At 45.2% G+C, this 69,651-nt stretch overlaps 5 protein-coding genes and 2 non-coding genes across 7 annotated transcripts; 3 read left to right on the forward strand and 4 right to left on the reverse strand.

The window, feature by feature from the left end:
* Positions 1-16,319: 16,319 nt before the first annotated feature.
* Positions 16,320-17,323, forward strand: MCCD1 (mitochondrial coiled-coil domain 1). Its single transcript, XM_049765472.1, has 2 exons — positions 16,320-16,493; positions 17,135-17,323. The coding sequence occupies exons 1-2, from the start codon at positions 16,320-16,322 to the stop codon at positions 17,321-17,323; spliced, it is 363 nt and encodes a 120-aa protein (XP_049621429.1).
* A 299-nt stretch (positions 17,324-17,622) lies between these two features.
* On the reverse strand, positions 17,623-29,546 carry DDX39B (DExD-box helicase 39B). The gene is made up of 11 exons (XM_049765382.1): positions 29,409-29,546; positions 27,689-28,015; positions 26,325-26,452; positions 26,019-26,111; positions 24,675-24,858; positions 22,681-22,799; positions 20,438-20,569; positions 18,801-18,910; positions 18,568-18,712; positions 18,004-18,151; positions 17,623-17,823 (listed from the first exon to the last, which is right to left on the reverse strand). Exons 2-11 carry the CDS (start codon positions 27,897-27,899, stop codon positions 17,807-17,809), a joined length of 1,287 nt encoding a protein of 428 aa, XP_049621339.1. The 5' UTR covers positions 27,900-28,015; positions 29,409-29,546; the 3' UTR covers positions 17,623-17,806.
* On the reverse strand, positions 24,548-24,624 carry LOC125996836 (small nucleolar RNA SNORD83). The gene has a single exon (XR_007491504.1). It is a non-coding gene; the product is annotated as a small nucleolar RNA SNORD83 (small nucleolar RNA).
* Positions 28,405-28,482, reverse strand: LOC125996835 (small nucleolar RNA SNORD83). Its single transcript, XR_007491503.1, has one exon. It is a non-coding gene; the product is annotated as a small nucleolar RNA SNORD83 (small nucleolar RNA).
* A 5,223-nt stretch (positions 29,547-34,769) lies between the features above and the next one.
* On the reverse strand, positions 34,770-37,423 carry ATP6V1G2 (ATPase H+ transporting V1 subunit G2). Its single transcript, XM_049765452.1, has 3 exons — positions 37,187-37,423; positions 36,828-36,928; positions 34,770-36,176 (listed from the first exon to the last, which is right to left on the reverse strand). The coding sequence occupies exons 1-3, from the start codon at positions 37,266-37,268 to the stop codon at positions 36,003-36,005; spliced, it is 357 nt and encodes a 118-aa protein (XP_049621409.1). The 5' UTR covers positions 37,269-37,423; the 3' UTR covers positions 34,770-36,002.
* Positions 37,424-38,719: 1,296 nt separating this feature from the next.
* Positions 38,720-54,221, forward strand: NFKBIL1 (NFKB inhibitor like 1). The gene is made up of 4 exons (XM_049765156.1): positions 38,720-38,884; positions 39,295-39,571; positions 53,017-53,241; positions 53,408-54,221. Exons 1-4 carry the CDS (start codon positions 38,828-38,830, stop codon positions 54,004-54,006), a joined length of 1,158 nt encoding a protein of 385 aa, XP_049621113.1. The 5' UTR covers positions 38,720-38,827; the 3' UTR covers positions 54,007-54,221.
* Positions 54,222-68,062: 13,841 nt separating this feature from the next.
* Positions 68,063-68,977, forward strand: LTA (lymphotoxin alpha). The gene is made up of 3 exons (XM_049765179.1): positions 68,063-68,168; positions 68,281-68,386; positions 68,571-68,977. Exons 1-3 carry the CDS (start codon positions 68,070-68,072, stop codon positions 68,975-68,977), a joined length of 612 nt encoding a protein of 203 aa, XP_049621136.1. The 5' UTR covers positions 68,063-68,069.
* Positions 68,978-69,651: the final 674 nt, after the last annotated feature.

Genomic DNA, 69,651 nt, shown 5'->3' on the forward strand with positions numbered 1-69,651 from the left:
CTATAACAGAGCTACTCAAAAATTTCAATCTGCAACTTCAAGGCAAGGGGAAGCTAATTGGTGATATGGCATCGCATGTGAAAGCATTTGAAGTAAAATTAGGCCTTCTCATCAAACAAGTACAGGAGGAAAACTTCAGTCATCTCCCAACAACTCAAAACCTGTCAGCAGACTAACCATTGGTTGCATTCCCAAAGGAAACATGTCTGGCTTCACTAGAATTGTTGCAAAAGGAGTTTCAATTTAGATTCAAAGAGCTTCATCTCCATGAACAGGACATACAGCTTTTTCATAACCCATTTTCTGTTGAGGTTGAAAATGTCCTTACAATTTACCAAATGGAACTGGCTGAACTGCAGAATTGTGACTCTCTGAAAGACACATTTAAGTCAAGTAACCTTTTGAATTTCTATGCATCTCTCCCCTCTGAGACATATCCAAATATCAAGAACCATGCACTCAAAATGGTAACCATCTTTGGTAGCACTTATGCCTGTGAACAGACTTTTTCAAGAATGAAATATCTGAAATCTCCAACCAGATCAAGATTAACTGATGCCCACTTGCATCACTTGTAACGGCTGACAAATATGGAACCGGACATTGACCATCTCATTAGCCAAAAGCAGGCCCTCAGTTCCCATTGAAATACTGGTGCATGATCTGTTTATTTATAAATGGTTTTCATTTTATTTATATAAGATATGTGCAGTGTGAGTAGGAATTAGTAGCTCATATAGTCTGGCCCTCCAGCTCTCTAAGGGACTATAATCCGGCCCCCACTTTAAAAAGTTTGAAGACCCCTGTTCTAAACCAATGACCTGTTCATCCTCATCATGTAACTTAAAGTTGCATTTTGTCATTATTCTTCCTCAGAAGCCCCAAAACACACATCACCCACCACCCCTTCTCTGAAGATGAGGTCACCCTGAGATATTGGGCTCTGGGCTTTTACCCCGAGGAGATTTCCCTGACCTGGCAGCGTGATGGGGAGGAACTGACCCAGGACAAGGAGCTGGTGGAGACCAGGCCTTCAGGGGATGGAACCTTCCAGAAGTGGGCGGCTCTGGTGGTGCCTTCTGGAGAGGAGCACAGATACACGTGCCATGTGCAGCACCAGGGGCTGCCGGAGCCTGACATCCTCAGATGGGGTGAGGAGGGGATGGGGCACAGAGCCTGGTCACAGGGGAATCAGAGGCACCTCAGCAGATGGGAACTGAGTCCTGGAGGTCTTATCTTCCTTTCCTTTCCCTTTCCAGAGCCCCCTCCTCAGTCTACCATCCCCACTCTGGGCATCATTATTGGCCTAGTTGTCCTTGTGGCTGTGATCATTGGAGCTGTGGTGGCAGCTGTGAGCTACAGGAAGAAGCTCTCAGGTAGAATGGGGGGGGTGTTTGAGTTTCTTGTCCCACTTTGGAGGTCTCAGCCTCCACAAAGAATGTCTCCTGGGGCCGGAGAGATAGCATGGAGGTAAGGCGCTTGCCTTTCATGCAGAAGGACAGTTGTTCGGATCCCGGCATCCCATATGGTCCCCTGTGCCTGCCAGGGGTGATTTCTGAGCTTAGAGCCAGAAGTAACCCTTGAGCGCTACCGGGTGTGACCCAAAAAAAAAAAAGAATGTCTCTTAACTCATTAGGGGAAGCTCCACCCACACCCCTTTCCTGGTTGCTCACATACTGTGTGTGAACAGGTTTGTGAAATGAAAGACACTTTCACTTTGATAAGCGGGTGATGAACCTGATACCCACTAGGCACAGGTCCTCCTTCAGGAGAGGAGGCTGGTGCAGTCCAGGACATACCCGAGTTTAGTCCCCAGCATCCCATATGGTTCTGCCAGGAACAATTTCTGAGTGCAGAATCAGGTGTATCCTCTGAGTGCTGCTGATTTGGCCCAAAAACCAAACAAAAAATAAATAGAAAATAAAATAAAATAAAACTTTGTGGGGTCAAAGGGATATAACAGAGGGTAGGTGTTGCTTTAAATAATAAAGAGGTCTTTTGGATGGGCTAGATGGAGATGGAGGCCTTTGTCCTTTAGCCCCAGCCACATGGCTCCATCCCTCATTAACCGGTGGGTCTGCAAGTTCAGGTGGTGGCAAGAAGGCAATTCACTTACAGCAGGCTTCAGGAAATATCAGCTTTATTCATGCCCTAGCCAACATGTGTGGCTTCTATATTATAACCATTTACGCATGCTATATTTTTGCCCTGCATCTAGCCTTTACCAGCCATCTCTAGCCTCCTGCTACCTCTCCATCCAGGTAAATGCAAATCTCCATCCTTTCTGCCCCTGAGGCCAAACCTTTTATTACCTTCCCAAAACCCCTCCCGGGAATGGGGGGATGGGGTTACAGGTAGGATGCTTGCCTTGCACAAAACCAATCTTGGCTTGATCCCTGGCATCCTATACAGTCTCCTGAGCCCTCAATCAATGATCTCTGAAAAACACTGGTGTGATTCAAATAATAAAATAATAATAGTAGTAAATAAAATTAAATTTGCCGTTTTTAACATCTTTTGACACATTTTTTTTCTCTTTTCAGATTCCCTTTCCTTGCCCCTTTATGCTGCTGTTAATGACCAATGGACACACATACTCTTTGCTGGAATGTTTGCAACTTTTTACTGAAAAAAAAAATTGACTGTGGTACTTGCTGTGGAGAGCATCATGTATGTTAGCTATGGTGCTTTCTGGATTGTGATGTATCGCACATTTTTGTTGCTGTGCTCACTGGTGTCATGCTTGCAACCACCTGGCTGTGGTCCCCTGAAGAAGCAAACAGTGTTGCTGTTCCAGAGACACTTTGGCCTGTGTGAGCGATCAAACCTACTGCTTCAGCCTTGCAATGGCAGAGTTGTCGCTGCTAAATTATTCCCATGTCACAGCCATTTTTCTCTTTGTGACTCTTTTGGGATGTTCACATGGTTCCTAATGGGGAACAATGGGGAGTTCGGGGAAGTGGATCCTGGTTAAACATATGTAAGGTGGGTGACTTACCTGCCGTATTATTTCCACAGCCCCTCTTTGTAAATTCTGAAGATAGAAATCAGAACTTTTAAAAGTTAGAAAGTCAACTATTATGACCTTTATTCCTATAAACATGTCTGCCCATTCTTTTTAAGACAGGGTTCTAGGGGCCAGAGAGACAGCATGGAGGTAAGACGTTTTGCCTTGCATGCAGAAGAACGGTGGTTCAAATCCCAGCATCCATATGGTCGGTCCCATGAGCCTGCCAGGAACGATTTCTGAGCATAGAGCCAGGAGTAACCCCTGAGCACTGCCGGGTGTGACCCAAAAAGCAAGAGAGAGAGAGAGAGAGAGAGAGAGAGAGAGAGAGAGCAGACTCAGGTTTCTTTTTAGATGCTACCCCCACACCCACTATCAATAACTCATCATACCCCATCCATTTGAGGCTGTGGTCTGGAAAGAGTGGAGAAGTTGCACAAAACAGATTCTGCAGGCAGATACATAAATGAGAATCTGAAATGTCTCAAATACCCAGTTAGGCAGAAAATTTTAACTCCACATTTTGCTTAGGATAAATGAATAAATATACTAAATAAGCATAAAATAACAAAACCATAAAGAATTAGAGCAGGGGCCAGAGAGATAGCATGGAGGTAAGGCATTTGCCTTGCATGAAGAAGGACAATGGTTCAAATCTCAACACCCCATATGGTTCCCTGAGCCTGCCAGGAGCGATTTCTGAACATAGAGCCAAGAGTAACCCCTGAGTGCTGCCAGGTGTGACACACACACACACACACACACACAAGAGCAATAGTGCAGCATGTAGGGAGCTTGTCTTGCATATAGCCAACCCATGTTTGATCCCCAGCATTCCATATAGTTTCCTAAGCACCACCAGGAGTAATTTCTGAATGCAGAGCCAGGAGTAATCAATTCCTGAGTATTTCCAGGTGTGACTCACCATAGTTTTTTAATTAAATGCAGGGAAGATAGGACTGATGGTTAGGCACTTTCCCGCATGCAATAGACCTTGGGTCAATGCCTGGTACAACATGTGGACCCCAGAGTTCTTCCAGGAGTAATCCCTGAGCAAGAACCAGGAGGAAACTCTGAGAACTTCTCAGTGTGGCCCAAAAACCAAGAAAATATCACACCTATCTTAAGTCTGATTTTGTGACTTACAACATTTAAAAAGATGGAGATCAACATGGGCCAGAGAAGGCATGAGGAATTTAAGACTAAATGGAAGAGACTAACTCATTGTTTACCAGGAATCTTTCATCTTCACAATATTTCTATGAGAAGGAGCTTCCTAAGAGAATGGTGAACTGAAAAGGCCATTAGAGGAGGATCTGGTGTCAGAATATGGTATGCATAAAACCCTCCTATTGGGCCCCGAGAGATAGCACAGCGGCGTTTGCCTTGCAAGCAGCCGATCCAGGACCAAAGGTGGTTGGTTCGAATCTCGGTGTCCCATATGGTCCCCCGTGCCTGCCAGGAGCTATTTCTGAGCAGACAGCCAGGAGTCACCCCTGAGCACCGCCGGGTGTGGCCCAAAAACCAAAAAAAAAAAAAAAAAAAAAAAACCTCCTATTGACAGTACTGTGTCAGATTTACTCCTAAACTGATTATCAATGGATCCTCAAAGAGATCCCAGAATGAAAAAAATGATTCCCATTTCCCTATCCCCTAGGAAGGGGAAGAGATCTTGGTAATATTTATCCGCGGCAAATAATCCAAACAGACAGGAGGGTAAAAAGGCAAGAAGGTCGGACGCAGAACCCTTTGTCAGCCTGCTAGCAGTTCCAAAACTCCAGAACCTGCTAGCTTACTGCCCCCAAAAGACCCTGAGCACCTTCCTCGACAACTATTTATTTGGCTCTCAACAGCGCCCCCTCCTGGAAGGTAGTAGGTGGGACAACAGGCAGAGATAAGGATTTTATAGAGAAATATTATAAAGGCTTCCATATATAACAGACAGTATTGAACATTTTCTATTTTAAAAATCACTTGGAACTGAGAGTCAAGTTATGCATATTGAATAAGACCTCCATTTGCTTCAAATCGGGATTAAATAAAAAATAATACATTCAGAGAAGAAGCACTGTTCAAAACATTCCAAAGATAACTCAAAATTCTGATGCAAATAAAAACCAAGGAAGCCACCCATGGTGCCCACATTGGCAGGCTCCTTTCTACAGGCACAAGATTCAGTCTGAACACAATCTCCCAAAGACAAAATAGTAGGAATTAAAATAGACTCTTCCATACTCATGAATTTCAGATGATAGACCCCGATGCCTACCTACAACAATGACACCAGAGGAAACCCATTAACAAAAATATGTATTAACAGGACATAGAATACAAACAGAAAAAAATACATGCCAGCACTATTTATAACACCTGCCTGTGATATTCAGAAGCCGAGGTTCCAGCTGTTGAAAAGATTGACATACCCTTTGTCCTGCCCACCTGCTTTATTTCAGCAGTCAGGGGACTTGCCTAGCATGTGGCTGACCCAGGTTTGATCCCTGAACCTTACATGGTCCCCCAAGCTACCAAGATTGAACCCTGAGTACAGAGCCAGGGATAAGACCTGAACACTGTTGGGTCTGGTCCTTCAACAGTCCAAGGGACAGTGAACTAACCCTCTGTTTAAAAAGTCTGAGGACTAAAAAAAAAAAAAAAAAAAGTCTGAGGACTGGGCCCGGAGAGATAGCACGAGATAGCACAGCGGCGTTTGCCTTGCAAGCAGCCGATCCAGGACCAAAAGGTGGTTGGTTCAAATCCCGGTGTCCCATATGGTCCCCCGTGCCTGCCAGGAGCTATTTCTGAGCAGACAGCCAGGAGTAACCCCTGAGCACCGCCGGGTGTGGCCCAAAAACCAAAAAAAAAAAAAAAAAAAGTCTGAGGACCCTTGATCTAGGTAGTTTGTGTGGACAGAAAAAATACCTAATCATTATAAAACAGACAAGAGTTAAATGAGGCTGGGAGATAACTCAAAGGGCTGGAATGCATGTTTTACATGAGAAAGCCCTAGGGTTTGGTCCATAGCATGGCAGAGTCCCATAAGCATCACCTGGAATGAACTTCACCCAAAACTAAAACCAGGAGTAGCCCACTGCACTGAGTATAATTCTCTCTCTGAGAGAGTGGGGGAGACATCTGGTTAATTTCTAACATTTTCAGTTAATGATAAAGGAAGTTGATTTCTAATATCTTTAGTTAATATTAATAGAGAAATTATGTGTCGACCTGGTTCCCTAACTTTTACTGTTTTAGCCGACCCTGTTAGACACTATGTGAAGGAATATGTACAGATGTTCTTCTGTACAAAAGTGAAAGTCAAGCCCTTCTCCCCATTTTCTCTTCCAGGTGTGACAAGAACTTGAAGTGGAGCTTTTTCCTGGTGTGTCCTCGCTGCAGGACAACTTTGAGAACAATCTGTTTCTGCTGACACCAGTTCACTGCAGAACTACAGAGCCTCGATTGGGAAATCTTCCAAACAGACTGTCAGAACTTTCCAACTCGGTTAGATTCCTTCAAGACATGACCCTGTCATTCAGGACATTACCCCTAATGTTTCCCCCAAGTTCAGAGACACTTTCAGAAGACCTGTTCAATGCTCTTTATGGCTAGCAGCCTCCAGATGGTATAAAACATTATATAAAAACAGTTGGGCCCAGACTCAAGGTTCATCATACATTTTTTTCTTCACTGTAAAGTGTGCTCCCCCCCAACATTGTGGCATTTCAATACCCCCCAGGTGATGGTGCTGTTGAAGTCCTGTGACAGAAAGGAAAATATATACACGGAATAAGCAACCATCCCTGTGAGAAACAACCTTGACCTTTCCAGTGGAATTGGCTCACTGGAATCAATGTGATGTTCTTTAGCAAATAGAATAAAGGAGTCGAGTATATTTTCATTCTGGCAAGTGTAACATAGAGGAGCAATAACAGAAAAACAGCATCGGGGAGCCAGAAAGATAGCACCTAAGTAGGGCATTTACCTTGCAAACAGCTGTCCCAGGACCGCCATTGCTTAGAATCCCGTCATCACATATGGTCCCCTGTGCCTGCCAGGAGTGATTTCTGAGTACAGAGTCAGGAGTAACCCCTGAGTGCTGCCGGTTGTGACCCAAAAACCAAATAAGGAAGAAAGGAAGGAAGGAAGGGAGGGAGGGAGGGAGGGAGGGAGGGAGGGAGGGAGGGAGGGAGGGAGGGAGGGAGGGAGGGAGGGAGGGAGGGAGGGAGGAAAAGAAAAAAAGAAAAATAGCATTGGATTGTGGGAATCAGGAATCAGTGCTCTGGGCCATCGTAGAGTCATCTCAGCCAACACATTTCTGTGGCCATCCTGTGTGGTCTTGTTTAACCAATGATGAAGGCTTGCTAAAGACAATTTGTATGGTTTATTATTTGATTCCTCTTTAGTATGGATGTGAACATGTAATTCAGGCTCAAACCAAGATATTCCATTTCTTGGTTACAATAACCTGCCCAACATAATTTACCATATTATGCCAACCCTAATTTATAAAACCATTTGTACTCACAAGACTGCTTGGCATCCATGGCCAAGCATTCTGTCTTTTCAGAGCCCAGTAGTAGAGCTAACATTGCTTCTACATATCGGTATATTTCTCTTCTGAAGATGGTATTACCTGCTTTCAGAATCTCAGGCCTAGTATGTGAGTGTCCCACTGGTGTTTGGTTAGCTCAGGGCTGAAACGTCCCACCACAGACATGTCCAGCATGGTCAGATCTGCTGGATAGAGGTTGGTCACATTCATGACCTGAATCTGCTGCAGTTTCCATTATGTACAGATCCTATTCAGAACTGGTAGTCATCATGTATAACCCATAATAAGAACCATACAGTCTACTTCACTATGGAAAACTAATCAAGTCATGTGCATTTTTGCAGAAGGTAAGCAAGATGCAAATGTTCACTTTTCCTTTGAAGGAGATGTCCATGTGTGTCACTAATTTCTGAACTTCTAGAACTAAGGTTTACCATGAATCGATCAATCCTGTTACAGAAGACAGGACACGCCCCCCACACACCATAAGGCAAGTGTAAGAAAGCAGACTCTCACTGAACACTGGATTAGCTACCATCTTGCTATTGACTCCAGGCTGAAAAATGTAAGAAGAAAAAAAAAGGTTTTGTTGCATATAAACCATTCAGTTTATGAAGTTGTTATAGGGACACTTGTAAGCTTCCCAGCTGTTTAATCCTTCTGGTTAACCAGCACGTGCATATTTTTCACATGGTCTCTAAGCTAAGCTAAGCAGCCTCTTTCTTGCTCCTCTGCATCCATGCTGTCTCTGATCTCTTTCTTTTCATTTTTTTTTTTTTGGTTTTTGGGTCACACCCGGCAACGCTCAGGGGTTACTCCTGGCTCTATGTTCAGAAATCGTTCCTCGGGGCCGGGCGGTGGCGCTAAAGGTAAGGTGCCTGCCTTGCCTACACTAGCCTTGGATGGACCGCGGTTCGATCCCAGGTGTCCCATATGGTCCCCCAAGCCAGGAGCAACTTCTGAGCACATAGCCAGGAGTAACCCCTGAGCGTTACCGGGTGTGGCCCAAAAACCCAAAAAAAAAAAAAATCGTTCCTGACAGGCTCAGGGGACCATATGAGATGCAGGAATTTGAACCACCGTCCTCCTGCATGCAAGGCAAACACCTTACCTCCATGCTATCTCTCAGGCCTCTCTGATCTCTTTCTTTCACCATAGTCTTCCTTACTGAGGCTCTCCCTCACCCCTTCCCAGGCCACTTTAATTACCAATCACAGGCCCCTCCCAGCTGTGGGGGTGTCTGACCATTCAGGTAACATTAACATTTGGCCTTGGGGAGGAGTAACAGTCCTTAAAATCATTCACTCCCCATATATATTGATGTGCTAACTCTGGGACCACCTTTCTTACTGACACCAACCACAAAAGACACAACACCCACTTGGTCTCAGGCCTTTGATACCTGCTGCTGAAGATGTGACTACTGATGAGGGGACAAATTTTTGGGAACTCTGTACCCTTAGTCCCTACAATCTCAAAGTACATGATCACACTGAAAAGTGTTACATAAACAGTGAGAGGCTTCTCCTAAGAGGTTATTTTATATTACAAAATGAGAGTTGCTCTTTTTTGGGGGAGAAGATCACACCCAGCAGTGTTCAGGGGTTACTCCTGGCTCTGCACTCAGAAGTCGCTCCTGGCAGGCTCGGAGGAAACCATATGGGATGCTGGGATTAGAACTAAGGTCTGTCCTGTGTTCATTGTGCACAAGGCAAACACCTTACCACTGTGCTATCTCTTCGATCTCACAAAATGGGGTTTTTAATCAACTAGGAATAGGAAGTAGAAAAAGATTCTGTTTATTTCTATTGGAAGCATGAAGAATGCAGGGCTTCAGGTAGTGAAGGATAGGATCTTCAGAGACAAGGAGTGCTCGAGTGTTTGTTCTTCTCCAAATAAGATATTTTGGTGACCCCTCAAATAGCTAAAACAATCTTTGGGAAAAAAGAAGATAGGGGTATCATTTTCCTCAACTTCAAACTATACTATAAAGCAGTAGCAATTAAAACAACACGGTACTGGAATAAAGACAGAGCCTCAGACCAGTAGCATAGAATTAAATATTCTGTCAATTATGTCAACTATGTAATGTATTTTTCTTTAAATAAGGTTTAAAAATTAAATTAAAATATAAATTTAGGGGCTGGAGCTGTGGCACAAGTGGTAAGGCATCTGCCTTGCCTTTGCTAGCCTAGGACAGAGCACGGTTCAATCCCCCGGTGACTTATATGATCCCCCAAGCCAGGAACAACTTCTGAGTGCATAGCCAGGGGTAACCCCTGAGAGTCACCGTGTGTGGCCCAATATATATAAATTTAATCACATTTAAAAAATAATTGAGCATCCTGAGATAGATGTGCAGGTATATGATCAGTTAATTTTTAATAAGGAGCAAAAAATATTAAGTGAAGTAAGGAAAGCTTCTTCAACAAGTGCCGAGAAAACTGATGAACTACATCCAAAAAGAAGAAGGAGGAGGAGGAGGAGGAGGAGGAGGAAGAAGAAGAAGAAGAAGAAGAAGAAGAAGAAGAAGAAGAAGAAGAAGGAGGAGGAGGAGGAGGAGGAGGAGGAGGAGGAGGAGGAAGGAGGAGGAGGAGGAGGAGGAGGAGGAGGAAGAAGAAGAAGAAGAAGAAGAAGAAGAAGAAGAAGAAGAAGAAGAAGAAGAAGAAGAAGAAGAAGAAGAAGAAGAAGAAAATTTAGACCTCTTTCTAACACCAAAAGTCAAATCAAAATGGATTAAAATACCTTGTTTTCAGGACTGAAACCATAAAGCACATAGAGAAAAAAGTAGGAAAAACTCTCCATGACATTGAAGCTAAAGTTATCTTTAAGAATGAAACACCACTGACCAAGCAAGTGGAAGCAAAGATAATCAAATTTAAAAACTTGTGCACCTCAAAGGAAACAATATCCAGAAATAAACACTGCCTATATATTAAGAGAAATTATTCACCTAATGCCTATATAATAGAGTTAATAGCTAAGATATATAATTCATTGGTAGAGCCTTTCAAGAAAAAAACCCAGAAACTTCCTCAAAGAAGAAATGCAGGTCCAGAGTGATAGCACAGTGATAGGGTGTTTGCCTTGCACACAGAGGACCTGAATGGACCCAGGTTCTATCTCTCACATCTCATATGGTCCCCTGAGCCTGCCAGGAGCACATTTTTGAGCACAAAGCCAGAAGTAACCCCTGAGCGACACCAGGTGTGGACCCTCCCCCAAAAAAAGAAGAAATGCAGATGGCAAAAGGCACATAAGATAATGTTCCACATCATTAATCATCAGGAAAATGCAAATCAAAACAACAATAAATTATCATCTCACACCACAGAGACTGGCACATATCACATATAACAAGACCAGAGATGGCCTTGATGTGGGGAAAAGGGACTCTCATTCACTACTGGTGGTAATGTCGACTAGTCCCACCTTTGTAGGAAGTAATGTAGGTGTTCCTCAAAACACTAGAAATTGAGCTTCCATATGACCCAGCAATACTGTTCCTAGGAATATACCTTAGGGGACCAAATACTCAATTCAGAAAAGATATCTTCACAGTTTACTGCAGCACTATTCACAATAGCCAAGATCTGGAGAAAAAAACAAGTGCCTGGGAACAGATAAGTGGATAAAGAAACTATGGTACAACTACAAAATGGAATACTATACATCTGTTAAAAATGAAGTCATAATTTTTGCTTATACATGGGGAGACATGGAAAGTATCATGCTGAATGTGTCAGAGGGAGAACAGACAGAATGACTGCACTCATTTTCAGGATATACAAAGAATAGTTGGGGCTGGGCGGTGGCGCTAAAGGTAAGGTGCCTGCCTTGCCTGCGCTAGCCTTGGACGGACCGGACCGCGGTTCGATCCCCCGGTGTCCCATATGGTCCCCCAAGCCAGGAGCAACTTCTGAGCGCATAGCCAGGAGTAACCCCTGAGCGTTACCGGGTGTGGCCCAAAAACCAAAACAAAAAAAACAAAAAAAACAAAGAATAGTGTGAGAATAATACCCAGTCAATAGAAAGTTAAGACAGACAAGGGACCACTATGACAATAGATCACTCTGGACAAGAACTGGGTGCTGAAAGGAGATAAAGTGGTATGCACAATACACTTTCAGTAATAGTATTGCAAACCATGGTGTGTGCTTAAAAAGGAAGGGAGATTAAGATGACAGAGAGAGAGAGAGAGAGAGAGAGAGAGAGAGAGAGAGAGAGAGAGAGAGGTGCCATAGAGTCAAAGAGACAGGCTTGTTTCAGGAAGATGGGAGAGAACAGGAGGATGGGAGAGAAATTGGGGAAACTGGTGGCAGGAAATGAACACTGGTAAAGGGATGGGTATTAGAACACTCACTGGAACACACCATCAGAAACTTTATAACTGTCTCACAGCTGTTCAATAAAAATATTTTAAAGACATTAAATGATAATCAGAGAATTGGATATTATATTGATAGTTTATAATATTAGGGAAATAGTTATCAGTGTAATAATATTTTTGGAAGAAAAGCTTTGTTGGTTTTTTTCAGGGGGTGGGGTTTAGGGTTTTCTTGCAGTGCCAGGATGTTTTGGGGTTTTGTTGTTGTTTTTTGGTTTGGTGGCCACACCCAGTAGCACTCAGGGGTTACTCCTGGCTCTGCGCTCAGAAATCACTCCTGGCAGGCGAGGAAAACCATATGGAATGCCGGGTATTGAACCCGGGTCCATTCCAGTTGGCCACAAGCAAGGCTAATGCTCTACCACTGTGCTATCACTCTGGTCCGCAGTGCCAGGATGGATTGAACACAGGGCCTCGCACATATAATGCAAATGCTCTGCTGCTGAGCTGTATCCTGAAAAGTATTTTCAAGAAATGAATAATAATGCACATAGGGGCAAGTTATTTATAAGTATTTAAGTTAAACTATAGAACTATAATTTCATAAAATATGTAATAAAATGGTTAAAGTTAAATCTAGATTAACCACTAAAATAATTCTTTCAAATGTTGATATCTTGGAGAGATTACACAAAAATGTGGAGATATGGGGCCGGAGAGATAGCATGACAGTAAGGCATTTGCCTTGCATGCAGAAGGTCGGTGGTTCAAATCCCAGCATCCCATATAGTCCCCCAAGCCTGCCAGGAGCGATTTCTGAGCGTAGAGCCAGGAGTAACCCCTGAGCACTGCTGGGTGTGACCCAAAAACAAAAACAAAACAAAAAAAAATGTGGAGATATGGGGCTGGAGAGATAACACAGCAGTAGGGCATTTGCTTTGCACGCAGCTAACACAGGATAACACATTCCTGGGCATCCCCAAGCCAGGAGTGATTTCTTTTTTTGTTTTGTTTTGTTTTGGTTTGGTTTTGGGTCACACCGGAAGCGCTCAGGGGTTACTCCTGGCTCTATGCTCAGAAATCGCTCCTGGCAGGCTCAGGGGACCATATGGGATGCCAGGATTCAAACCCAGCTGTCCTTTTGCATGCAAGGCAAACACCTTACCTCCATGCTATCTCTCTGGCCCTCCAGGAGCGATTTCTGAGCACATAGCCAGGAGTAACCCCTGGGCGTTACCAGGTGTGGCCCAAAAACAAAACAAACAAAAAATGTAGAGCTATTTCTTAAATAATAATACATAGGAACTAGAGAGATTACAGCAGGTAGGGTGCTTGCCTTGCATGTGACTGAACCTGTTTCATTCCCCAGCACCCGATATGGTCCCCAGAGCCCCACAGAAGTGATCCCTGCGCCAGGAGTAAATACTGAGCATTGTTAGATGTGGTCTAAATATTATTAATAATAAATGTCTAATGAGAAACATTCAGAACTTACTATTGTTGAAAATTAGACTGCAAGAGTATGTGTGAGACTGTCAATATATTCATAGGTTATAGTAATTGTGTGTTGGTGTTGATGTCTATAAGGGTATCAGTCTAAAAGTGCACTCATTTGAATTTATTAGAAAAACGTTTTAAGGGCCCGGAGAGATAGCACAGCGGTGTTTGCCTTGCAAGCAGCCGATCCAGGACCTAAAGTGGTTGGCTCGAATCCCGGTGTCCATATGGTCCCCCGTGCCTGCCAGGAGCTATTTCTGAGCAGCCAGCCAGGAGTAACCCTGAGCACCACGGGTGTGGCCCCAAAACAAACAAAAAAAAAAAAAAGAAAGAAAAACGTTTTAAAGGGGCTGGGCGGTGGCGCAAGAGGTAAGGTGCCTGCCTTGCCTGCGCTAGCCTTGGACAAACCGCGATTCAATCCCATGGCGTCCCATATGGTCCCCCAAGCCAGGAGCAACTTCTGAGCACATAACCAGGAGTAACCCCTGAGCGTTACCGGGTGTGGTCCAAAAACCAAAAACCAAAAAAAAAAAAAAAACACGTTTTAAAAATCACCAGGCATGTTCAAAACTAAGATACAAATAATCAAACTCTTTATTCTATCCTCACAAAGCTTATGTTCTTTAGAGAAACATCAAAAAGCAAATGGCAGCTAAAAGGTGTGACCAGGACAGGCAGAAAGTGGGATGAGGGAGATGGAGGTGCCACACTCAGGGTCAGGGAGTACCTCTCAGGGAGGCCATTGAGAGAATGTCACAGGGGCCAGGATCATGTTTCTGGCCCAAAGAACAGCAATGGAGACACTGAGATGATGACCTTGGCTATGCGGGAGGAATCCCTCAGTTAAAGTCTGAATCTGGACCCTCACACCACAGCATGTAAAAAGAAAAGAAAAAAAAAGCAAACAAAATTTTTCTTGAAATGCTGACAAGACATTAAAAGACTAAGAGTGGGAAAGTTTCATCCTACTCCAGATGAAAACAGTAAGAAATGAGCAAGTAAATTTCTTTAATATCCTTCCTGAGGAAAATGTGTGTGTATTGTTGTTGTTATTATTTAAGAGCACTGAGGATTCAGGAGATAGTTGAGAGGCCTGGAATACAAGCCTTACATGTGGGAGCCTCAGGTTTGAGCTTCAGCAGTGGAGGGAGACCTCTTAGCACTTAGCCAAGAGTATCTTGGTGTATCCATCCCCCCAAAAAAGTAATAGTATTGAAAAGAAAAAGAACTAGGAAACTTTTTCCACTTTCCTGGGGTCATCACCAAGAAAGACCTAGCAATACGGATGCAGGATGGATACAGGGGTGAAGGAAATCTCAGACAGCACAAGACTCTCCTTCAGCTGTTGATCTTGGCCTCAGTGGAATACTCAGATACTCAGAATTATCTTCTCCCACCACTCTCTCTATCACACACCCCCGGTGCCCACTTTCCAATCAGCCACCTCACAGCCCAGATCCTCCCATGATGCTTTCAGAACTCCAGAGCAGCAACACAATAGCACCTCAGTATGGTCAGACCAGGAAACCAGGTTTTAGTGTTTCCCAAAACTCAGTATCAGGGCCTGGAGTGATAGCACAAAGGTAGGGCATTTGTCTTGCCATGGTTGACCCAGGATGAACCCAAGTTCAAACATCACACACACACAAACACACACACACCTCAGTATCGATGCTTCCTCCCCCACTGAAACTTCAGGAACACATTCAATTCCCTAGATTAAACTGAAACTCCAGATAGGTATTGGTCCCAACCTTCCTACTGTTCCCCAAAATAGTTTTGCTTATTGCATGATGCACTTAGACCAGGGGTCTCAAACTCTCGGCCCACGGGTCGTTTGCGGCCCTCCATACAGTATTTTGTGGCCCGCAGCCAGCCTTCAAATATCACAGTATTAATAATCGCAATAAAAATCGCATTAGTAAGAAAAATCGCATTAAACATTCGCATACCCCAAGCAGTTCCATTCGGGGTATGCAAATGTTTAATGCGATTTTTTATTGCAAATATTCGGTAAGCGAAATCCCTTATGCGGTCCTGCCTCACCCCGACTTTGCCTCCTGTCGCCCCCAGGTAAATTGAGTTTGAGACCCCTGACTTAGACCATTTAATTGTACTATTTTACCTATAAATTTCTTTACTGTAAGTGGTTTGTTTCTACTTAACACTCCATAAAGTATTTCTTCCATTTTCACAGGCCCAGGGGTTTGTAAATCATTGCAGACATTCCCAGGTCTAAATTGACCCCAATAGCAAACTTGGTCCCAATCCATCTAGGATGGGACTTGTTTGTTCTTGCTCCTGCTGCTATCCCTGAGGTTAGATCAGTTTAGGAACTCCCTGAACTGGGAAGGGTTATGGCTGACATGTTGACACACACTAGTACATGGACAGGGCTTTTATTCTCATACCAGACTGAAGGGAAGAGTTTAATGGCTCGACAAAGCTTGCTGCGCAAGAGCCAAATACACAATTGATTCAACAGTGTCCAAATATATCAAAAGGAGCAATACAAACACTGGATATTTTAAGTCAGAGATAATGAAATGACTCCAAGAGCTGAAGTTCATGCTTTACATGCATGAACCCTGGTTTCAATTCCCAGTACATGATCTCCAAAGCATCACTGTGGGCAATACCCAAGTATCAATTCTGAAAGAAAATCGAGTGTTTTCCCATTTACAAATCTGTAATGTTTGCATTACAATCAGCAGCAATGCGACATAATAGTAAAGACACGGAGGAAAAACACCACTGTTTGTGGAATTTTGCCTCAACTAACCAGGAACAAAAGTTCCAATACTGTTAAGATGTCAGAGGCAGGATGGGAAGGAATTGGAAGCAGCAGAGGGTAGGGGCAGGGCCAGGCACTGAAGCGAGACAAGGCCCAGAGGGAGCCAGTTCCTGGGCTGTTCAGTCAGCTGCCTGCTTCACCCACCATGGTGCTGTCTCTGACCTTGCTTGCACGGTGTTGCTACCGTTGCCTTCTCCAGTCTTCCTGGCCCCTGGCGCGCCAAGGCTCCTGGAGGTGCTGCTCCCAGAGCCCTGCTGCAAGCAAAAAAGAACTAACCAATTCCACAGGAGATGAGAAGATAAGGACACCACCCCTCAGGGTAAGTGAAACCAAAGGTGGGGTGAATGGGAATTCATACTAGGAGGAAATGTTTTTCTGCTCCCAAATCCTAACCCCGCACCCACTCCTAAAGCGTTTTATTCAATTCAAACCCAGCTTCCCACTCCCCATATGTACACCATCCCTACCGCCATCCCACTCACCCCACTCGGGATCATCAGGTTTCTCCCTAAGCCCCTCCCTGTTTTCCTACAATCCACAAAGTCCTTCAACAGGAATTTCCCATCCAACAGTTAATTATTTCTTAAGAGAGTCAAGTCCTCTCCTGCCCATTTCCTTGTCCAAGTTCAGTTATGGCCCATGTATGGGTCAATGATCTCTAAAATGCACCCTCACACTCGGGCCCAATTATGCCCAAAGGAGAAGTTACAATGACTCAAAATGGGGCCCCAACATTTAAAAGGTCATAGATAAGATTAAAGCTGGAATGCATGAGGGAACCCAAATTTGAGTATCGCATGATACCTCCAAGCATACAATCAAGCTTGGCTACCTGGGAGAACTGCCAGGTATAATCCAAAATGATTTTTTGAATGTGTGTGTGTGTGGGGGGGGGAAGCAGTACAAATTCCTATCTCAACAGGCTGGCCTAAAGAATGCTTCTCCCTTTCTCCCCTCCAGGGTCCACGACCCCGCCCCTCTGCTGAGCTGGCACAGGCAGAGGAGCTGCTTGAGCAGCAGTTAGAGCTATACCAGGCTCTGCTCGAAGGGCAAGAAGGTGCTTGGGAGGCCCAGGACCTAGTGCTCAAGATCCAAAAGCTGAAGGAACAGATGAGACGACACCAGGAGAGTCTGAGGGGCGACGCCTAAGCTCGCTTAAGCTCTCCACCAGATTCCACTTCACCCTTGAAACTAGAAAACAATCATGAGCCCCAAGAGCCCTTTAGCCATAAACATCTCAGCCTCTCCCTAGAAAAATGGTGAACAACTCCACAAATGGTCAAAATTGGACAATGAAGAGCTATGAATGTCAAGTATTTTAAAATCATCCCTCCCCTGACCCCCTTTACCCCTTCAAGGTAGTCCTTCAGAAATGTACCCTGAAGTATGCCCTAAAATCACCTCACCCCAAATCCAATAAAGGAAAGAAAATCTTAGACACCAGACACTTTGTTTTTTAGTTTTGTTAAAAAAAAAATGTTCCGACAAATCAGGAAATGGGAGCTCAGGAGTGGTGGTGATGCAAAAGAGGGAAGCCAAGGGGTGGGGTTTGGGGGTCGTCAGGGGTAGGTGGCAGTAGTGTCTCCTTCATTCCACACCTGGTGTCATCTCCTGAACAGATAGGTGGTTCCTCTACCGCGTCTGTTCAACTGAAGAGAAAACAAGGCAGTCAGATTAGGACGAAGCAAAGAGGTTGTTGTACAGCTTGATGTAGGTATGTATAGTGGGGGGGGGGGGGGCTAGTTTAAGAAAAAGAAAAGGGTGGCTACTATATACACACACAATAAAATCAAAGATAAAATGCACTAAAACAAGCTATCAATACTCACTGTAGGAGGAGATGTCTATCTCATCAGGCAGTTCGCTGATATTGACTTCAAAGCGATCCTGCACATCATTGAGAATCTTCGCATCATTTTCATCTGACACAAATGTGATGGCCAAGCCCTTCGTACCAAACCTGCCAGCTCTGGCCACCTAGAAAGAGATGGCAGAGAGTGATTCCTGAGCAAAGTAGAAATTCCTGAGCACCTCTGGGTTCGTTCTTTTGTTCTCTCCCTTCCTCCCTTCTTTTTCCTTTTCTCTCTCTCTCTCCTCTCTCCATCCCTTTCTCTTTCTTTCTCACTCCTTTCTCAATTGTTAATTTTAAAAAATAATTTAAATTAAAATTACAGAAATCGTGGTTGAGAGACAATATAGAAAAATAAAAAACTTCCCTAAGAGGCAGACCCAGGTTCAGCACTACCAGGAGTCACACCTGAACATAAAGCCAGGAAAAAATCTTGAGCGTCACTGGGTGTGACCCTAACACCCACAATCTAAACTAAACCAAACCACGAAAAACCCAAAGGAGGCTAGAAGACAGTGAAGGTCCTCCTGCGAGTGAGGCTTACCCGATGCAGGTATGTGTCTGAATCTTCAGGCATGTCGTAGTTAAAGGCAATATTCACCCGCTCAATGTCCATGCCTCGACCAAATAGGTTGGTTGCCACAAGAATTCGTCGTTGGAAATCTTTAAACTGCTGATACCGAGATAGCCTTTGTGAGACATGAAATTAGAAAGTTGTTGAGATTTCTTCCCTTCAGTAGTTTCCTTTCCTCCCAAACTCCTTCTCAACAGACTCACCTTTCTTCCTGGGGCATCCCACGGTGGATGGCAATGGCGGGGAAGTTCTGTTCCACTAGGAGTTGAGCCAGGGCAATGCAGCGCTGCACAGACTTCACAAAGATCACCACCTGTTTGTGCGTGTTAGAGTGAGGGTATGAAGGGAGTGAAGGTCCATGTGCATGTGTGTGAGATTATGTGAAAAGTGTTCAATCATTTCACTCTCTTCTCCCTTAAGACCCTATTATCACATTTCCTCATCTGGTCTAAATATAAACAGCCTTTTTCATTTTCTTCACTGTAGATACAAAGTAGAGAAGTAGCCAAACGTATTAGGAAATGAAGCTACTTCAAGAAAACAGTGAAGGCCCGGAGAGATAGCACAGTGGCGTTTGCCTTGCAAGCAGCCGATCCAGGACCAAAGGTGGTGTCCCATATGGTCCCCTGTGCCTGCCAGGAGCTATTTCTGAGCAGACAGCCAGGATTAACCACTAAGCAACGCCGGGTGTGGCCCAAAAACCAAAAACCAAAAAAAAAAAAAAAAAAAAAAAAAGAAAAGTGAAACTTTTACGATGAAAAATTTTTCGAATTTTACTAATATCTGAAAATATGTTCTCAACAAAAGGCACAATAAGAGGACCCAGAACGCTGCTCAAAGGTAGAACATGAGATCCCTGGCACTACAAAACACAAAAACAAAACATATACATGTGCGTGTGCAAAAAAAAGTTGAGTTTTGGGGGCTCACCAGGCAGGGATTACTTGGTGCCCAGCGATTCCTCCTGGAGGATTTCAGGGAGTCATCAATGAGTCTGGCGGCTTACAAGGTCATGTTCTGTGTCTGGCCCTGGCCACTGTGTTTAAAAACCAAACTCAGGGGCCAGAGAGATAGCACAGAGGTAAGGCATTTGCTTTTCATGTAGAAGGATGGTGGTTCGAATCCTAGCATCCCATATGGTCCCCCGTGCCTGCCAGGAGTAACCCCTGAGCAGTGCCGGGTGTGACCCAAAAAAACAAAAAACAAAAAATAATAAATAAATAATCTACCCAAATTCCAGAAAATAACTTTTAGTGAAAATAAACCAGAGGACAGAAAAAAATTAAGCATTTCTCATTCTCATCAGATTGGGAGGCACAGAAGAAAATGCGAGCACTTCCATAAATTTAAGAAGCCTTCAGGGTCAGAGAAAAAGTACAGTAGGGAACTTGCTCTGCACATGGCTAACCTGGGTTCAAATCCTGTATGGTCCCCCCACAAAACTCCTGAGTATCACAAGGTATGCCACCCCCAAGAAAGAGCAGTTCCGAACCCTAATAATGCCAAATTCTAGTCTGATCACGTCCAGATCCGAGTTTCACCGAGTTGGCCTATTGCCTCCCCAAACAACTTTCATTTCAAACAATCAATACAGAGCTGGGAGCACTTCACACGCTGAAGGCCTAGGTCCACCAGCAGTAACAATAGGTAAGTCTGTTCCAAAAGCAAAATGAGAATTGGTACAGCTTAAGGCCTTGCATGTGCATATGCTTTACCACTTGAATCACATATTCAGCCCCTTCTTCACATCACACGTGTCATTTCCTCAGTAGGTGTTCTCATAGGTGTCTGCTACTGTTGGAGACAAGCTCATTTCACTCCTAGATCTTGAAGAACCGACCTGGTTGAACTCAAGGACATCCAGAAGGTCAAAGAGCTTCCGGTTCTTCTCGTTGTCCTTCAGTTTCACGTAGTACTGCTGCAACCCATGCAGCGTCAGCTTCGTCTCATCATCCACGAAGATCTCCATTGGCTGGGGGGGAGGGGGGAGCAAGGGGTGGGGAACGGGAGGAGGGCAGAGTGGGGGGGTTAAACCTGGGGGGGTGGAGGAAGTTGATCTCCAAAACACCCCATGGGGGGATGGGGAAAAGAGAACCTGAAGATCCTACCCCAGCCCCCCAAAATGCCAGCATTTTAACGTGACCTCTGCCACATCAGATCTAATTTCCTATCTTTTTTTAAGATCATTCACTGAAAATAGTAATGGAAGAGGGTACTACAGGGCGAAAAAGAGGCAAGATGTCACTACCTCAAATGGGGGTAGAAGAAAATAGGCAACTGGTCACCAGGGAAATGTTCATTTAGAGTGGCTCTAGGTCAGAATAATTTCCCAAGAATTGGTAATAACGAGGGAGGGCAAGAACTGCTTCACCTAAGTGTTCCTCATTACAGGAGCACCAAAGCCATGCTGGGAGGAAGCATTAGTGGTCAGAATTGCAATGGACTTCTGTCAAAATGCCATATAAGTAGAAGCAAAAATTACTCAAGCAAGATGGGTTAACAACTTGACCTCAGAGATCAGCTTGAGTCAAACCTTTCAGTGTTCCTTGGAATTTATCAGTCAGTGGCATTAAAAGCATCCAGAGCAGCAGCATTCCTTATTTAAAAATCCCTTAAAGGGATGGGGCTGGAGTGATAGATTGCACAGTGGTAGGGAGTTTGCTTTGCAAGCTGCTGACCTGAAACGGGCCCAGATTTAATTCCCAGCATCCTTTATGATCCCTGAACCTAACAGGAGTGATTTCTGAGTGCAAAGCCAGGAGTAACCCTTGAGGACCACCAGGTGTGGCCCAAAAACAAACAAACAAAAAAAAACCCTTGAAGGGAAGAACGAAGGGAAGAAAAGTTACAAAAAGAAACTGACATTAAGACTCAATTTTAAAGCTCAATGTTTCTTCAATAATTGGGGTATATGGCTAATATGAAGACCCAGGGACCAGTTTTGAGAAGTTATGTGTCATGGGGAAAACCAGAAGACCCATCCCAGAAGGCAGGCTTATAAAGCTTTACAAAGGAAAGTTCCATGGCCTCCTTCAAAGTTAATCCTAGTCACAAGGACAGCTAAAGAATCACCAACCCTGGGAAAGGAGAAAAGCAGGGAGAACACAATCCGCTGCTTATACATATAGGCCCCACTAGCCCCAACCCTCTACATCACCTGGTTACATACAAGTGGGAGCTCCTCACTTTACCTTCCCCATATCCCTCTCCCCCCAATATTAAAAAAAAGGTCTTAAAAAAGAAAAACTAGTCCCCCATTCAGGACACCCCCTCCCCTCCAACATATATAGGAGGAAACAGGGAGCACGGCACGCCTTGGATTCAGGAAAAAAACCGGGAACGGAAAAAGAGGCTGGCTGGGTCCTCAGCTTCCTGGTCAGGTTTCCCCCGCGCCCTCCGCTGCCGCCATCCACGCACGCCGGTGCCGTCCGCATTCCCCCGCCGCGCCACGGTGCTTCTCTGCTGCCGCTCACATCGCTCACATCAACCGAGGTTCCGGATGGGTGCGAGGAAGTAGGGTGGGAAGGAGTAGGGGATGGGGAATGAGGTGCCAAAGGCCCCCAGCCCCTGGAGGTGGGGAGGGAGCAGATTCATTCGGTGCTGCTTGCTCTTCTTTTTGGACATGCCCTGCCATCTGTCTGTCTGTCCCTCTCTTGCTCTCCTGCCACCGGGAGGTTTTGAGTTTGAGGGAGCAGAAGGCTCCAGCTTGTATGCTCGAGGCCACCTTGAGCGTGCGTGGCTGTATAGGGTTGTGTAGGAGACGATGAATGGAAGGTAGGGCAGAATCCTGCCCTCCCCCAAAGGGAGAAGAGGTTCCAAAAATCGTGATTGAAAAAAAAAGTCGAACACTACCCGCTCTCACGTTAACCCGACCAAGTCTTCCGGAGTTTCCCTGGCGCCCGCGCAGACCCTAACTCTAACTGTCTCTGCTTCTGTATGTCTCTTCAAGGAATCATCAATCCTAGTTGGGTATACGCCACCTTCTTGGCACTTGAAGGACAAAGGAGTCTGGAGGAAGAGGGTGCGGAAGGGGAGAAGGCAGCGGGCAGGGAGTGGAGGGAATGAAGGTAGAAGGGTATTTACGTCTTGCATGAACTTGCGGCACACTGGGCGGATCTCTTTACTCAAGGTAGCACTGAACATCATGACCTGCTTCTCATGGGGGGTCATGCGAAAAATTTCCTGGACATCCCGACGCATGTCTGCAAGAAAAAAATAAAAAAACGAATATAGGAAAGAATTATCATTCAAAAATATGAAGCAGACTTTCCAATGAGATGAAAACTACTGAAGATAGGAGCCAGAGAGCACTTTAAAAGGACCTCTCCCTTTTTGCCCGAGAAATGCAACATAGCTGGGGCCAAAACAATAATACAGTGGATAGGGCTTTTGCCTAAACGCAGCTGACCAAGGATTCAATCCCCAGCACCCCATATGGTCCAAGTCTACAAGGAAGGATTTCTGAATGTAGAGCCAGCAGCACCCAGGCGCCACCATGTGTGCCCCCCAAAAAGGAAAAAGAAATGCAACATGGGCAATTCAACTCCACGTGCAGTCTCTACCCAGTTAAAGCATATGAGAATATGTAACTTGCAAAAAGATTGGCAACATTAAAATGTTTCTGAAAATACCAACACCAAAAAATTAACTAAAAAGCTAACATGTAAAAAAAAAAAAGCTAACATGTAACAAACTTGACATTCCTGGCAATATTTACAAGTGTTACATTTCACAGATATAAAGGGGTCATAGATTAAAAATAAATTTAAGAAGCCCTGCTCTAGATCACTTTCCTATCAAATTGGTCGGATACACTATTTCTACCAACAGTCCATCCATGCTTAGTATCTAAAATTGTCAAATTCAGAATGTCATTATCTGAGCCTGGAGCACAGTGGGTAGAACCAGAAGAGGCGTGGCCCCAAATACCCAAGGTGCTTGCCTTGTTTGTGGCCAACCCAGGTTCAATCCCAGCCTTCCATGATTCCCGGTGCCTGCCAGGAGTGATTTCTGAGCACAGAGCTGGGCGTGGCCCAAAAAAACTAACAGAGAAACAGTGTCATTATCTGAGGCCACATCCATTTATCTCAATAGCTATAAGTTCTACAGAAAAGCATTCCTTTTATTTCACACACCACTGGAGTAACATACCATACAAATTCACATATCAGTCCTTAAGACTTATCTTTTTTTGGATCATACTCAGCAGTGCTCAGGGGTTACTCCTGGCTTTATGCTCAGAAATTGCTCATGGCAGGCTCAGGGGACCATATGGGATGCCGGGATTCAAACCACCAACCTTCTGCATGCAAGGCAAACACCTTACCTCCATGTTATCTCTCCGGCCCCCTTAAGACTTATCTTAATTAAGAGATCTATTGAGCATTAAACTTTAACATGCTGAGCTGAGGATGCCAGAAGAGTCAATTTACTTAACTTTACAGAACCTCCTCTATGATACCCCAGTTTAAAATCTAGAGTTGTGATTAATATTCAATCATCAGGGTTCAGAGCGATACTACAACAGGAAGTGTGTTCACATAGCACGTAGCCAACCCTGGTCCAATTCCCAGCATCCTATATGGTCCCAACCACCCGCAGGAGTAATTCCTAAGTATAGAGCCAGAAGTTACCCCTGAGCATTAATGGGTGTGGCCCACAAAACAAAAATAAACTAAGATCAGCACATAGTCACATAGAGAACATGACACACCTTTCCCCTTAATCACCAAGCCTATACAAAAAAAAAGTATTACAAAGAGGTCAAAGATAATATAAGTGGTAAGCTATTTGTACTGCATAAGGCCAACCCAAATTTGATCCCCAACACCATATAAGGTCTGCTAAGCATTTTCAAGAGTGATCCCAAAACACTACTGGGTATAGCCCCAAAACAAAAACCAATAATAATAATAAAAATAAAGCATAACAAAGAACCAGGGAATGCCAGAGCCATCAGTCATGGGTGATAGATTAAGAGTCGTCCTGGCACTAAAGTGCTCCAGTATCAAATAAGCATCATTTGGCTCTAAAAGGCAAATCCCAATCACAAGCCCAGTCTCAGCACTGCCACTCACCGAGCTGTTCAAGCATCTTATCACATTCATCCAAGATAAAGTGTTTAATGTGTTTGAGGTTGAGGCTCTTATTTCGAGCCAGGGCTAGGATGCGGCCAGGAGTTCCCACGACGATATGTGGGCAGTTCTTCTTCAGTACCTCTTCATCCTTCTTGATAGACAGACCACCAAAAAATACTGCAACCTGCCAGCCAAGAGAAAATGTCTCAGAAAGAAATCCACGTTCCCAACATTTCATTTATCCAATTCTTAGAACATTTCAGAGCTAAGTTCAGCATTAGATCACCCACAAAAAATGATGCTATCCCTCAAAGAGAAAATGACTTCCCACAATTCCATGGCTAATCTAGAATCTAGAGCAGGGTCTCAAACTCACGGCCTGCAGGCTGCAAACGGCCCTCCCTCCATACATTTTGTGGCCCTGCCCTAGAGGAATTTTTGTTTTGTTTTGTAGTTGTTTGGGTCACACCCCCCAATGTTCAAGGCTTTCTACTGACTGCACTCAAGGATCACCCTGACTTTGACTCCTGCGGCCCGCAGGTAAATTGAGTTTGAGACCCCTGATCTAGAGTATTAACTGCCACATCCCCTACAAAACTAATTCAGGCTAAATATACCACTACATTAAAACCATTAAGAATGGTTACTGGGGCCGGAGCGGTGGCACAAGTGGTAGGCAAATGCTTTGCACGCGCTAACCTAGAACGAACCACAGTTCAATCCCCCAGCGTCCCATATGGTCCCCCAAACCAGGAGCAATTTCTGAGCACATAGCCAGGAGTAACCCCTGGGTGTATCATTGGGAGTGACCCCCCCACACACAAAAAAAAAAAAAAGAATGGGTACTAATGGGCCCTGCACAATAGCACAGTGGGTATGGCATTTGTCTTGTGCACAGCCAACCCAGGACAGAACTGAACTTGCCAGCATCTTATATGGTCCCGAGCCTGCCAGGAGCAATTTCTGAGTGTAGAGCCAGGAGTAACCCCTGCCGGGTGTGACCCCAAAAACAAAAAAAGTAATTTACTATCCTGGGGCTGGAGCGGTGGCACAGCGGTAGGGCATCTGCCTTGCATGCGCTGACCTAGAATGGACTGTCGTTCGATACCCCGGTATCCCACATGGCCCAAGCAGGAGAGATTTCCGAGCACACATACATAGCCAGGAGTAACCTCTGAGCGTTACTGGGTGTGGCCCAAAAACCAAAAAAAAAAAGAATTTACTATCCTACAAGGACACTGAGGTTCATATATGGGTGTGGGACAAGACATCTGATCTACAGATCTTGCATATTTCCAAATCCCCACACTCCCATTTTCTCCAGGTCTCTTCATTCTGGCTTACCTTGACATTGGGCATGTATTTAGAGAATCGTTCATATTCTTTGCTGATCTGAAATGCCAATTCACGTGTGTGACACATTACCAGCACCGACACCTTGGGAGTGAAGCAGAGAAACAGATATGCAACACACCTGGCAGATCACAAGTTACTTAAATTCTACCATTTTAATCAATCCCAGGATTACTATAGTCTCATTGTTACAGTCAAAGATGATCTTAGTACACTTGAAGTTCTGAACGAACCAGACAACATCCTTCCCAATATTCTTGACCAAAATGCATTCTCCAACACTCTTCCCAAGTATACCTGCCCAGTGACTGGCTCCAGCTGTTGCAATGTGGCTAGCACAAACACTGCTGTCTTTCCCATGCCTGACTTGGCCTGGCATAGGACATCCATTCCCAGAATGGCCTGAGGGATACACTCATGCTGGACTAGAAATAGAAAAGAAAAAAAAGATTAAACTCCAGTCATCATAAAATATTTCACTATGTCAAATCCATTTCTCACCACGTGAATCTTTTTCCTTCTTTTGGTATCTGGGCCACACTTGACTTACTCCCTAGCTCCATGCTTAGAAATCATATCTGGTTGGGTTCCAGGGACCATATGTGGTGAAATTAGTCAGGTACCTTATCTGTTATACTATCTCTCTGACCCCACCACTCAAATAAAAAAAAGACAGTTGGGGTTTTTAAAGTTTTTGAGTCCACCCAGAAATGCTCAGGTCACTCTTGGCTGTCTGTACTCAGGAATTACTCCTGGTGGTATTTGAAAACCATGAGATGCCAGTAGTCAAACCCAGGTCAGTGATGTGCAAGACAAGCACCTTACCCACTAGCCCAACTTAATTCTCCTATGGCTCTTTCATACCAACTTCCAAGAATCATTTTTACTTTTCGCCTCTCAGCTCACTCAAGCAATCCAATTAACCCCAAATCAGAACCTTCTTGTTCCTTCTAGCTTTAGCCTCTCCTAGCTCCAGATCTCACTACTCCATTGCTAACAACCCATAGGTGAGCTGTTGATAGGTATGAGAGTCACTAGCAAGCTACTCCAGAAACTATTATAAACTAAAATTACAAAAATGTTATAAGGTTGACAAAAAAAAGCCAGTATTAAGAACAAATGACATGGCCAAAGCAAATAGTGTGGGTAAGGTGTGGCCTTGCATGTGGACAATTCTGTCTGGTTCAATCCCTAGTACCACATATGGTTTGGGATCCCAGGAAAAGGGATCCCTGAGTGCAGAGCCAAGAATAAGACCTAGGTGTTGAATAAACAAGGGGGGGAGCAGATTTATTACTTTTTACTCAAAAATCCAGCACCTAGCATCAGAGAGACAGGATTGGGATTTATAAAACTTGCCTTGGAACTGACTCCCATTTGATCTCCAGTACTGCCAGCTCCCTGGGCACTACCAGGAGACCCCCCAAACGCTATCCAGTGTGGCCCCCAAAATAGAGGGGAGGTAGGAGGGGAAAAAAACAGTATACAGATATCTACTGCCACAACTATTTTTGATAGTTCCTTATTTATCTATTCCAAAAATATACTTATTACCCAAATAACAATGAACAGATGTTTCCTTTATCCTGAAAGAGCCTAACAAGTTTTCTAGGCTCAAAAACAAAAACTATTTTTTTCTCTTCTAAACAAAAAAAATTCACCTTCTGATGGGTGCTCAAAGCCACAGTCAACAATGGCCCGGAGCAGCTCGGGTTTGAGCAGGAAGTCACGAAAACCAGAACTGTGGATGGAGACGTAGGAGCCCTTGACATCTTTCTTGGCAGGGGCCTCAGTCCCGTCCCCCCCAGCTGCTGTCTCCACTTCGTCCTCTTCATAGTCCAAGAGCTCATTGTCCACATCATTCTCTGCCATAACTGGGCCGGCAGGGGGAGAAGGGGGAAGGGGCTCAAAATGGTTCAGTGAGAGAAAGTGGAAACTAGGGAGGTGCTTGGGGCAGGAGGAACAGACACTAGTTTCTGACAGGAGAGCTGGAAGGAAAAAAAAAGAATATTCATCAGTCAGGAGCAAAATCTTGTCACTTCTTTCCCATTCCCACATTCTTTACACATTCTTTCCCCTAAACTACAGAATAGGATATCGAAGAGCAAATATGCTACAAGAAAAAGGGGGGGGATCAGTTGGTCCTAGGGATGTCAGTATATTAGATAGACAGCTAGTTTATAAACAAGTAGTAGAAACCAGCTCAGCATGGATGACAAACTTGTAGATACCTGGTCTGCAAACAACAATGAGGGAGAGAGGAGATAACAAAAAGCCAAATATGACTCAGGTGATAACGTGGAAAAGAGGAGGAAGAAGGGTCCTGAAAAAAAATCCTTCAAAGGTCTTGCGCTGCTCATGCAACCTATAACTCTGCAGCCATCAGTCCAGGGTGATAGATAATGGTCAGCATTGCGCAAAGCACTCACTGTTCCAAATGTGAACATCATGTGGCTGCCTCTCACCTCCCACTCCTCAGCACCCTCCCGTAGGCCTGAAATCTCTGAGCAGTTAAGGGGGATCTCCCGGGGCTGGGGTGTTAGGACGAAACCATGACTTGGCAAAAACAACTTTTTTTTTTTTTTTTTTTTTTTTGGTTTTTGGGTCACACCCGGCGGTGCTCAGGGGTTACTCCTGGCTGTCTGCTCAGAAATAGCTCCTGGCAGGCACGGGGGACCATATGGGACACCGGGATTCCAACCAACCACCTTTGGTCCTGGATCGGCTGCTTGCAAGGCAAGCGCCGCTGTGCTATCTCTCCGGGCCCAACTTGTTTATTTTTTTAACTTGGTTTTTGTTGTTTATTTTTGTCTACCTCCATCACAGTAACAAGGGAGCCGAGAAGCGTTAACAGAACCTTCGCTGCAATTGTTAAGATCGCTTACCATGCCATGTTTTCGTTCCTACTCGGGGAAGGCAAAATCACCCCACTCGTGACCATTTGCAAAAAAGGCCCCCAATAAGGGTGAGGATGATGGAGCCCAGGCGAAGGAAATCGACTAGGCCGAGGCCTGATCAGCCATCTATTCCCAGGCAGAGAAAAAGGTCAGGTGGGCCACCCCCACCCCCCCGGAGGGACCTAGCGCCACCCCACAGCTAAAGGAGGAGGCGCCCATGGGGCAAATGAGAAGGAACACAATGGCGCCGAGGCCACCATTTTGAGCGGCCCTCCTCCCCCCACCGCGGCGCCCGGCTGCCCTAGCTCCCCCCTCTGGAGCGCCTTGCAGTCAGGAAGGGCAGGAGCGAGGGCCAGCACGACCCAAATAGACCCTCCAGACACCAGACGACCACCCGTGGGAGGGATATCAGGCTCCCGGTAGACAGGATGAGCGGAGGGAAACGGAGATGGAGGTGGATAGGCCCGAAGGCCAGACCCCTTACCTGAGCAAGGCGAGTACGTATGGCGGCGGCTACCCGGACGAAGGAGGGAAACTACATTCACTTCCGGTTCCTAGCTGGTCTCTCCGCGGCTTCCCGCCTTCTTGCCCGACTCTGCGCAGGCGCAAGGTACCGGAAGTAGGTCCTTCCACCGTCTGATTCTCCGCTTACTCCTGGGTTGCCTCTGCAAAATGCCTTTGTGCAATTTCATTTCCAAGCCAAGCCTGGCATCGCGGTTGCTGCAGTGATAAAAGCACAAAGGGAATTTGTATTCTCTCCCACAGTTATCCTTTTTCTCTTGTTTTATTCTTACCCATTTCCCTTACTTTTTCCATTTACTTTCTTTGCCCTGTAGGTCTTCTCTGAGGGCAGCCCCTTGTGGGTGCAAGAGAAAGGAGGGTGAACCTGGCTGTGAGTTCCCACGGGGTCCTAAGCTAGGGACCCAAGGTGACCTGGGGGCATCCAACCTGAGTTGGATGGAGATCCCCCGCGCCCCTATTCCCGGTTGGGGTATTTTTCCCTACCTTGGAGATGGCTGTTAACCCAGAATAATGTTGACTGGTGGTTTACTTTTAAACGTTATCTCACTTTGATTCAGTTTAATCTTTTTATAATTTAGTTTCTAATAATTAAATATTTAAAGCATAATTTTAATTGCTTAATTAAGAATAAAAACTTAAAAAAAAAAACAATTTGTTTTTGGCCCACACCCACGGCACTCAGGGTTGACTCTTGGCTCTGCGCTCAGTAATCACTCCTAGCAGGCTTGGGGAACCATATGGATGGTACGGATTGAACCAGGGGTGGCCGCCTGCAAGACAAATGCCCTATTCTCTGTGCTATCACTCCCACCCTTTAAATAATATTTTTTAGTATTTTAGTTAATCTTAAATAATTTGATTAAAATAGTTTTAATAATATTGATTGATCATAGCTGATACCTATGGGCCCTAACACTATGAGAAAATAGAATTGTGCCTTGAGAAGTAGTTGATAACAGTTTAAGGGTTACACAGTGTTCCATAAATATTAGCATAGATGTTCTTACCCCCTCCTGTAGTAAGCGAACTATTCAGCCTTGTCTTTGTTCCTGAAAGAAACGTGTTCCTGCCTCCCTGTTTAATCTGGTTAATAATTAAGCTACCAATGTGTCCAATCCTAGATAAAACCGATTTATTTCTGTAACTAAGAAAAATCAATTTTAGGTTGGGGATGTAGCTCAGAGGTAGAGCACTTGCTTTGTATGCGTGAGACCTGATGAAAGGGCTTAACACAAGGGCAGAGGGAAAACCTCTCATACCCAACCTCCATTTTGCTGTTGGACGATTCTTTTTCCTTTTTTCTTTTTCTTTTTTTTTTTTGACCAAAGTGGATTACAAATCTTTCACAGTAATTTTTTTAGGTACATAGCGACATTGAATCAGGGGCATTCCTACCACCAATGTTGTCCTCTCTCCACCCCTGTTCCCAGCATGCGTCCCATATCCCCTTCCTTTGCCCCCCCCCCCCCCCCCCCGTTGCTAGTATAAGTGGTCCCCTCTGTGTCTAGCATGTTGTAGATTGGGTATCGATTCTGTTGTCGTTGGCTTTGGATTTGGTGTTTAAGTCTGATCATTTTTTTTATTTCTACTTAATGTTCATACAACTGTCTGGTCTTGGTACCCTCCATTATTCCCTATTCCTCCCTCAATTTGTGAGGTGGAACAAGATGGTTCAAATTATGTGGTTCTGTTTGAAGGAAAGAACAAAATAAAGATAAAATGGAGCAAAAATCAAATAAGCAAAAAATGGGAGAAGTCTTTCTAGAGCTAGAGCCTATAAATATCAATTTAAGAGAAGAGAAAAGGGAAGAAAAACATAACAATAATACTAAAAAAAAAAACTAAAATCAAATTCCATAGATAACCCTAGCAAATATCCTGTCTGTGACCTGCGTTTGACACTTCCCAGAGAGATGTCCGTTAAAGTTGTAAACCCTAGCTGAAGTAATCAACCAAGAATGGAGACAGACTCCCTTAAAGTTTAGATGCTGAAAATAACTCTTTAAGACCGAACAGGGCCTTTTCTGATGACTAACAGCTAAAACAATCTTGCAATTGTAGCCATATCCCCCACTATTGCGATACTGTATTCTCCCTATCTGCTCTGCCACTCTCTCTAGGAGGACATGCTCCTTTCTTTAAAGACTTGGAAAAACTAGGCTGGTAGCTGCATAATTTGGGTGTGGGACCCCCAGCAGCCATTGGCTAATAAAACTCCTTGAAATTCTTAAACGTTTTCAGGGGGTGGTCTTTACATGACTGAAACCCAACTACAATCATATTTGAGTCACGGTGTTTGAATAAAGATATTAATTAAAAAAAATAGAAATAAATGTAAAATAGATGAAAAATTAAAGATAAAATTAGAAATTAATCAGGCTCAAAGCAAAATTTGGGAAAGACAATAAGAAGCAAAATTTGGTTTTCAATAAGGATCAAAAGACAAAATTAGATTTATTTTAAGTCAGAGAAAGGTAAAGACAAAAGAAAAGAGTAATAACTATATAGGTAGATTTCATAGGTATGTACACGTGAAAACATCAGATAACCCGTGAATAACATTCAGATACATTTAAGTACCTGGAGAAAATAAACATATGACTTGATGTTTGTAAAGATTTTTAAAATTTAAATTAAAATGTTTAAATGATGGGGGGGGGAGAAATTCTTAAATGGTTTTTAGGTCTCTGAGTCTGTGACCCCCATTATACTGGGTTGAGGGAGGGAAGGATGAGTAGAAGAGCAAATATCTTGCCATGGAAAATAGTATGGTGGTGCATTGATTGCCTTGCACACAGCTGAAGCTGGTTCCACCCCAAGCATCCTCAAGTACCATGAGGAGTAATTTCTCAGTCCAGAGCTAGAAGTAACCCCAGCCTCACCCGTTATGGCTGGAAAAAAGAAAGTTGGTTTTTCCCAGCAATAGGTACCTATCAACTGCCCACCCCAGGGCCAAAGATGGTCCCTAACACCATTGGAAGCAACTTCCTTACATATACAGCCAGGAATAGCCCCCAGGAACAATGCAGTTGTGCCCCAAGTTAAAAGCAAATAAACAAAAAAAAAAAACCACTAAACTAAAAATAGGGGCAGACAGGGCTAGAGCACAATGGAAAGGGTGTTTGCCTTGTTCCTGAACAAAACGTGTTCCTGCCTCCTTGCTCAATCTGGTTAATAAATAAGCTACCTACATAAAACCGATTTATTTCTGTAACTAAGAAAAATCAATTTTAGGTTGGGGATGTAGCTCAGCAGTAGAGCACTTGCTTTGCATGTATGAGTCCCTGGTGAAAGGGCTTAACTGGGCAACCTGGGACTGATTCAGATTCGATCCCCAGCATCCCATATGGTTCTCCATAGCCTGCCAGGATGCCAGGAGCAATTTCTGAGTGCAGAGTTAGGAGTAACCCCTGAGCACTACCAAGTGTGGCCCTTTTTAAAAAAAAAAAAAAAAAAAAAAGAGGCTGGAGAGATAGCACAGCAGTAGCGAGTTTGCCTTGCACACAGCTGACCCAGGACAGACGGTGGTTTGATTCCCAGCAACCCATATGGTCCCTTGAGCCTGCCATGGGCGATTTCTGAGCACAGAGCCAGGAGTAACCCCTGAATGTTGCCGTGTGTGACCAAAAAAAAAAAAAAAAGCAGAAGTGATAGCACAATGGGTAAGGTGTTTGCCTTGCACGTGGCCGACCTGGATTCTATCCCTGGCATCTCATATGGTCCCCCAAGTCTGTCAGGAGTGGTTTCTGAGTGCAGAGCCAGAAATAAACCCTAAGTACCACCAGGTATGGCCCAAAACCTGAAAATTATATATATATATATGTATATATAATAAAAATTAAAAAGTAATAAAAGAAGCAAAAAAATGTTTGGGGCCAATGGGATAGTGCAGAGGTATGGCGCTGGCCTTGCATGTGGCAGTCAGGGATTCAATCATCAGCATTGTATTTGTAACTCTGAGTAAACCCTGAGCATAAAGCCAAGTACACCTCACCCAAAAAAAGTTGTTTATATACTCACTTACTTTTGTACAATTTGTAGCTGCCATGTATAGTCCTCAGGTTTCCAAGTAAGGAGTGATATATATTTAGGATTTTGCAGAAATTCTCAAGTTTACTTAGCCTATCACCCCAATTAAAGGAAAGAACTCTCCACAGGGCCCCTTTTAGAAATCTATTTTCTGGGCTGAAGAGATAGCACAGCAATAGGGTGTTTGCCTTGCGCGCAGCTGATCCAGGACAGATGGTGGTTCAAATCCTGGCATTCCATATGGTCCCACGCCTGCCAGGAGCAATTTCTGAGCACAGAGCCAGGAGTAATCCCTTAGTGCTGCCAGGTGTGACCCCAAAAGCCAAAAAGACAAACAAACAAACAAAAAGAACACCCCGCTTCACCAGTGCAACATTCCCACCATCAATGCGTCCCATCTTCCTTCACCCACACCCCCTGACTGTATTTGAGAAAGGCATTCTACTTCTCTCACCAATCCTTGTTTGTTCCCCGGTATCCAATATGGTCCCCTGAGACTGCCAGGAGCGATTTCTGAATTTCTGAGTGTAGAATCAGGAGTAATCCCTGAGTGCTGCTGGGTGTGGCCCAAAACAACAGCAACAAATCTTTCTTTCTTTTTTTTTGGTTTTTCAGGCCACACCCATTTGATACTCAGGGGTTACTCCTGGCTAAGCGCTCAGAAATTGACCCTGGCTTGGGGGGGGGGGGCATATGGGACGTCAGGGGATCAAACCGCAGTCCTTCCTTGGCTAGCACTTGCAAGGCAGACACCTTTCCTCTAGCGCCACCTAGCCGGCCCCAACAAATCTACTTTTCTTATGTAAGTAAATCATATGCCCCACACCTAGATAGTACCCCTAATCTGGATCATTTGAACACACACACACACACACACACACACACACACACACACACACACACACACCATAGAGGGCAGTATCACCCACTTTGGAAAACAGGATAAGAAGCAATATTGGAACCAGAGCAATAGCAAAGCAATAGGGCATTTGCTTTGCATGCAGCTGATCCAGGACAAACCTTGGTTCAATCCCCCGGTGTCCCATATGGTACCCTGAGCCAGGAGTAACCCCTGAGCATCACAGGGTGTGCCCCCCCCCCAAAAAAAAGAAAAGGAAGAAAAAGAAGCAATATTGTACAATTTGCTTTTGTTTCACAAACATATTTCAAAAGATGGCCCTTTTGGAAGCCTTAGGAATATGTAAACAAGGAATAAGAATGACTGGAAATGAGAAATAGAAAAGTAAAAGGATACCACTCACCAGTTGATTTGTCCATACTTTTTTATTGACTTTTTCTTAACTGTTACAAAGGTAAAGTGAGGTTTTGAGGATATGTAAAGGAAGGTGGCCATGCACACAAGGGGATACAGCATCATTTTATCTCAGGAAGCAGTAAACAGATGGGTCTTTGGGGACACAGCAGCAGAGGAAATCCAACTAAGAGCAAAACCAACTTAAGAGAGAGAAATGCAACATCTTCCAGAAGCCCAACAGAGAGGCTACTAATGAAGTCATCATTCAATCTGGCCACGAGTTATAAAGTCTCTGGGAAAAGAGGAATAGGAAAAGCCAATTCATCAGATAAGTACTAGAGTCATAGAATTGGTGAGTAGATTAAAGTACTAGATAGGCCTCAATGGTATAAGGAAGAACTTAAACAATCATGTTGAGATTTGGCAGGTGAATGGGCGGGTAGGACTGGTAATACCATTACAGAGATGCCATTTATGAATCAAAACTACATGTTAGACTTTGTACTAATGATTCCTAATCATGGCAGCAACCCTATTATAGGTACTGTTATTCCAATCTTAGAGTAGAACACACTGAAACTACAGGGAAATAGCTTGTCTGGTTGTGCAAGCGACAAGGTTGGAAGAACCTCATGTGAACTCAAAATATTTCCCACATCCCTATGTCTCCTTGCTCTGACTTTTGTTTCTTTGGACCATACTCAGTAGTGCCCTGGAATTAGTCCTGGCTCTGTGCTGAGAAATTACTCCTGGCAGGCTCAGGGGACCAAGAGATGCTGGAGATAGAACACAGGTCAGCCACATGTAAGGCAAATGCCTAACCTCTTGTGCTATCACTCCAGCCCCTCCATGTTCTAACTTGTTTTGTTTTGTTTTGTTTTTGGGTCACACCCGGCAGTGCTCAGAGGTTACTCCGGGCTCTATGCTCAGAAGTCACCCTTGGCAGGCTCAGGCGACCATATGGGATGCTGGGATTTGAACCACAGACCTTCCACATGGAAGGCAAACACCTTACCTCCATGCTATCTCTCCGGCACGCTCTAACTTTTTAATAAGGGGTTAGGTGAGGGTAACTTAGGTCCTGGTGAAGGTTAAAGCACAGTAAGGAGATTCAGGTCTGGACAGGATATTTCTAAGCTTCCAGAGCTACGGATCTTGATTTTGAGAACTTCAAGGAATGGAAAGGAGAGCAGGATTCTAGTGGAGGTACTTTAATTGGGGGATTTTTTGAGGGAAATACTTTCTTTGATGAGTCAGGCCCCTTGGTAGCTCCTAGGCAGTAATCCGGTAGTTGGCGTGGACCTGGGGCCTGACATCACAGACCATGCCAAGAAGTTGGGCCAGGACACGCTCACGGTTTCTCTGCTGAGAGCTCTGCATGCCCTGCACCTGGTGCCTTGTCGCCTGCTCCACCTCAGCTGACAGGTTCCCTTGGGATCCCATGGCCTGGGGGTGAGAGGGGGTAAAAAAGAAAGGAAAATGTAGAAACAGAATCTCAACTCCAGTATGTGGAAAGAAAGATCCTGAAACAAGGGCAGAAAGAAAGGCCCTCTCCAAGTCCATTCCCATCTCACAGAAATACCCAGAGAAACACAGTCCCTTTTCCCCAAGGACCTGGCATGCAACGTCATCCTAAAACAATCCCTACTATGGCTGATTAGCCATGACCATAAAACTGCTCTCCATCTCAAATGTCACCATAGACTGTGACCAAAAAAATCCCCCCCAAGCTATATAAGTCCTATGAAACTCCCAGATTTATTTTTGTTTTTCTTTTTGTTTTTGGGTCACACCCAGCAGCGCTCAGGGGTTCCTCCTGGCTCTATGCTCAGAAATCGCTCCTGGCAGGTTCAAGGGACCAGATGGGACGCCGGGATTCAAACCACCGTCGTTCTGCATGCAAGGCAAACACCATATCTCCATGCTATCTCTTCGGCCCCTCCCAGACTTTCTTATATACCACAAAACTTGACCAATATTGTCCTTAATAAGAACCTTACCACCTCATTTTATTGTAAAAATCAACTTATGCACACCTCAGTAGATGCACCTACCACCTTACAATCTAGGGACCCAGCCAATTCCTCCACAACTTACTGCTTGCTGTTTGCTCTGAAATTCCTGCTCTCGCTCTCTACGATATTGCTCCACTTCCATCTGAGCCTCCTCCTTTGCCTGCTTCAGACGCCGGGCCTTCCCTGGAGGGAAGAAAGAGCAGAGGGTCAGGATGGATCTTCTGTAAACTGTCTTAGTGGTCAGTCCTTTCCAAAAAATTTTCCTGCCTTCCAGTGGCTAACCAGGTACTAACTAGATTATAACAGCTAAACATTTGTTCTTTATCCTAGTCACCCTGATGCAGCTCTCCATCAGCTTTGAGTTTTCCTAAGGATGCAGACATTTGCTGTATCTTACTTAGATTTGTATTTATAGATCTTAAATAAGAACAAAAGACTCACTCTTTCTGGCATCTGCCACCTTCTCGGCTGCCCGCTTCTCAGCATGCAGGAGCTGCTGGATACCCTGAGACTGGCTGGCCATTTCTATGTATGACTGATGCCTCTTAGGATGATGCTATCAGGGTACCAAATGGCTCCAACCGCATACTTTGCCTGTTGGTGCAGTCCTTCTCTACTACCACTGGGTCTTAGTGCTCCCCTCTTATAGCTCAGCATCCTGCACCGGTGTCTCCCTCAAACTGATCCTCCCATTGATGGCTGGCTGGTCCTTCTCCAGCATCCCTCACTCCGGCAGTACCTATAAATACCGCCTGGTGACAGCAGAGACCATGTCCACAGCTTCTAGTTAGCATTGGTGCTGGAGTGACTAAGAAAGTGAGCTAGAGCAGAGCAGAGAGGGACCAGTACTACTGAGAGGGGAGTAGAATTGGGGAGAACAGGATTGTATGCCGGAGTTGAAATTTGGGTAAATAAGGAAGTCTTTCTTCAGGCATCATGTGTTGGGAAAAGAGTCTACTAGGTTTTCTAAATATCTAAATGCTTCTAAATTTCCAAATTTCTTTTCTTTTTTTTTTTTTTTGGTTTTTGGGTCACACCCGGCAGTGCTCAGGGGTTACTCCTGGCTGCCTGCTCAGAAATAGCTCCTGGCAGGCATGGGGGACCATATGGGACACCGGGATTCAAACCAACCACCTTTGGTCCTGGATCGGCTGCTTGCAAGACAAACACCGCTGTGCTATCTCTCCGGGCCCTAAATTTCCAAATTTCTAAATATACAATTTCTCTCTTCTTTCTCCCCCTCTCCTTTCCTTTTTTTTCTCCCCTTTTCCCAGTTCCAGGTTTCTGCTTCATTTCACTTTGCTGTCTGTGTTGTGTTTCGCCAGTTTTTCCTTTTTGATCTGTTTTTGAGTTCAGAGTGTGTATATGTGATTTTGTTTGTTTCCATTTTTATCTTGATTTTATCTTTATTCGGAGTTATGCAGCGCTCAGAAATTACTCCTGGCAGACTTGGGGACCATTTGTTGGGTCACACCCGGTGGCACTCAATAGTTACTCCTGGCAGTCTCAGGGGGCCATAGAGAATGCCGGATATCGAACCCGGGCCAGGTGCGTGTAAAGCGAACGCCCTTCCTACTGTGCTCACTCCCACCCCCAATTTATCTCTTTATCTCTCTTTCCTCTATTTGTCTTATCCTTACGCCTATTCTGAACTTCCCTCACACTCGAGGAAGATGCAACTAAACCCCCAAACGACACATCATCCAGCCTCCTTCTCCTCTGTCTGGCGCCTTTTCTGCGCCCACCGCCCAGTTTTCCGGTCTCAGGTGGAACCTTCGTCTTGAGGCTCCACAGTTTCCTTACGAGATCAGAATGAGGAGACACGCGCTCGCCCCGCCCTTTCCAAACCCGGCCCTCTCATTCGCCCTCACTCGCCTCGTCCAGCCCCTCGGGGAAGGAGAACTTCCGGTACCGCGCCTCTACGGCTCATTTCCGCCCTTTCCACGCGTCTCGGCTTACGTCATTTCCGCCAGCCTCGAGTGTCTCCGCCCTTCCCGCCTCCCCTTCCTCGGAGCGTCTTAAAAACTCCAGGCCTCAGGCCTACAGCTCTGGGGGTACTTCGGGGGGCGGGGGACTGGGCTGATGAGTAACCCCTCCCCCCAGGTCCCAGAGGGTGAAGCCTCTACTTCTGTCTACCGGGTACATTTCTCTTCCATTTCTCTCAATCATGATTTGAAGTTTGCTGTGCAATTTTGAAATTCAAATTTTCTGCAGATAAAAAAAATTTTTTTGCTCCCCCCCATCAGTCTTTTGCAAAAGTCCCTTAGTGAGGAGAATTACAAACTGGAATGGGTTTATGAGCCTCAGAGCCATTATGGAGCCATTTCTTAGCTTTTCCATGAAGTGAGTCCATCCTGGTACCCCCACATCTGGTACCCCTAAGCCTCAGACCCATCATCTCCTAAGGACCAACCTAGGCTCCCTCGAGGCCCCTGCATCTCACTGAAGAAAGAAGCCATGGGCGACCCCAAGGCTCAATCAAGGACTGCCAGGGGGGGTGGCAGCCAGATTTGGGGGGCCTGACTGCTGCTGCTTTTTCTCTTTCTCAGCCCAAGAGTTCCATGGCCTCCGCCTCCCGCCGCCAGCGCCGAGAGCGTCGCTTCCGTCGCTACCTGTCAGCAGGCCGGCTGGTCCGGGCCCAGGCGCTCCTGCAGCGACACCCCGGCCTGGACGTGGACGCTGGGCACCCCCCGCCTCTGCACCGAGCCTGTGCCCGCCACGATGCCCCGGCCCTGTGCCTGCTGCTGCGGCTGGGGGCAGACCCTGCCCACCAGGACCGACATGGTGACACGGCGCTGCATGCTGCCGCTCGCCAAGGCCCTGATGGTGAGTGTTCCCCGGGACACCTAGCAGCTGCCTGGTGCGAGGCCAAGGCCTTGCAAGTGTTTGAGAACGAGCTGCTTGCTTGTTAGCACTCAGAAGGTCGTTCACCCGAGAGGCCAGTCCCTAGGGTTTGTGCTCAAGTCAGATGGGCCTCGCATGCCCCAAACCTCAAATTAGTCTTCAAATATCACTTTTGTGCGGGTCAGAGATGCGACTCCGCTATAGATATAGCACATGGCCTATGTGTGGATTCTAGCCTCTCAGCCCAACAAGAAACAAATTTCACTTTTGGGGCGTGGGGCAGGGCGTCATCAATCCCAGGGCTTCCACACAGGATGTGACGTGTAGACGCTAAAGTTAGATTGCTGGGTTAAGATGTAACTACCTATACTTAATAGCTATTGGGCAAGTTATTAAACTTCCCGGAGACTTAGATTGCCCTTGTGTAAAGTAAATAATAAGTCTTGCTTTGTGCCAGGCCCTTCTCACAAAGCAACTCATTTCGTCCTCACAACAGCTCTGTAAAGTTATAAGTACTAAAATTAGCCCCATTTTTCTAGATGAGGAAATAGCAGAGAGAAGTTAAGTAGTCTGCCAAAAGGCACAGAGCCTCTGAACTCTTTACAACTATAGTTGTTTCTTGTGAAGTTTTTTTGGGGGGAGGTGGGTAGGAGGGCCACACCCTGAAGTGCTCAAGTCCCAACTCTGAGCTCACAAATCACACCTGGTGGGGCTCTACGGATTCTTTGGGAAGCCAAGGATTGAACCTCGATCAGCTGTATGAAAGTCAAGTGCATATCCCGTTGTCTATTCCATCCTGTGTGATATGATAGCAAATTACATGCTGATGGAGCCATGTATAGAACAACCGTACTATGAAATATGTTTGGAGAGTAAAATGACATAAATACATAATTGGAGGGGCCGGAGAGATAGCATGGAGGTAGGGCATTTGCCTTGCATAAAGAAGGACGATGGTTTGAATCCTGGCATCCCATATGGTCCTCCGAACCTGCCAGGAGCGATTTCTGAGCACAGAGCCAGTAGTAACCCGTGAGCGCTGCCAGGTATGACCGCCCAAAAAAATAAAAAAAAAACATAATGGAAGAACTAGCATGTGATCATCATTTGGTACATGCATGCAATTGTCATTATTAAAAATACTATTTTCCGGGGCCGGGCGGTGGCGCTGGAGGTAAGGTGCCTGCCTTGCCTGCGCTAGCCTAGGACGGACCGCGGTTCGATCCCCCGGCGTCCCATATGGTCCCCCAAGAAGCCAGGAGCAACTTCTGAGCGCATAGCCAGGAGTAACCCCTGAGCGTCACAGGGTGTGGCCCAAAAACCAAAAAAAAAAAAAAAAAAAAAAAATACTATTTTCCTTTTCCATAATTATATTAAAAAGCACTCTGAGAACCAAATTTTTTTTCTTTTTGGTTTTTCAGGCCACACCTGTTTGATGTTCAGGGGTTACTCCTGGCTAAGTGCTCAGAAATTGCCCCTGGCTTGGGTGGACCATATGGGACGCGGGGGGACCGAACCGCTGTCCTTCCTTGGCTAGCACTGCAAGGCAGACACCTTACCTCTAGCGCCACCTTGCCAGCTCCCCAAATATTTTTTTTTTTTTATCATTTTGCCACCAAACTCATTTGGTGTTAAAATCTAAACCGAGAGGCTGAAGTGATAGCACAGCAGGTAGAGCATTTGCCTTGCCAGCCAACCCTGGTTTGATCCCCAGCATCCCAGTCTCTCAACCCACCAGGAGAGATTCCTGAACACAGAGTCAGGAGTAGCCCCTGAGCACTGCCGAGTATGGTCCAAAAAACAAACAAACAAAACTAAATTGAAGCTATCTATGATTAGTGTTTATGCTATTTATGTCAATATTCATACATTTTACTGTTAAAGCATTCTTGTGTTTGGTTACTGGGGGGACCCAAGCTCTTCTGGTCTATATTATATACCAAGTGTGTGATTTCTTATCACAAACCCCTAAAATATCTGATCTTAGAAAACTACCTATTACCTGTTGGTAATAAAGTGGCATAGGATATAAACCCTCCTTAGTACTAGACTTTCATTTGGGAGCAGTGGAGGGGAAAGCCTCTTCAAGCAGTGTTGAGGCACTCTTCCCAGCTCTATGCTCAGAGACCATATAGCACTGAGGATCAAATCTTTCTGTATGTAATGCCTTTTGGTCCAACCTACTGAACTCTCTGTAGTCCACTACCTACCTCTATTTAAAAAAAAAAAAGGTATCAGGGATCAAACTCAAGGTTTCATGTATGTGAAATATGAATGAGCCTTATTAGTACCTCATTTTATGTATATATGGGGTGGGGGGAGACCATCTGTGGTGCCAAGGACCAAACTATAGTCAACCCTGTGCAAGGCAAGCACCCTTACCCCTTTACTGTCTCTCTGGCCCTTGGTACCTCCTTTAAAGTAAGAGCATTAAGGGAAAATCTCTAGGTTGGGATAGATAATCTTTTTTTTTTTTTTTGGTTTTTGGGCCACACCCAGTGATGCTCAGGGGTTACTCCTGGTATGCGCTCAGAAGTCGCTCCTGGCTTGGGGGACCATATGGGACACCGGGGAATCGAACCGCGGTCCGTCCAAGGCTAGCACAGGCAAGGCAAGGCACCTTACCTCTAGCGCCACTGCCCGGCCCCGGGATAGATAATCTTAAGTCAGTTTGATTACTATTACCAGCTTTCCAAATGCACACAGTCATCTCACACCAAAACCTCCCCCACATAGTAGCATGTCACCTTTTATTTAGGATAAGTGAATTTTATTACCCTTAACATATTTGAAGTTTGTTGTCTGGTATTTTTGTTTTGTTTTAAAACAGAGAGGATGTTTATAAAGTTCAAGTATGCAACTCAAAACTGATAGGGCAACAGCAGAGTACTCTGAAGCAGATCTCAGACCTCACTCCAGTTCCAACTCTATCTTTTACAGACTATGTGACAGGAACCTCACTTCTGTGAATTTAATTTGCCTCTCTAGAATGGAAGTTGTGATGAGTAAATGAACAAGAATTTGGTGAAATTTTGGCACTTATTAGAGAAGTATTTTTACTTTTTGTTTTGTTTTGTTTTGTTTTGGGGCCACACCTGTTGGCGCTCAGGGGTTACTCCTGGCTATGCGCTCAAAAATCGCTCCTGGCTTGGGGGACCATATGGGACATCAGGGGATCGAACCTCTGTCCGTTCTACGTTAGCGCAGGCAAGGCATACGCCTTACCACTTGCACCACCGCTCTGGTCCCATCTTTTTGCTTTTTAATCTCATTCAAATAAAACCTTTTTCTTTTCTTCTCACTGCCCCCAGCAATGCTGGCTCTGCACTCAGGAATTACTCCTTACAGTGCCTACAGAATCATATGGGATGCTAGGGGATTGAACCCTACCCACTGTACTATCTCTCCAGCCCTAAAGTAAGAATTTTTGAATAATAAAAGTATCCCACGGGCCCGGAGAGATAGCACAGCGGCGTTTGCCTTGCAAGCAGCCGATCCAGGACCAAAGGTGGTTGGTTCAAATCCCGGTGCCCCATATGGTCCCCCGTGCCTGCCAGGAGCTATTTCTGAGCAGACAGCCAGGAGTAACCCCTGAGCACTGCCGGGTGTGGCCCAAAAACCAAAAAAAAAAAAAAAGTATCCCTTATGGGGGGTGGAGTGGTGGTGCAAGCGGTACGGCATTTGCCTTGCACGCGCTGACCTAGGACAGTTGGCTGATTCGCCAGGAGGGGCCATGGGCCCCTTGAGAAACCAATAAATAAGTAAATAGTCTTGGTTGCATTTGATTCTAAGAATGTGAGATTTATGTTTTCTGATTTATAGTCCAAGAAAGCCAGGGCAGAATGCTCAGGTACTTGTCTAACATATCACAACTGATGGATTTTCTTCCAAAGGGGACCTGCACTTGAATCACTCCAAATCCCTGTTAAGTCTTAGGCCTTCCTAGTGGTTGCCCACCAGCTCAGCCACCAGGTGGCCTTCTATCTCCTTGGTAGAAAGACCCACTTCATTCAGCTTCCTGCAGCTTTAGAATAAGCATCTCTGAACAGATGAAATAACCCAGAATCTCTCTGGTTAGTTTCTTCCTTATTCCCAAGTTAAATCTGAATTCATGTTGAATTGGTTAGTAGGATTGTCATAGCTAATTGATATTAATGAATGCTCTGTCTTTGGAAGTTTATGATTTTTTTTTTTTTTTTTTTTTTTGGTTTTTGGGCCACACCCGGTAACGCTCAGGGGTTACTCCTGGCTATGTGCTCAGAAGTTGCTCCTGGCTTGGGGGACCATATGGGACACCGGGGGATCGAACTGTGGTCCGTCCAAGGCTAGCGCAGGCAAGGCAGGCACCTTACCTTTAGCGCCACCGCCCGGCCCAGTTTATGATTTTTTTACCTTTTGCTTTTGGACCCTTTTCAGTGATGTAGTGCTCAGGGGTCACTCCTAGTGGTACTTAAAAGAGCCATGTAGTTCCTGGGCCTCCTACACATGAACTTCCTGCTGTTGAACCATCTACATGATCCTACCTTTAGGACTTTGGGAACACTATTTTGGAAATTTATCACTTCATGGGATACTTTGTGTAGTTTAGGAATAGAGTATAGAAATATTGAGATGGGGCAAGGATTGAGGGACATATTACCACAGCTTTTACCAAAATAATGAAGTATAGGGGCCACAGATATGGTTTAGGGTAGAGCACACCCTAGAACAGAGGCAACTTAGATTTGGTTCCTAACACCTAAAAAATTATTTTTTTTTATTTTTTTGTTTTGTTTTGTTTTTGGGCCACACCCGGTGGTGCTCAGGGGTTACTCCTGGCTGTCTGCTCAGAAATAGCTCCTGGCAGGCACGGGGGACCATATGGGACACCGGGATTCGAACTAACCACCTTTGGTCCTGGATCGGCTGCTTGCAAGGCAAACGCCGCTGTGTTATCTCTCTGGGCCCACACCTAAAATATTATTAGTGATAAAAATATAAAATGATGAAGTTAAAGCCAATCTGGGTATTTTTATTTGTTTTAAGGGCCTCTCAAACAGTACTGGATGGGGAAAGGGGGCACGGAGACTCCCATTCCTAGGTAGAATAGCATTGCAGTACTCAGAGACCACCTAGCTATACCTAGCTGTGTTCAGGGGAACCATGCAATTTTAGAAATCAGACTCAGGGGCTTTTACACTAACCAGCACATTTAGTTCTTTTTTTTTTTCTTTTTTTTTTTTTTTTTTTTTTTTTTGGTTTTTGGGTCATACTCAGCAGCACTCAGAGGTTACTCCTAGCTCTACACTCAGAAGTCATTCCTGGCAGGCTTAGGGGACCATATAGGATGCTGGGATTTGAACCACTGTCCTTCTGCATGCAAAGCAAATGCCTTATCTCCATGCTATCTCCAGCCCCACATTTAGTTTTCTACTCTAATTTTCATTGTACTTTTGCCATGTGCCACATTTTCCATCTATTACCCATTTTGATCTGCCCAGAGATGGAGGCTGGGTCCCTATTCTGTAGATGGCTAAGCCATCCGGTGTACATACGTTCCATTTGTCTTTCCAGCCTTACTTCCTACAGCACACCCACAAACCCACAACTATCTTTGTAGTGTGTCTTCAGGGACCCTAGTCAGATTTTCACAAAGCTACATGTCTCTTACCCGCCTGTCCACATATCTCTTTGCTAAATTATCCTTCCTTCCTACCTCAACATAAGCATCTACTCCTCAAAGGACCTTTTCTTTTTTTACTTTTAGGTCACACCCAGTGGTACTTAGGATTTACTCCTTACTCTGTGCTCAGAGATCACTCCTAGGGGAACAGGGGGACCAAATAAGGTGCTAAGGCTCAAACCCAGGTCAGCTGGGTATAAGGCAAGTGCCCTACCCACTGTATTATTACTCCAATTTCTTCTCAAGGACTCATTAATCTCCATACTCATTACTTTTTCTTCTTGAGCCTCATCAGTCATCACTCAAACTACACTTCTAACATTGGCATCATTACAAATGTTTACCAGGGCTAAAGAGATAGGCTAGAGATATGGTGAGGTACTTGACTTACACAGGGCTGACCTTGGTTCAATTCCTGGCACTATAAATGGTCCCCCAGTCTCTGCCAGGAGTGATCCCTAAGAACAGAATTAGGAGTAACAGTAAGACAAGGGCATTTCTGGATGTGTTCCAAAGAAAACCAAAACAAATTTTAAAAAATTAATAAAGGGCCAGGGAGATAGTATGGAGGTGGGGCATTTGCCTTCATGCAGGACAGTGGATCAAATCCTGGCATCCCATATGGTTCCCCGAGCCTGCCAGGAGCGATTTCTGAGCATAGAGCTAAGAGTAACCCCTGAGTGCAGCCAGGTGTGACCCCCCAAAAAATGTATAAAATTAAAATGTTAACTGGTTAGTTTGAATATACTTTTGCTTTGCTGTTGTTGTTGTTGTTGTTGTTGTTGTTGTTGTTGTTGTTTTGAGGCACACTGGTGGGTCTCGGGTTACTCCTGGCTCTGGGTTCAGGGGTCTTTCCTGGTGATGCTCGGGGACCATATGGGATGCAGAGATTGAACTTGGGTTGGCTGCATGCAAGGCAAATGTCCTACCTGCTGTGCTATTATTCTGGCCCCAGTTTGAGTATTCTTTAAGATAGAAATTATATCATCATAAGAAGTACTGATGGGGGTAGAGCGACAGCACAGCAGTAGGATGTTTACCTTGCATGTGGCCAACCTAGGACGGACCTGGGTTTGATCCCCAGTGTCCCTATGGTCCCCTGAGCCAGGAGCGATTTCTGAGTGCATAGCCAGGAGTAACTCCTGAGCATTACCGGGTATGGCCCAAAAAAAAAAAAAGAAAGAAAAGGAAAGGAAAATGCTGAGAGGTTCCAAAATATGCATTTTACTGTACATAATTTTAAAGTATTTATTTTTCTTTATATAAAAAGCAAAGCATGTTAATAAATAATGGGGAAAGTTTATACTACTAAATTGGTTAAAAATAATTGGCATTTCCAATTGTTGGTAGGACACAGACTATTTAATAAACAATATTGAACATTTGTCTCATGGAGGAAAGTGTCCTACTTTCATCTGACTCAAAAGTAAATTATAAGGGCCAGGAAGATGCTCATGCTTTGCATATTAGAGGCCTAAGTTCAATCCTCAGTACTACATGGTGGTCCAAATATTGCAGGGAGAGATGTCTCAGCACTGCACTGGTCTGATGTGGCCTAAAAATGAAAATAACAGATTAGGCACCCAAGTGTGACAGAAAGAGTATATTCCAAAAACATGGTGGGGCCGGAGAGATAGCATGGAGGTAAGGCGTTTGCCTCGAATGCAGAAGGTCGGTGGTTTGAATCCCGACGTCCCATATGGTCCCTTGAGCCTGCCAGGAGTGATTTCAGAGCGTAGAGCCAGGAGTAACCCCTGAGTGCTGCCAGGTGTGACCCAAAAACTCAAAAATAAAAAATTTAAAAAATTAAAAAAAAAAAAAAAAAGGGGGCCGGAGAGATAGCATGGAGGTAAGGTGTTTGCCTTTCATGCAGGAGGTCATCGGTTCGAATCCCGGCGTCCCATATGGTCCCCCGTGCCTGCCAGGAGCAATTTCTGAGTCTGGAGCCAGGAATAACCCCTGAGCACTGCCGGGTGTGACCCAAAAACCAAAAAAAAATTAAAAAAAAACAAAAACACATGGCATGTTTCCCAAAGGGGAAATCCCCTGTAGGACTAAATTGTTTGGGGTCACCCAAATAATTTTCTGGAAATAGGGATTGTTTATTGTACATACTCTGTACCTTTTAAGATTTTAAATTTTTTGTTTGTTTGTTTGTTTTGTTTTTTGGGCCACACCCGGCGGTGCTCAATGGTTACTCCTGGCTGTCTGCTCAGAAATAGCTCCTGGGGGGGACACTGGGATTCGAACCAACCACCTTTGGTCCTGGATCGGCTGCTTGCAAGGCAAACACCACTGTGTTATCTCTCCGGGCCCAAGATTTTAAATTTTTAAAAATATAGGAGAGGGCTGGAAAGTTTGTATAGGGGTTAAAGCACTGGCCTTGCAAGCATACCTCTAGGAGCAACCACTGAACACAAAACTAGGAGTAGCTCCCAGTCAACTTTTTGGAGGTGACCCAAACACCACAACTATTACCACCTCGTAAAAAAAAAAAAAAAAATATATATATATATATATATATAGGGGCCCAGTGATAAGGCATTTGCCTTGCATGCAGAAGGACAGTGGTTCGAATTCTGGCATCCCATATGGTCCCCTGTGCCTGCCAGGAGCGATTTCTGAGCATAGAGCCCGGAGTAACCCCTGAGCAAAGCCGGTGTGACCAAAAACAAACAAAAAAAAACCAAAACAAAACAAAACCAAAAAAAAAAAATATATATATGGAAAAAATGCAAAGAAGAAAAATTATATTCCTGGAGAAGAGAAAAACCTCCTGAAGTCAAATACTGTAAGAGAAAATTTGAGGGGTCCAGGTTGTTACTACTCAGCATTTGGTCTGAACATGTGGGACCCTGGATTTGATTCCCAGCACTTCAATAAAAGTGGGAAAATATTGGTTCTCCCTTACCTAAAAATGTTTTAAAAGATAGATGGGTATAAATAATTGCAATGTATATGACCCTTATATTTACAGATATAATTTTCAGGGGAAAGGTAGACAAAGCACATGTACAGGTTACTCACACATATAGCTCTGTTTAGTGACATATTCCTCATATGTGTGAGGTCTAAGTTCAATCCCCAGCACAAAAAAAAAAAAAAAAAACACAAAACCACCGCAAAACAAAAACTACACCACAAAAACTACTATGAAAAAGAAGAGAATTCATGAATAAATCATTTTTATTTCCCTTTCTGTTGATATTGTTGCAGGGAATTGAGCACACATACATGTAGTGCTTATACACTTAGCTATGATGTTGCTGGGTCTGTGTGGGGAGTAGAAATTGCTTGTTGAACCACAGATCTCAATCTGAACAACAGGGATCAAACAAAGAGCTGAACAACAGTGATCAAAGTCAGCCTCATTCTTGCAAGGCAGGCACCCTATTCACTAAACTACCTCCTCCATAAAATCTTTTTTGGGGGGACTTCACATCTAGAATGCCATTTGAAGGACCATGAAGTATCAAATTTAACCCTGAATTCTCACATGTAAAGCATGCTCTCCAGCCATTTGGTTTATCTCCCTGGCTCAACACAAATGTATGTGTGAGGTTGATGGCTTGGGAAACAAAGTCTCAAATTGGAGATGAGGAGCTGGAGCGGTGGCACAACTGGTAGGGCATTTACCTTGCACACGCTAACCTAGGATAGACCACTCAAAATCACTTCTGGTTTGGGGGACCATATGGGATGTCAGGGGATCAAACCGTGGTCCATCCTAGGTTAGCACATCAAGGCAGACGACCTACCGCTTGTGCTACTGCTCCAGACTCCAGGAGCAATTTCTGAATGAATAGCCAGGAGTAACCCCTGAGTGTCACCAGGTGTGGCCCAAAAAGCAAAAAAAAAAAAAAAAAAAAAAAAAAATTGGAGATAAGGGGGGTTTTCATTTGTTGTTATTTCTAATAAATGTGTTATTAGGATATTCATATATTGCACATTATATATTATATAATATATAGTGCTATTATATAATTAGTTACATAATTATATAACATATTGCATATATTACATGGTATGCATTATTATTTACTAGTTACTAGTTAACAGAGCTATTATAATTAACTGTATTTTCTGATAAATACAGTAGAGCGGGGTGGAGTGATATAGTACAGTGGGTAGTGCTCCTTGCATACAGCCAACCCAGGTTTTATACCCAGCATCCCATATGGTCCCCAAGCCTGCCAGGAATAATTTCTGAGTGCAGTACAGCCAGCCAGGCATGGCCAAAAAATAAATAAATACAATAGAACACTACAGTTATAAAATGGAATATGGTAGACCCTGTATATTACTGAAGAAAATTTTAAACAAAAAAAGATACAAAATGAAAATAGAAAGTCTGGAACTAGATAGATGGTACATTGAGTAGGGCATTTGCCTTACACTAGCCAATCAAGGTTCAATTACGGGTAACTCACACATTCCCACAGCACTGCCAGGAGTGATCCCTGAGCACAGAGCACAGTATAAATCCTGAGCACTGCTGATTGTGTGGGGGGAAAAGTTGCCAATCACATAGTATACTCAAATATATAGAAAAAAATTCATATATATATATATATATATTTCATTCTTGGGTCACATCCAGCAGTGCTCAGGGATCACTCCTGGCTCTATGCTCAGAAATTGCTCCTGGCAAACTTGGGGGATCACATGGGATGCCGGGACTCAAACCACCAACCTTCTGCATGCAAGGCAAACACCTTACCTCCATGCTGTCTCTCCGGCCCAAAAATTCATATGTTTTATGTACACTAAAATAGGACTAGGATGGACTACAGAAATTTTAAGCATGATTAAATTCTTAATTTTTTTAATTCACATTAAAATATTAACTAAGTTTGGGACAGATTTACCTATAGTCCTGCCCAGAGACCAGAATTTTTACCTATTTCTAGTGTTAGTTTGTTTGTTTGTCTCCCCCCCCCCCCACTTTTAGTATTTTTAACCAATTTATTTTTTGCACAGTTGTGAGTAGAGACTACTTTTGTTTGTTTGTTTGTTTTGGGGAGAGGGTACACCTGGCAGTACTCAGGAGTTATTCCCAGCTCTGCAGCTAGAAAATACTCCTGGCACACTTAGGGAACTATATGGGATGCCAGGAATTGAACCCAGGTCAGCCAGGAATAAAGCAAACACTCTACCCCAAGACTGTCTCTTGGCCACCACTATGTACAATTTTATAGGCAGCTTTTTCCACACCCAGACATTTAGTGACTTTCATATTCTATGACATGCTTTCCACTCCCAGTCATTTATTTAGTGACTTTACTATTCTATATCATGCGGTACTTATCAAACTTTGTATTGGAGGCATTACTTCTTGAAACTTATGCATTTTTGAGTCTTCTAAATACCAGTCAACCCACATACCTGCTATGAACCTTGATAGGGAAAGAGCAGTTGAAAGCAACAGGCAGGATTAGATACTTGCTGAGTAGCACAAATTGGTAAGGCTGTGACAGGTAATGTCTGCTAAAGAGAAGCATCTTTAGGCTGGAGAGGTAAAACAGACATAGAGCGTCTGCCTTGCACGCAGCCATCCCAGGACTAACTGTGGTTCAATTCCCGGCATCCCATATGGTCCCCCAAGCCTGCCAGGATTGATTTCTGAACACAGAACGCAGAGCCTGAGCACTGCCGGGTGTGACCCAAAAAGCAAGAGAGAGAGAGAGAGAGAGAGAGAGAGAGAGAGAGAGAGAGAGAGAGAGAGAGAGAGAGGAGAGAGAGAGAGGAGAGAGAGAGAGAGAGAGGGAGGGAGAGAGAGAAAGAGAGGGAGGGAGGGAGAGAGAGAGAGAGAGAGAGAGAGAGAGAGAGAGAGAGAGAGAGAGAGAGAAGCATCTTGGTCCCAGAAATAGTACAGCGGGAAGGGTACCTGCCTTGCATACCACCAACTGGAGTTCGATCCTTGGCACCCAGTATGATCCCCTGAGCCCTGCCCCGAGTGATCTTTTGAGTACATGCCAGGAGTAATCCCTGAGCAAAACTAGGTGTGGCCATCCCAAAAAAGAGAAGTGCCTCCTCCCTTGACCTGATGATATTTGGGCTGGGAGCACTAATGTGAACCAGGAAATAAGCAGTGGTATCAGTTGTTGGCCAGCCAGTACTGGAACCATCATGCTTCTCTGCCCTCCCAGCAATGACAGGACAACACTGTTATGCCATACTTTTGCAAAGTTGCCAGTATTTTCCAGTATCATGGAACAAAGATTTATGGAGGAAATAGTACAAGGTGTTTAGGTTAGCTAGAGTGATGGCACAGTGGGTAGGGCATTTACCTTGCATGTGGCTGACCTGGGATGGACCCAGGTTTGATCCCCAGCATCCCATATGGTCCCTGGAGCTTGCCAGGCATGATTTCTGAGTGCAGAGCCAAGAGAACCAACAGGTGTCGTCCAAAAACTCAAAAAGAGAAACAATGGGGGTTTAGGGGCTTTCCTTGCAGCTGACACTGATTTGATCCCCAGCACTGCTTATGGTCTGCATGAATTACCAGGAGTGATCTTTGAGCACAGTGCCAGGAGTAAACTCTGAGCACCACTGGGCATGACCAAAAAAGATTTAAATACTGTCTGCCCTTTTCCTCTGGCTCAGGGAGAAAAAGTAGCTCTTTGAGAAGGAAGCATGTTTTGCTCACCTTCCTCTGCCCCAGTGTTGAAAGAAGTGCTTAATACCCATGGCCCTGAGAGGTACGTCCAGGGGTCAGGTGCTGCATTAGCAAAGAAATTAATTGACACTGAAGCAGATACAATGAATCAAGACCCAGGGGTTCATGAATATTGGTCATGTTTCTCCCAACCAACCATCCCTAAGTGAGACCCAGTGTTTCAAGTGCTTTCCCCTAGATCAGCAGACATTTGGAAAGTACTTGCTCCCTGCTGCAGGCAATGTTTCTGTGACTCAAATTCATTGTTGGTCTCAACCTTTCCCCCTTCCCATTCCTTTTCTAGCATCCCTGTAGCAAGAATGACTTGAGAAATTCCCTGAAAACATTTATTTTTCTGGGCTCATTGAAAAATTATATAAAGAGATGAATATTCAGGCTGGAGCCATAGTACAGCGGGTAAGGTGCTTGCCTTGCATGTGGCTGACCCGGATTCGATCCCCGGCATTCCATATGGTCCCCTTAGCCCACCAGGAGTGATTCCTGAGTATTCCTCTGCAGCCAGGAATAATCCCTGAGCACTGCTGGGTGTGCCCCCCCCAAATAAAAGAGATAACTTCCCTATGTATATATTTATAGTGGTATAGCATATTTGCAGATATTATACAGTATAAAGTATAGTTGTGAGTAAGAAAAGGAAATGCACACTCAGAAGTCTGACATTGCTTTGATGGCTGGAAGCAGGCTAGAAAATGGTTAGAATTTCCAAGATAGATGGTTAGGATGTTTACCTTGCATGCGGCCAACCTGGGTTCCCTCCCTGGCATCCCATATGGTCACCTGAGCACCTGAGTGCAGAGCCAAGAGTAGTAACCCCTGAACAGGTCTGGGTGTGCTCCAAAAAATAGGTACTAAAATAGATTATGGGGGTCTCAGATGAGATTGCTTTAAAGTACCACACTTCCCATGCATGTGATAAACTATCAGTACTTGCCAGTGACAGTGATTTTCTAATACCCAGAAAGCATCCATGAGGGCAACCCTTTCATTGCTCTAAGATCAAGGGAGTGAGTGACCATTGGGATTCAAGATGGTGCCCTGCCAATGCCTGGAGACCTGATTAACTTCTGCTCCCTGCTTTCCCACCAGCCTACAAGGACTTCTTCCTGCCACTACTGAGTCGCTGCCCTTCAGCCATGGGAATAAAGAATAAGGAAGGGGAGACGCCTGGGCAGATTCTAGGATGGGGACCCCCCTGGGAGTCTGCTGAAGAAGAAGAGGAAGAAGAGGAAGCCTCCAAAGAGAGAGAATGGAGAGAGAAGATACAGGGAGAACTGGAAGATGAATGGCAGGAAGTCATTGGGAGATACGAAGGTAAGAGAAACGCAATTCCATTCACATCTGCCTTTCTTCCCTCTGACCTCTTTTCTACAACCACTATGTAAATGCTCCCACTAGCCTGCCTGCACCTAATGTGTACTGCCCTGAAGTTATTGCCTGTTCTTACAGCATCTCCCCTATCACTCATGTCCCTCAACAGATGATGTTTCCCACGAGACCCAGGAACCTGAGTCCTTCTCAGCCTGGTCAGATCGCCTGGCCAGGGAGCATGCCCAGAAACACCAGCAGCAGCACCGTGAAGCCCTGGGAGCCCGTCGACCCCCACGGGCTGAGGGCCCTAGTCGCAGCTGGAGGCAGCAAGAGGAAGAGCAGCGACTTTTTCGAGAGCGAGCCCGGGCCAAGGACGAAGAACTGCGTGAGAGCCGAGCCAGGAGAGCGCAAGAGGCTGCTCATGGGGGCCAGGACCAAGGGCCAGAGCCCACCAGGGTGGGGCCCAGGGCAGAGCAACCCGGAGGAGTGGGCAGAGGCAGCCTCTGGCGCTTTGGCGATGTGCCCTGGCCCTGCCCTGGTGGAGGGGACCCAGAGGCTATGGCTGCTGCCCTGGTGGCCAGGGGTCCCCCCTTGGAGGAGCATGGGGCTTTGAGAAGGTACTTAAGGGTCCAGCAGGTTCGCTGGCACCCTGATCGCTTCCTGCAGCGATTCCGAAACCAGATTGAGACCTGGGAGCTGGGCCGGGTGATGGGGGCTGTGACAGCTCTTTCTCAGGCCCTGAATCGCCATGCGGAGGCCCTCAAGTAACCCCAGAGATAGAGCCAGAAACTGCAGGGATGTAGCCGTGGGGCAGGGCAGTCGGAAGAGTCCAGTCAGGTCAGGGCCAGGGTAATCGGAAGAGGCAGCTGTGCTGCACCCAGGATATGGGGTGGGGTTGAAACTTGTGATGAGCGGGTTGGGGGCAGGCTCCACCACTGTCCTCAGCTCTGCCATTTCCTAATAAGACCTGGTTCCACATCTCACTCCCAGCGACTCCTCTGACTTTTTCCATTGCCGTGGTTTTCAACACTCATGACATCTCCTTTTCCTCCCTGCTTGCTACAACCCACAGCTCCTCCACACCTGTGACATGTACATATATACACGTACATGTGCCCTCGGTGGCAGACGAGAAGCCCCCTTCTTGCCCCACACCCTCTGCACAGTCAGCTCTAAGGAGACCCATTGGCCTTCCAGTCTACTCAGCTCCCTGTCTACAATGAGCAGCTGGAGGAAATAATGTGAATAAGGGCAAAAGGGGAACAAAACCAGTTTCTCTCCCCTCCCCAGACAGAACCACATCCTCCTCCCTACACTTCATACCCCATCCCCCAGCACAGGGCTTTCCCTTTGCTGAGTCATTGATCTGGGTTGGGGGCAGCTGGAGCTGGGGAACCATGGGCATGTTGTGGGAGGATGGGAATAGAAGCAGAGTAGGGCTAAAGGAAGAGCCCTGTGGGGAGTGGAATTTTGGTTGCTAAAATTAGAAGGAGGAAAGAGCTGAATTATGTAACCTGGGTTGTCTGTTCTTGGGCAACCAGGGATCCGCACCCAAGGCTCTCTCCCCTAGCTTCTCATCCCCTTTCTTCCAGAGCCCAGTTCTACTCTGTCCTTCAAACCAGGACTTCTCTGGGCAACCGAGGCCTAGCATTCCAGATAAATGTCTTCTCTTCCTGAGAAGAGATCCCCGCAGAGGGAATGGGACCTACTAAGTGCTCACTCCAACTCCCTGGAACTGGAATCATAATTTACAGACAGTACTAAACTCCACTATCATCCCTGACACACAGTAGGGAACTTGGTGACAAGAAAAGTCAAGGCTGAAAGGAGAATCCAGGCATGTACTGGCATGTGCTCAGTTGGCACATGTCTACATCAGAGGATCTCATGAATCAGAAATTTATTTTTCAGGTTTGGAGCCTTTGTTTGCAGAAGAGAATCTCAGGAATGAACATAGAAGAAGGCATGAGAAGTCTCCAGAAAAGGAGCATGGGATGGGCATGAAACCCTCAGAGAAGACAGGGAGCCAAGAGATACATGGCCTTCAGCAGGCCCAGGCAGATGTTCAGGGACAGGAGGAGGAAGGGCTGGTGAGAAAGATCTTGTGAGAGGAAGCTGCCGTGATTCAGAGAAGAGGCTAAGAGCTGTGAGCAACCCAGGCGTCCAGTTCCTCTCACAGGCCAGAGATTTCGGAAGTGGCATGCAAAGAGCCCAGGTTTGGGGCTGGGAGGAGTTGAGGTGAGGATCATGAATGGGACAGTGGGGGTGTTGAAAACTAAGAACAGAACTTTGGTGTCTGAATCTGCTCATCTTACCAGGAGGCTTTTCTTGCCTCTCTCTTGTTTTCAGTCGTATCATATTGCTTCTGTCAGAGTTATGTATAAAACCAAAGCAAAATAAGTCCGGATACCTGCCTCCACTCCCCCAGACCTCCTTCTTTTCAATATCCCCTTCTGGTGTCTGGCCCCCCAGGCCTCTTGGGGGTTCCCCCGAGATGAGGGCTGTTCACTTTCTCTGACCACACAGTTTCCGCTTCTATGTCTCTTTGTTTCCTAGGCTGATAAAAATAATGAGCCCTAGAGGCTTTGGCTTCCTCTGGCCCCTTGGGGCCAGGAGATGGGCATCCTGTCCAACACTGTGAGGGCAAGGAGGGACCCTAGGGATCCCCCAAGAAGTGACTCAATGCCTACCATGTAATACCAGAGAGGTGACAGTCTATATATTTGCTCTTTATGATTGGAATTAGGAGTCAGTTCTCTAGAGGATACTTTGGGTTTTAATTAGAGAAACAGGATAGGGAATGAGACTAGTGGTATAAAAGAGGGTCAGCTGGGGAACTGGGATGGACAGGTTGGGTTAAGTTATGAAAAGGGTCTGTCAGAGCCAGAGCAATAGTGCAGTGAGTAAGTAGGGTGTTTGCCTTGCACATGGTCAAACCAGGTTTGATTCCCAATATCCCAGGTGTTCCCCCAAGTACCGCCAAGAATAATTCCTGAGTGAAGAGCAAGGATTAGCCCTTGAGCATCACCAAGTGTGACCCCAACAACAAGAAGAAAAGAGGGTCTGGAAAGGATTTGATTCTGCACAGTGCAACTAGACAAGTAGTCCAAAGCTAAATTCAAACAGCTTCACATTTACAGTCTAATAGTAAGGCAGGCCCATACCTAATTTTGGTTGAAGTCATGTAGGGGTGCTAGAGGTAAGGTGCCTGCTTTGCCTGCACTAGCCTAGGACCAAGGTTCGAATCCCCGGTGTCCCATATGGTCCCCCAAGCCAGGAGCGATTTCTGAGCTCATAGCCAGGAGTAACCCATGAGCGTTACCGGGTGTGCCCCAAAAACCAAAAAAAAAAAAAAAGTCATGTGGAATACAATACAGTGAATACAGATAAGGAGGCAGTGAATTCCAGAGGGCATTTGAGCTTCCAAGTGATGGATCAGAGGATTTCTTTGGGTAAAGGTAGATGAAGGGGGCTCTAAAAATGAATGAAATGGCTTTAGCAATAATTGGGAGCCAGAGTATATCAAGGAAAAGAGTGTGTTGAATATCTTAAAGTAGATGAAACAGGTATCAGTAAGTATGTGTTAAAGGACCAAAGAGTGATAGAGGGCCGGAGCAATAGTGCAGCTTGTAAGACACTTGCCTTTCATGTGGTTGGCCTGGTTCGTTTCCAGCATCCTATATGGTCCCTTGGGTACCTCCCAGAGAGATCCCTGAGCACAGAGCCAGGAATAATCCCTGAGCATCACTGGGTATGACCCAAACATTTTTAAAAAAGAGTACAGTGGGTAGGGTGCTTGACTTGGACCCCTAGCATCCTATATGGTTCCCTAAGCCCTGCCAGGGGTGATTCCTGAATGCAGTCAAGAGTAACCCCTAGGTGACCCCACTCCCCCAAGAAAAGAATGCCAGAATGAGGAATTTGGACTGTCCTGAGGACAGTGGCATTGAAGAGTACTGAAGAAAACGGACATGAGAGTGCTGTAGGAATACAGGCAAGGAAAAAAATATTTTGTAGAACTTAAAATGTATTAACTTTTTGTGGGGGTGTTGGCTTTGGGTTATTCCTATCTCTGCACTCAGGAATCACTCTTGGTGGGCTTGGGGGATCAAATGGGATGTTGGGGATCAAATTTGGGTTGGCCACATGCAAGGCAAGCGCCCTACCTACTGTGCTATCACTGGCCCTCCCTACGCTCTTTAAGCACCTGATAAGAGCAAATGCTCTGTTAGACAATGAAATAAGTAAAATCACTCCCCTCCTAGACCTTGCAGTTTAGTGAGACAGAATACACAAGTGACAGCCACTCAAACTAATAGCCCCACCTGCTTATTGTAATGAAGTGCTTGCTGTGTTTGAGTGGCTCAAACTCAAATGGAGATTTCCAGCAAGCAGTCTGGAGTTTGATGGGGCCTGGCAATAGTACAGAGGGTAGGACATTTACCTTACACATGGCCAACCTGGGTTCAATCCCAGGCACCCCATACTGTTCCTTAAGCTAGCCAGGAGTAATTCCTGAGTACAGAGCCAGGAGCAAACCCTAAACACCATCAGGAATAGCTCCATCCCCTTCACCCGACCCCACCCCCAAAAAAAGTTTAAGAGAGAACTTTGGTTGGGGAAAAGATTTGGATATCAGTCTCTTCCCAAGCAATTAAACCTTGGAATGCCCAAGAAGGGGTGACCAGGAGCCCTGAGAATCAAAAGAAGGACCTATTAAGAGAGATTGGGTAAGCAGTCAAAATAAGGATCAGATTTTGGAGCAGCAGTATAGCGGATAAAGCATTTGCCTTGCATGTGGCTGTTCAGGTTCTATTCTTAGCATTTCATTTGGTCCCCCAAACACTGCCAGGAATGACCCCTGATTACCACTGCTTGTCACCTAGAAACCAAAAAATAAAAAGTAAGGACCAGACTGGAGAGTTTCAAGCCATGTCTGATATTTCAGAAAGGTCTAGTAGGAACTGAACAGTTAAAATTTTTGAAAAAATGGTTTTCATCTAGTAGAAAGGCAAAAATCACTTTACACTGGTTAAGCAATGAGCAGATGGTAAGGAAAGGGAGTTTGTGGGCACAAAACCATAGAATGGCAAATATGGAAGATAGCTACCACTCATTTTCTAGTTCAACCCACAGATTTTACAAATGAGGAAAATTTTACCAGTTCCTGAAAAAAGTGGTTAAAGAGGTTCATCTTTCTTGAGACGGAATACGGAAAGAAAAGGTGAGCAATAGAATGGACATTTGAGGTAGAATCTGAAGGGAGTTTTATTTAAATGTATAAGTTTATCATGCATCCAGATCACTTGAGTATTTTGTAAATGAATGGAATGCAATGATTAAAGAGCACAGGACTCTCTGAAATTGGATTGCCAGAATTAGGAGGCTTCTAGGGTGAGAGGCTCCTGCAAAGTTTAACAGCTTAGGAGAAAGACATAACAGAAACCATTGTGTTTACCTAAATCAAACTTCTCAAAATCTTGGGCCGGAGCCATAGCACAAACGGCAGGGCGTTTGCCTTGCACACACTAACCTAGAATGGACTGCAGTTCGATCCCCTAACGTCCCATATGGTTCCCCCAAGCCCGAAGTGATTCCTGAGCACATAGCCAGGAGGAACCCCTGAGCGTCAACCAGGTGTGGCCCAAAAAGCAAAAAAAAAATTTTTTTTTCTCAAAATCTTTTCAGGATATCAGTTAGGGAGGTGATACTAAGGTGCTAGTAAATGGGCCAGAGTGATAGTACAGAGGGTAGGGCACTTGCCTTGCACAGACTGAACCAGATTCAATCCCTGACACGACCTAGTCCCCTAAACCTGCCAGGTATGATTCCTGATTACAGAGCCAAGAATAAGCCCTGAACTCTGCTGGGACACAGCCACCCTTGCTCCCAACCAAAAAAAAAAAAAGTTTTTAATGTATTATTGACAGTAGTTGAAGTTTTTTACTATAAAGTTGACAAATCCTGGAAAGTTCAGTGAAAATGAAGAAATGAATTGATGGAAAGGAGCAAATGAGGTATGTGAGAAGTGGGTGCTCTTACCAATGAGTGAAAATTCAGACCTCAGAGACGTAACCCTTAGTGATGCTGAGGTTTGAGGTACAAACTTCCTCCTGGCTAGCTAAAGTGAAGCATGGAAAGAGACTATAAAACTTGGCATTGAGAAACCCGGAGGATGGCTCAGCATTTGCTTGACAAGCAGAAGACCACAAATTCAAATCCCACTGCTACCTGAATTCTGAGAGGCCATCCCGATAGTCCCACTGCCATGAGTTGTCATCAAAGATAGGGGAGGACAGGGGATGACTGTTGAGGTTGAGAGAGTTGAAACACTGAGAAACCAGACTATAATAAGACATCTGGTCTATGTGGTTTTAAAAGCACTAAAGATAGTTGTAAGAGAAAGGAGATAGAAAATCTGAGCCGGACATACTGAGAGCATCGTAATCTTAATGGAGATGGCTCTTCTGGGAAGATGGGAGAAAGTGGCATATGCTAAAGGCCTGGGCTTCAAAAGAAGAGGACATTATCAGTGCAACAGAGAGGGAAGAAGAGAACAATGGTCTCTCCACTGTCCCCTGCTGCTATTGAGATGGAGGAATAGCTTTGGGGGCCAAAGAGCAAAACAGTTGAGTTTATGTATTGTGAGTGGTCTGTGTATAACCCCCCCACCCACCAAACATTTTGTGTGGTTCCCATTAGGAACAACAATTGAGTACGGAGCCAGAAGTAGCCCCTGAGAACCACTAGATGTGGCCCCAAAGCAAACAAAAGAGATTTTCTTGCTTAAAGCAAGAAGGCACCTCATTAGGGAAAAGCTAGGTTAGAGGAAAATACAGGGTTTGATTTTGGAGTCACACTTGGCTGTTTTCAGGGGTTACTCCTCGCTCTGTACTCTGGAGTCACTGGTGCATTCCTGGTCCATATGGGATATTGGGGTTTGATCAAACCCAGGTCAGCAGTCAAGGCAAGCATTGTACTGATTATATTATCTCTCCAGCTGTATTATTTCTCCAAAGAGAAAGATGCTTTTAAGAGGATTTGAATATATGAGTTGTTCAGTAGGGTATTTTGAAATGGATTAGTACTTGTGTTATGTGTGGGGTAGGGAACAGAATCCAGAGAAGTTAAAACCCCATGACATTTCAGAAAGTTCAGAGGGTTTCATTTCTGGATTTTGAATGGGAAAGTACAGTATTATAAAGTAAACAAATGCCTTCAAGGATGTTTTAGGAGAGTGCACAAGATATTTCTTCCTATGGATTTTGATGTATTTAGGGGCTACCCCCAGCAATATGTTCAGGGGCTACTCCTGCCTGTGCTCAGGAGATAGTGCAGTTCTGGGGGTCAAACTTGGGCCTCCTGCATGCAAAGCATGCTCTCCAGCTCCTTATTCTGAACTGTGAGTTTGAATGCTCTCTTCATCTAAATAACTTTATGCAGTATTTCTAGTTCTGACCTTCCCACTGAAATCCAGACTCCAATGACTAGGTAGCATCTCTATTTGGATGTATGTCTAATAAAACTTAGAACTTTTGGTTCTCCTAGCCCATCAGAAGCTTCCTCTCTCAGCCTCCCACCCCTATGCAGTTCTTTATCTGATTGTCATTTATTCTCCTGAAATACACCCAAATTTTCTCTACTTCCCTCTGTCTTCATGGTTGCCCTCATCTCCCCAGGATTACTGGAGTCACTTCCTAAGTCTTGCCCCTCAAATTCAATTTATATACAGAAGCCACAGACTTTTAAAACAGTCTTTTAGAAATAAATCCAGTTTTCTTCTATACATGCATGTACATAAACCCATTCAAAACCTGTGCTTCATCTCTTCCCTTCCTTTCCTCTCCACTACCTCTGCTCACTCCCTCACTCTCCCCCATATAGATTCACACACATATACGTACCTACCCTGACACCCTATCTAACTTCCAGGTTGAATAAAATCCAGCGTTTTATCCCACCTCTTTGAGTTCCTTCCCTACCTCCCCTTCCCACCCCCCACTCCAGGACACTGGTCTTTCTACTCTTTTTCTGTTTTTGGGGGGGTTTTTTGTTTTTGTTTTGTTTTGTTTTGTTTTGTTTGGGGGGTCACACCCTGCAGCACTCAGGGGTTACTCCTGGCTCCTCGCTCAGAAATCGCTCCTGGCAGGCTCGGGGAACCATATGGGATCATATTTGAACCAATGACCTTCTGCATGAAAGGCAAACACCCTACCTCCATGCCATCTCTCCAGCCCCAGGTCTTTCTACTCTTTTTTGTTTTGGGGCCACACCCTGTGACGCTCAGGGGTTACTCCTGGCTAAACACTCAGAAGTCGCTCCTGGCTTGGGGGACCATATGGGACGCCGGGGGATGGAACCGCGATCCGTCCTAGGCTAGTGCTAGCAAGGCAGACACCTTACCTCTAGCGCCACCGTGCCGGCCCCGTCTTTCTACTCTTTAGGTTTCTGACTGCTATGTACTTTCTCCTCTTTGCAGTAGTTCCCTTTTTCCGGAATGCTTCTCTTCTAAATCTTCATTTGCTCATCTGTTCACTACTACTTGCCTTTCAGTTCTCAAGGTAGTTACCTCTCAGAGGGCTTTCCTAACCACTGTGTTGGTTTTCTTGGGGGGTGGTTGTCGTTTTTGTTGTTTTGCAGAGGTAGGGCCTGGGGAGTGGTGCAAGGAACATGGTTTGGGCCATACCCAGCAGAGCTCAAGTTTATTCCTGCCTCTGTACTCTGTACTCAGGGGCCAGTGTTTGGGCCCTGAGGGTTCTCGGCCCCTGTGTCTCTGGCCTTAAACACTGTGTTTAAACCAGTTTCCTTATCACATGACTGTATTTCTTTATAGCACTACTTAGTAGTTTCTTCTTCAGTGTATCTTTTTTCTACCTTACCTTGCTAGAATGTAAGTTCCATGATCACCAGTACTGCATCTGACTTGTTTGCCACCATGTCCCTACTACCTCGGTCAGCACCCAGCATGTAGGAAACACTCAATAAAAACTAATTATATTTTTTATAGGGGCCACATCTAGCAATGCGGGAAGGTGGGAGAACATGATGCTCCCAGTGACACTCAACCCAAAGGAGCAGGCCCAGCAGTTCCATGTATGAGCCTGGTGGTGCTCAGGAGCTACCAAAGGCACCTCCAGGATTGTATTGCCAAGGATTGTATTTAGGGTCTCCCACATACTAAGTATGTGTTCTACCTTGCAGCAGATCCCTGGATTATCAATAAAGAGTTATTAAATGGAAGGTGGATAAATAACAACAAAGTAGAGCAGGATAGTGTGCCTCTTTTGGTCTGCACTTCACAGGGTCAGCAGATATAACTAGACATTAGGATTGGATACGAGCTGATTTCAAGATTAGTTCTAGTGGGGCTGGAGCAATAGCACAATGGGTTTGCCTTGCACATGGACAACCTGGGTCCAATCCCTAACATCCCATATGGCCCCTTGAGCCTTCCAGAAGTAATTTCTGAGGGCAGAGCCAGGAGTAACCCCTGAGCCCATCCGGGTGTGGTCCCACAAAATAAAAACAAACAATAAAAGATTAGTTCCAGAAATAGGATTGAAGATAAGTTTACTTTGGCTTTATTTATTGGGATCTGTTTTAGATTTAAGGTTCAGGGTAAGTTCAAGTTGTGATGTGGGCTGTAGTTACATTTAGATCAAGGCAATTATATCTCAAGTCAGATTTTAAAATTTCTGACTCAAGCTCAAGTTTGAGTCTAATATCATTTCAGCCTATTGGAAGCCTCAGAGATTTCATTATTTTTTCCACAGAGACCACTTTAGAGACAATATTGCTCTTTGAGTTTGGGGCATAAATTATCATCTCTCCCACCCAGGGAAAGCCCCAAACCAACTGCTGGCCTCCCCAAGAAAGAAACCAAATTTCACACAACCTCTGAAACTGAGATTGAAACCAAGATTGGCCCATCTCAAGGATTATCGTTCAGCATGCTGCAAAGACCCGTGATAATTCTTGGCCCAGTTCTTGCCCTTCTTCTGTCTCTCTTGTCTCCTCTCACACATCCTCACTTCCCCTTTTTGTCCCTCAGTACCCCAGTCTTCCTCTCTGACTTAAGTTTTTCTCTTTCTGTTTCTCGCCATTAGTTGCAACATCAGTTTATAATTTGTATATAGCTGAGATCATTCAGGCGATCAGCTCGTACCAAAAGAGAAGCAGAAGAGGTCAGCAGAAATAAAGTGGGCCAGAGAAATACGGCAAGGATCAAGGACAAACATAATGAGATGCCAAGATACAGACCAGAATATTTAAAAGAGGTGCCTGTGAACCTCTGCTTCCCCTCCATCTCATCAGCCTGACCTGATTTTGATTTTGCCCAGATGTGCCTCATTTCCATCTAGCCACTGCTTTGATACAAACACAGCTTCTCACCTCCTTTTTGAGTTTTTGCAAAATAACTGATATCTGCACTTCTGATTTCCCCTCCATACACCAGTCTACTCTTCTGTAATTTCTAGACTTCTTTAGAATTTTTTTGTAAGGAAGGCACACCTGGCAATGCTCAAGGGTTTCACCTTGCTCTGTAATCAGGAATTATTCCTGGCAGCATTTGGGGATCACATAGGATGCCAGGGAGTGAATTCAGATCAACTGTGTAAAAGGCAAGTGCCCTACTTGCTGTATTATCACTCTGGCCCTTAGAATTCTTTTTCTCATATGCCTATCTGGGAGGAACCCTCTCAATATTTTTTAGTTTTTATCATAATTAAAATTAAATCCAAGCCTTTTATTTTTTTTTTTGTTTGTTTTGGGGCCATACCCAGCAGTGCTCAGGGATTTACTCCTGAATCTGCACTCAGAAATCACTCTTGGCAAGCTCGGGGGACTAGATGAGATGCCAGGGATCTGGGTTGGCCGCATACAAGGCAAATGCCTTACCCACTGTGTTATTGTTTCAGCCCTGCTTTTCTTAACTTTAAATCCCTCAGTATGTCAGTTAACTTCTCAAGCTTCATCTCTACCCCTTATATCAATCACAACTGCATATTAGTACACTGCACACTTTTTGTGTTTGTGTGTTGGTGCTGGGAATCAAACCCAGGGTCTCCTACATGAAATGCAAATAACTTTGAGCTATATCCCCCAGGCCCATGCTTTTTATTCTTATTTTTAAATCTTTAGTCTTTGTACCTAGTTTCCTCCATCTGGAATGCTCTTCACCATTTTCTTTGTCTCAATACTTAATGCCTGAATCACCTCTTCCTCAGGTCAAGTTTAATGATTTTTTTTTTCCTGTGGGCTTCTATAAAACCACTTTCACAAAACTAATCATATTTTGGTGGGGCACACCTGGTGGTGCTCAGGGCTTACTCCTGACTCTGGCCTCAGGGATTACTTCTCCTGGTGGGCTCAGGGGATCTTATGTGGTGCCAGGGATCGAGCCCAGGTTAGCTGTGTGCAGGGCAGGAACCCTACCTGCTGTACTATCACTATGACCCCACTAATCATATTTTATTTTTGTCTTATAAGTAATTTATAAGTCTCCCACTCTAGTTCTCTAACTCTCAGAGGTTAAGGGCTACTTTTCTCATCTGTATTCTCAATGCCTTGTATAAGATGCCCCATAGAAAATAGGGGAAAAAAAAGAAAAGAAATGAGAGGTAGAAAGAAATTATCTTTAGAAACATTGCTTCTTTGGGTGCTAGGAGTCTAACCTGGAACCTCATACATGTGAGACAAGTTGCTCTCCTGCCCACTCAAATCCCTAGCCCCACATTGCTTTTTTTTTAACCTGCAAGCTACAAGCCAAGTGAAAACTAGTCTATATTTAAAAAAAAAATGCTTATGCCTGTGTTATTTGCATTAATTAAAAACTAGAAGCAAAGTAAATGCCCATCAAAAAATGAGTATATTCACACAATATAATGTAGTTAAGATACACTAATAAAATATACTAATCCATGCAAAGACATGAATAAATCTCCTGAACATAATGTTGAATGAAAGAACCCAGTTTATGAGGCCGGAGAGAGTACAATAGGTAAGGTGTTTGCCTTGCAGACAGCCCACCAGGATCAGCATCCCATATAGTCTCCCGTGCGCTGCCATGAGTAGTTCCTGAGTGCAGAGCCAGGAATAAACCCTGGATATGGCCTAAACCTTCCACCCCAATTCAAATATGTGTATTTGGGTTTTCATGTATTTAGTATTTGGTTTGGAGGAGTTGGGGCCACACCCACTGGTGCTTATGGAATACTCCCAGTTCACTGCTTGAGGGTCACTCCTGTTGGTGCTTGTGTGGCCATGGGTGTTGGGGATCAAGCCTAGACCTCCTGTGTACAAAGTGATCTATCTCTTGGCTTTGTAATTGCACTTATATGAAGTTCAAAAGCAAGAAGAATTAAACCATGGTGATAGAGATCAGATAGTGGTTGACTATCTTTGGAGGGTATCAATTGGGAGGGGGTATAAGAAACTTCTGGGAACCTGAAAACATGTTGACCTGGGCAATGCTACATAGTTAGGAACAGATGAAAGAGTTTATCAGTCTTTAAACTTAAGAAATGTATACCTCACTGTACCTAACCTACATGTCAATAAAAGAGGAAAATTTTGATGATTTCTGTTGTTTGTTTTGGGACCACACCAACTGTGCTCAGGTGCTACTCCTAGATCAGTGCTCAGATGACTGTGCAATGCCAAAAATCAAAACTGTTCTCCCTTCTTACAAAGCATGTACTCCTGCTCAGTGAACACTTTCTCAGCTAAAGTTTTGATGATTTTATCTTTTTGTTAATTGGTTTTGGGGCCACACCTGGTGGTGCTTAGAGGTTACTTCTGGCTCTGCACTCGTGAATCACTCCTGGTGGGCTGGGAGTGCTGATAATTGAACCCTGGTCAATCCAATGCAAGGCAATTGCCTACCCACTGTGCTCTCACTCTTGTCCTCATGGTGATTTTAATTTTTTTGTATTTTAGGCCATAGTCTGAAGTTCTCAGGGCTTACTCCTGACCCTGCACTCAGTGAATCAATAATTTCTGACAGGGATCAGGATTCCATATGGGGTACTGATCAAACTTAAGTCAGCCTGATACAAGGCAAGCACCCTACCTACTACATTATCTCTGGCCCCAAATTCTTGATGATTTTAAACTAAGAGTGTTGGCTGCGCAAATGAAACTTTAAAAATAGTTCTTAAACTGTCTCTTCCCAACTCTAAGTGACTAAGTGACCTTTCATGCTCCAGCTGTAGAGTATTCTGAACCCTCCTAATGGAGAGTTTTGTCTATATATTTGTTTCCTTTCACTTTGGGGGGCATGGAAGACTGCTCAAGGATATTTCTGACTCTGCTCTGGGAGCACTCCTGGCTATGCTAAACCAAACCATGTTTGGTGCTGGTGATTTGAACCAGGATGGGCAAAGTGTAAGGTATGTGCCTTATCCCATACTATCTTTTCTTTTTCTGTGTTAGGAACCACACCCAAAGCCTTGCTTATGCACAACAAGCACTCTGTCACTGAACTACCTGCCTGCCCCTGCTAAATAATGAAAGTGAACAACTTTGATCCTAGAACATGGTATTTTTCTGGGCTTATATCAACCTGATCTGTGGGTCCACCGAAGGTTGGGATGAGGAGAAAACAGCCCTTCAGGGCTGTGATGAGTACTCTCATCCCCCTGAGCATAGGGTCACAGCCCTGAGGAAGGAACTAGAACCTTAATCTTCCAAGTCAGGACATAGAAGAGAGCAAGAAGGGCCCGTGAACTTTTCCTCCAGGATGGACAGTGTCGGGAACCAAAGTGGGGATAAAATGGCACCCTATTGAGGGATGGGGAGCATACCCAGCAATGCTCAGGGTTCTGCGCTCAGGTGGACTCAGGACCACATAGAATGCTGAAGATCAAGTCATGTTGGCCACATGCCAAATAAAACTTCACTATTGGTCTGGCTCTAGAATTTATAGAATGGCACTTTTTTATAAGAAACCTGTCAGATGACCTGGAAAAGACATGTACTAGGCAAGTGACTTGGCCATTTAGGACAGGGACAGGGACACAAGAGGAGGAAATGACCCAAAGCAGCCCGCCACCAGCTAAGGTGCAGAGGTGTTCCAGGTAACTGCTCTTCAGGGAACTGGCCTCCAGCCCACACCCCAGCTGCACCCCCTTCTCCCTGAATTAACTGTCCCCTTTCTGGAACTCCTAAGCAGCCCCTGCTCCCTCCCCACGGTTGCCCTGACCCCACTCCCTTTCCCAGAAACTCAGTGGTCTCTGCCCCCAGCCTGTGGTTCTTTCCTAGGCCTCAGCCTTTTCCTGCCTTCCACTGAAGTTGCAGCACTGGCTAAGCCCTGGGGGCTTCCCCATGCCCCAGCACCGGCCCAGAACCCGCCCGCCGCCTGCCACGCTGCCACTGCCGCTTCCTCTATAAAGGGACCCAGGCGTCCGGGGCCCAGCAGCCCCGCACAGCAGGTAAGACTCTGAGACTCTGCACCAACTCCAGGGGCTGCCCAGGAGCCGGGCGCTCCTTCCCTGGGGCGCCAGTGCCTCTGCCTGCACCTCCCACCCGCCAGGGCCCTGGAGTGGGGTGTGTCTGTTGGGTTCCCTTCTCTCTGACCTTCCCCCCACCCACCCCCAGTCACCTTTTCTCTGTCTCTGTCTCTCTCACATTCTGTTTCTGCCCTGATCCTCTCTGTTCCCTCCGGTCTCTGTTTCTCTTTCACTCTTCCCCTCAACTCGGGGTTCCCCTGATTGCATCTGCATCCCTTCTTGTCTGTCACCCGTGTGTGTCTGTCTCTCAGGGCTGCTGCTCCATAGACTGGAGGCTCATCTCCTGCCACTCACGGTCGAAAGTCCCCGCAGGTTCTCCCCATGACTGCACTTGGACATCTCTACCTCCTGAGAGCATGCGGGGGCGCTCCCCTCCTCTTCATTCTGGGGCTGCTGCTAGCCCTACCACCTGAAGCGCAGGTGAGATGGCAGAATGGGGGTGAGGTGGGGAAAGGAGCGGTATAGCTTTGAGTGTGGAATCCCTGAGGATTCCCTGAGGGCTTAGAGCCCCCACAACTCTCTTCTTTCCTAGGGGCTCCCTGATGTTGGCCTTTCACCCTCTGATGCCAGAACTGCCCATCAGCATCTCCAGAAGCACTTCACCCAACACACTTTCAAACCTGCTGCTCACCTTGTTGGTAAACATCTGACTGCCCTTCCCACTCTGCACCCCAGCTTTCTTCCTACCCTGCCTTCAGGGATCCAAGCATCCAACCCATCCTTCCCCCATTTTCCAAAGCAGCAGTTTTGCATTTCCATCTGCCTGTCCTCTCAGAAACCAGCCTCCGTGGCAGCTGAGACCTCTGTTCCCCACCCTTGTAGGAGACCCCAGTACCCAGAAATCCCTTTGCTGGCGAGCAAACACAGATCGTGCCTTCCTCCACCACGGCTTCTCTCTGAGCAACAATTCCCTCCTGGTCCCCAGCAGTGGTCTCTACTTCATCTACTCCCAAGTGGTCTTCTCTGGGGAAGGCTGCCATACCAAGACCAGCCCGCTCTACCTCACTCACGAAGTGCGGCTCTTCTCAGCACAGTACCCCATTCATGTACCTCTGCTCAGCACCCAGAAGTCTGTGTGCCCTGGGCCTCGGGGGCCTTGGATGCACTCCATGTACCAGGCGGCTGTGTTCCTACTCAGCCAGGGAGACCAGCTGTCCACCCACACAGATGGCCTAGCTCACCTGCTCCTAAGCCCAAGCAGTGTCTTCTTTGGGGCCTTTGCTCTATAGAAGAATCCAGAAAGATAGAAAGAAAATAGATTTCAGGAACTGTTCCCAATTGTGTCTCCATTCTGACCATTCAAAGGTCACCACACCTTTCCTTTGACTGGTCCCGCAGTCTCAAGTCTTCCATACTCACGTCACCTGGAGCTTCCAGTGAAGGAATTCTTGGCACCCCAGGGCACCACACCTCCCTGAACCACCCCGGATGCTCAACTGAGGATTTCATGTCAGCCTAGAAAGTCCTGCCCCCGGCTTTCCATCTGCACCCCACTTCTAGAGGGCCTCACCCTGGATGTGGAGGAGCAAACACACAGGGGAGCCAGGGTGACTGACTGCAGGCATGGAGGGGGATTATTTATGAAGGGAACATTTTAAATTATTTATTTATGGAGGATGAAATAAAGGGAATATTAGAGAGATATCAGAAAACAGAAATTATAGGCCCAAGAGGGGAGTAGGAAGGCACCAATACAAGGATGAAAGGGAAAGAGAAAAAAGTGGGTCTGAGAAAACTAGGGTGTCTATAAGGAACCAAAAGGCTCGATGGGCCTCACTGCTTGACTAGACATCCCCTGAGGAGACATCTGTACCCTTGGTGAAGCTCAATAAACTTCTGTTCTCTGAAATACTGTCTGCCTGCATCTGTGTCTGTGGGGAAGGGATTTCCAGGGTCTTTCTGA

This window comes from Suncus etruscus, chromosome 18 (genome assembly GCF_024139225.1).
Source record: "Suncus etruscus isolate mSunEtr1 chromosome 18, mSunEtr1.pri.cur, whole genome shotgun sequence".
NCBI classification, from domain to species: Eukaryota; Metazoa; Chordata; class Mammalia; order Eulipotyphla; family Soricidae; genus Suncus; species Suncus etruscus.

Bases quoted from the DNA above. Each gene is read 5' to 3' on its own strand.
- MCCD1 (XM_049765472.1), top strand. From the start codon at position 16,320: ATGGTGCTGTCTCTGACCTTGCTTGCACGGTGTTGCTACCGTTGCCTT. The intron at 16,494-17,134 runs GTAAGTGAAACC...TCTCCCCTCCAG, and splicing joins TAAGGACACCACCCCTCAGG to GGTCCACGACCCCGCCCCTC.
- DDX39B (XM_049765382.1), bottom strand. From the start codon at position 27,899: ATGGCAGAGAATGATGTGGACAATGAGCTCTTGGACTATGAAGAGGAC. The intron at 26,112-26,324 runs GTATACTTGGGA...TTCACTCCCAAG, and splicing joins TGGAGCCAGTCACTGGGCAG to GTGTCGGTGCTGGTAATGTG. The intron at 20,570-22,680 runs GTAAATACCCTT...CCTCCCCCCCAG, and splicing joins GCCGCAAGTTCATGCAAGAC to CCAATGGAGATCTTCGTGGA.
- ATP6V1G2 (XM_049765452.1), bottom strand. From the start codon at position 37,268: ATGGCCAGCCAGTCTCAGGGTATCCAGCAGCTCCTGCATGCTGAGAAG. The intron at 36,929-37,186 runs GTGAGTCTTTTG...TCTTCCCTCCAG, and splicing joins GGTGGCAGATGCCAGAAAGA to GGAAGGCCCGGCGTCTGAAG. The intron at 36,177-36,827 runs GTAAGTTGTGGA...TCTCACCCCCAG, and splicing joins TTCAGAGCAAACAGCAAGCA to GCCATGGGATCCCAAGGGAA.
- NFKBIL1 (XM_049765156.1), top strand. From the start codon at position 38,828: ATGAGTAACCCCTCCCCCCAGGTCCCAGAGGGTGAAGCCTCTACTTCT. The intron at 38,885-39,294 runs GTACATTTCTCT...TCTCTTTCTCAG, and splicing joins CCTCTACTTCTGTCTACCGG to CCCAAGAGTTCCATGGCCTC. The intron at 53,242-53,407 runs GTAAGAGAAACG...GTCCCTCAACAG, and splicing joins AGTCATTGGGAGATACGAAG to ATGATGTTTCCCACGAGACC.
- LTA (XM_049765179.1), top strand. From the start codon at position 68,070: ATGACTGCACTTGGACATCTCTACCTCCTGAGAGCATGCGGGGGCGCT. The intron at 68,169-68,280 runs GTGAGATGGCAG...CTTCTTTCCTAG, and splicing joins CCCTACCACCTGAAGCGCAG to GGGCTCCCTGATGTTGGCCT. The intron at 68,387-68,570 runs GTAAACATCTGA...CCACCCTTGTAG, and splicing joins ACCTGCTGCTCACCTTGTTG to GAGACCCCAGTACCCAGAAA.